Below are 71,307 nucleotides of genomic sequence, written 5' to 3' on the forward strand. Positions count from 1 at the left end.
CATGGCAGCAGACCTAGTCCCCACCTGGGGAGCCTCCAGCAGGAAGAGGGAAGTCATGTCCCCACTTCCCTTCAGTGATAAAAGCCTCAGGATAAAATTTCTGTACAGCTTAGTGCTTCTGAATGAGTTGTTCAGACGAATGGAAGCAGGCAGGGGTTGAATAGCTATTCAGTAAAGCTATTTCTCTCTTCCCACAGTAGATTTGTGAGTGTTCATTCTGGAGAGAGGAGAGACTTGAGAAGTTGTCAGTGTTCACAAACCACAATGTTACAGCAAAAGCATTAACGCCTTTCTGTGGCAATGAGTGTTGCCTTCATGAAAGTACAGTAACTTCTGACTACACATACATGTTCATCATATGAATCTCTGAACTGGCAAGGAATCAATTAGTAACAATTACGAGGTTTCTGTACCTCAGTTTTCTCTGGATTAAAATGAGGTATGAATTTTAAGTATAGTGACAATTCCAGAACAGCTATTTTTTAAGTCACACTTAATCCACTGCAGTTATTTTAATTTTCTCTCTGCAAGTTAAGTATTGATTTAGCTAGCAAGTTGGAATATCCTGTTATGATCTTTCACATCATATCTATTACATTTAAGTGTAATTATAATTATTATCATGTAATTCTCTATAATAGGTATATACAAATAAATATTTATATCTGCTATTAAAATAATGCATGTTACATAAATAACCAGGACATATTAGCAAATGTGTATGTGTTTTTACACATATGCATACATGCACAAGGGAGAAATAGATACTTTGACACAGAATATAGTATTTTGAGTCACATATGAATAAAATTTTGAAAACAAAAAACAGGAAAATGAGCTATGTCAGTTCAAACTAAATTCATTGGGGACAAAACAGGAGAGAAGATCTAAATAAAAGTGGTGTATACTGTGTAGGTTAGCAATAGATTATGTTGGAAAGTCAGTGCTATGGATATCCTATTGATATCCAAATTGTTAGTGATGAGTATTTTTGAGGACAGATTAATATAGAAGTACCCAAAAAGAAAAAAGTAACCAACAATCCAAGTATACGTTCTTTCCCTCAGAGAATGACTCTGATTTTTACCATACTCAAATAGATCCCAAGATCCAAGACTTTCCAGCAGGCCACTTGTTATTCATGAGGAAGCATAACAGAACTTGTCTTTTATTAAATGAAATAGGAACATTTGATATTGCCAGTACAGTATTAGTACCTTCTATTTCATTTGGATGCAATTAATCTGGAAATATGGTGAGGTCCTGAGAAACTAATCTTTCCCTAGTTTTAGGTAGCAGAAATAGTTGTCATTTACCAGACTAGCAGCCTCAACTTCTGTGGCACAGTCCTTCCAGGTGACATTTCCAGCCACCCTAAACCTACTTTGGCAAGCTCCCTGGAGGGGATGTATTTTCTGTGCCAGCCATTACCGGAGCTGTGAACTGCAGAGGCACTGACACAGTGCGCACAGCCTCCACTCTTGCACAGAGAGGGGAAACCACAGGACATTTATATGAGGATTCCAGGTGCTATATGCAGAAGGACAGAGTGGAAAATGTGTAAAAAAAGAGCGGGCACACACTAAAGCTATGTGAGTTGAGAGGCAGCTCCTCCGGTGTGGCTTGTCACCAGCACGTGGAGAGGAAAACTGCCAAGTCTTCTGCTCCCGTTGAGTTTTGACCAGTTTTGAACCACCTGAGGGGGTCCGAAGGCATCCAGCAGCTCCAGGATCCCTAAATCTGGTGGTGCTCAGGGTAGCGAACAAGAGGGTGACTGCTTGTTTCCAAAGGCCACTTCACCAGGGGAAGGGGGTAGCAAATACACCTCCTGGGCTGCTGCTGCTCAGCAGCTCCTGCTGCCCTGCTCCTTCCCCATCCGCCCTCCGCTGCTGGCAGTCGTCGCTGGCGCCAGCCGATGCCTGCGTACGAATAAATGCCCTTTATTGTCTCTGCATGAAGGACCTGAACACAAAAGAGGCAGGTATCCCTCTAGCCTATAAACCCTCCATGAATATACTGACATTTAACTACTGTGACTTAATCAAGATTTGCAAATACATTAGAATGAGTAGGTGACACACTCAGTGTCAGTTAAAACAAGAGGATGACACAGCACTGAGTTTACACTAGCCGAAGATATTTCTTGATGATCTGAAAACCGCACCTATCTACTGCTGATGCTTGAGGCAAATTATTTCTGTAGACTCAAACAATTAAGAGATATCCTTCTGAACGATGTTTATCTAATGCTGCTTTCTTCACAGTGAAGATTGTTAATGCAGCAGTTGAGCAACTCCAGGAAGGCACAGTTATCCTGAGATAATCAGCAGCCTCAGGGCTCCCAGGCAGTCAGCTGTGTTCTGTGCCCCAATTTCATCAGTATATTAAATAAATAACAATAAAAAATCTGTATGTTAATACGTCACGAAGGTCAAATATTTCATTGCAAAATAAGTGTGGAAATGCAAAAACAGGATTCCCAGAGCAGTCCTAACTGTATGTTTACATGTACGCAGGTAGAGTGGTTTTTCCCAATACTATTACTGCTGTCACTCAAAATCTATTAGAAACATGGAGAAATTACAAGGAGATTGATGTCTCAAAAATGGCTTATTTAGTTAGTTGACTCTATGTACATCCTTATGAAGTATGTGGGTAAGCAGAAGACCACTTAGTTGAATTTTGGATACCTAGTTAAGAATTTCGTATTTTTTAATCTATTATATGATTGTATATATAAAAGGGCAGAATTATAGTTAACCTGTCAATATTTAAGAATGAAAAATATTTCAATATAGACATATTAAGCATACTTTATGTGTTAATGATACCATACCACACAGGACATGGGGTCTATAATATGTTTTTAACTGTCCTTGAGAGAAATGACAGCTTCCACTTAAGCTCTGCTGACAAGCTTTTGGCTACTGATATACTCTGAAATAAAATGGGGTGTGATTTATTAGGTGTACTGTGGGGGTGCTTAGCATTGCTAATTATGATCCAATTCCCTCTTATATTAGGAAATACACAGATAAACCAGCAATGAGCTGTCAGGAATGCATGTACGTGGCAAGGAGTCATGACTGACTGTCCTCCCTACATCACTATCTGAGAGAGATATCTCATTAAAACCTAGCCTGATGAGCAAAAATCCCTAGTATGGAAAATGCTGAGAACTACTGGCTGCTGAATTGATGGCAGCCACTGCTCTCTGTACATTAAATAACATGGGCAGCTCTATTCACTTTTTGGAGAGCATTTGCCCCATATACAGCAAACCCTACACATGCAGCACTCGTGAATAGCCAAAAGCATGGATAGAATACTCCTGAGCGCTAAAACATGCTTTTACGCCTGGAATAAGTCAGATGCAGTGAGAGCAGGATGTGAGCCAACCTGGGGATGCTTGAACTGCCTCCGAACTTGCTCTGTAAATGGAAGGAGTCCATCCTGAGGGCCTTTCCTCCATTACTGAGTAATTACAGACCAAAAAAAAAAAATAAAAAAATAAAAAAGTAAAACATTAAAATCTATTCACAAGAACTGGCAGCTATAACACAACTGTTATTTCCAAGGCACTGCTCTTTCTCTCAATTTACTGTTATGTATTCAAATTGTGAAATAATGTGGTGCTAATCTAAGAGTGTTTTTTGAGAAAAAGTACAAGTCCTCTCTTTTCAAAGGAACATAAATAAATAAAGTAAGAGTAAACGCTGATCTCCCAGCAGAAGTTTCGGTATTGTAGCCCTGCAAAGGAAATGTAAAGACTATCTTGAGTTGATTGTATCACACAACCGCACCCCAGCACTAACTTGAAATCTTTAAACTGCTGCATTAGAATAAAAAGGGAGACAAGACAAAAGAAAGCAAGAAAGGGGGAGGGGAGAATTTGCCATCTTATAAAATAACAGAATGATATATAATAAAATAAAGACTTATATGTGTTAGAAAGAGTGAATGAAATCCATTGCTGCAATTCAGTGTGTCCTCACTGGAGTCTGAAACTCCCTTAATTTGTTCATTTTTTTCAACTGTAAACAGAGCGCTAGTTTAGAACTCATTTTTTAAGGAGAAGGAAGAATGTAGAAAATAACAAGAGTAAGAAAAGCAGGAAGCAAAACTAACAACTCAAACAGCAATACCATTTTAAAAACTAGATTTTGTGCGACATTATTAAAATCATGGCCTTGAGTCTTTTTTCATTTGAATCCCTCTATGCCACACCGCGCATAGAAACCAGTGGCACAGCTAGCATAGTATCACCTGAGCATATGAAACATAGCACCAGGGCAACAGGAATATCACCTTAACGCAAGAAAACCTAACACCAGGGCAACAGTTTCTATTCCATCCCTATCTTCGGAAGTGATTCACAGGGCTCTGCTTCACCCTAGCCATCTCTGAATGTTAAAATAGTGTCTAGAGCACAAATTAGAATACATTTTATGCTGTTCAAAGTTGTAATAGAAGATTCTGTGTAGTGTAGAGGTAGTTAAAAGGCTTGGGACCTTGAAGCAATTCTAAACTTGAAGCAAGGTTGAAGAAGACATCATTTACATTGCAAATTAAGTATTTTTATTGATATAACTTCAAGGAATTTAACAAAACAGACATCTCATGGAAGAGGATATTAACAAATCTTAAAGCCCATGATACCTGCACAGTGTATCAGTAATAAAATGAAAAAAATCCATAAATCTTTATATGAATAATCTATTCAGAACGTCCTGCAGGTTAAGGAACAGAAGGGATTTGGCCCCAGTGTCTTTCTGAAAGCAACCTCAGAAAGGGGCAAATACGTTGTGGGCCTGCTAGCTGCTAACTGGTCCGGCAAAACAGGCTGTAAGTCTCTAGCAAAACAATTCAATGACAGCAAAAATAAACAGATCTGGAAAGAGTGTGGAAAGACGGAATGAGTGGTGGCAGAGGAACATCAAAATGTCTCTGCACGGCTCTGATGCCATCGTTTATAATAAAGCCCATACAACATGAAAATATACCCAAACTTCTCCAGAGCAGACTGAGAGCCTTAGCCTGTGGCAAATGTAGCAAAGTCATTTGGAGAAGGTTTAAAGATACACACTGAACCAAAAACATAAAGCTTGTCAACATTGCCCTACTTTTACCTTGGTTATTTTGAGAATAAAAATAAAATCACTAAAATATTGCTGTCCAACTAAAATACACAGTTAGACTCTTGGCACACAAATTAGTGAAACAGTCATCTGAGGGGTTAGCCGTTTTAGGAACTTTTTAAGAAAGAAGTAAAATGTCGAAATTTTGATCAACTAACAAACCTGCAACACATCCTTTTTACTAAAAGATTCATGAGAAAATCACCCTGTTTTTTGGCTGGCTAGCATTAAAAGGAATATGTGTGTTGTTCCTTGCTGCAGATTGCTCTAACAATCCTCATTCAGACCTCTCTCCTGGATTGTATTTTCAGCAGCAGCTTCCATAGCCAGAGGAAAGATACGGCAGTACAAGGCCATGTCTACAAGGAAAGCTAAGGAGAAAATGACCTAATGAAGTTAGGAAATAAATTCTTCTTTCTGTGCTGTACAATTTGTTCTGCTGAGCAAACCAAGTCACCAAAAGTAATGAATTGCTAATGTAACTCTAATGATTTCAAGAGGTTCCTGTGAATGCTTTTGGTCTATTGCATTAATTAAGGCTGGATTCTGAAGTGGACAGAAATAAAAGAAGCAAAGAAAAATCATATTTATATTTCAATGTAAATTGCTACATTAATTGGGATATAATTCTGCTGTTAGAGGAAGCAGGGCAAAAAAATAGTGAGCATTTTTAGACCTGTCATCATTAAACATAGTTGTTCCTTTCTTAATATTGATGTAAACCAGAAGTGAATATATTTTTAAATGCAAGTATTGCTAAACGTTGCATATCCCTCAAGGGCTAGATTTAAGTCCTGGTATAAAGGTCATTAAAATCAACAGTAACTTTTCCTCTGTCTTCAGTAGAATCTGAATCTAGATATAAATGAGTATTCTGAAAAAGAATGAAAAAAAACAATGAATAAAAGTAAGATATGATCGTTAAAATGGTGGTACTGACATTCAGTTGTAATTATAAAAACTGTTTTTCCAAAGGACAGTCTCATATGGGGACCCTCTCCCCATGTGAAACTGTCCTGGCAGGCTAAACCTTGCCTGGTCACAGTTCTTAGCTTTTATTCAAGCAAAACTCATGCTTACTTGAGTAGGATTACTAGCTTGGTCCACGGGCTGCCCTTGCTCGGGCCATTCAGGTTTTCTGCTCAGTGCACTACTCTAAAGAATCTGCATGAAGGATTTTCTCAGCAAGAATGTAGAATTATAAAGGAGGGAGACAGAACGCTAGTTTAGAACTCTTTACTGTCATACTATCTAAACTGTGATTTTACCAACCATTATCACTTAATTGACATTGCACCCAGTCCTTTTATGGAAGACTTTGAAGAACTATCCAAGTACCACAGGAAGTGGAGCTGGTGATTCAGAAGGTAGTAACCCTTCTGCATCATATGCTGTTGAAAGTGCTTTGCTGGGAAAAGAGGGAAACAAAACTTCTGAAGCCTTGAAACTGTTAAAACATGTAAGATTTTTTAAGACTTTTTGTTTGTTTCTTTCTTTTTTTTCCAGAGGAGAACTGTTAGCCCATATCCTCGACGTATTCTGCTTAGGGTAATTACATTCACCCCTCTAGTTCCAATCGGATATATTATTCTACATTTCCTCTTTTAAAATACTGCTGTTGCTGTGACAATCTTGTTCCTTATCTGATCAGCTGGTTGTCCAAAGCAATTTGAAAGATCTTTTTGACAAAGGATAAAATAAGGTAGGCTCTCCTTTTACCTAATTAATACTTATTTTTAAGAGTTTGAATTCCAGAGCTCAGGGTTTCTTCTTCAGTCTCCCTACAACTCAGACAACTGTGCTTTCAAAGCAGCCATATTGTGAAAAAGCTATTCCCTGCTTTATCCAAACTAAGCGCAGTGATATAAAAAGTAGTCCCTCAAAGACGGAGGAAAACATATTAAAAGATGAGACTCCAGTAAGTAAACTTACTACTTAGGCATTTTTACTATTTAGATTGCAGTAGTGTCTATAGCATGTTCTTCCCCAGCTCAGAAAAACAAAGGCAGATTTTGGTCCTGAAGGCAGATATCTTTAAGAGAAAGGTAGCGCTATATTATATGAATGAACAGTACAATTTGGGCAGACAGAGGGGAAGAGGGTTAGCCCAGCAAGGGACATTGGCGGATAAGCAAGAAGAGAGTCATAGGACATCCCTAAGAGATAGGTAAAAGCATAAATTCAGTACAGTTTGGAGGAAGAAGCAGAGCAGAGAAGTGATTGAGAGTTTTGTCGACAATGAGGAAAATGTAGAAAGTGGAAAGGATTCAGGGAAAAACAGGGCGTTAAGTTTCGGTCATGTTTGTGATTAAATCCCAGCTTAAACATGTTAGTAGCAATACATCAAGAAGACGCAATGAAGAGAGGTTAACATGGAGAATCACATAATAAAAGTGAAGATGATGAAGTGGTAGAAACGATAATTATCTGAGTAAAAAAATGCAGGTTGAAGTTGTATGAACAGAGAATACAGAGAGAAACAGCACAGGGATTATAGAGGAAGACACAGCCTTCCTCCAACACATTTAGTTTAAAGACGAAACATTTTGTGTATGGAGAAACACCAAATGAAAATTATATTGAATTATAAAGAATAATAAAGATACACATCTGTGTCTCAAAGATCCCAGCCATTTTCTTGAGTGTTGGAGGTGTTGTCTCCTTATTGTTCTCACAGTCCAAAGTACACTTGCATCTAGAAAACACTCTGGTAAAAAATGGAACAACAGAGTCTTCAAACTAAGAATTCAGCCTCTTCCGTTCACTCACCAGAAAAGAGAACTTCATTTCCCCTCTGAAAGCAAAGCATCCTCCTAAATTAACCAAATGACATTTCTTTTCCCTTTAGGACAAATTTCTAGAAAAGTTCACAGCTAATTGGCATGCAGCCAGCATAACATTCGCTGGCACCACATGCCCATTAAACTTCAGAGTTGCTGGCACAAAAAAGCTCTGCATTCTGTCCCAGAGATGGCTGTATTTCAGCAGTAATGAAACTGAAATACACATACAGAGCTACATTCTTCCCTCTAACACCCATGCAGCCCCAGTGAAAACAAAGCCGGCAAAGTTGGAAAAATTACATGGATTTAACCAAAGGCCATCTTTTCAATCTTTCATTAAGGCATTATTTTAAAACTATTCTCTCATTTCCCCCAAATAATTTACCAACTTCATTTGACCTCTATAATAATCATACAGATTTGTTTATCAGGATTAATAATTTTCATTCTTCTCAGACTCAAATCCACCAGTCTTTTCTTTCTTGTCATCTCTGATTTTCCTCCAGGTATCTCTTTTCCATTAGAGAGGATTTTTCATGTTCCCTTGCAGCTGTTCCTCACAACAGCCACAATATTATCAGACAGTTCACTGTGTTGACGATGAGCAGGTTGAGTCGCCCGTTAGCTCTGGTGAAGCACTGGTTTGCGAAGTAAGTGCTTTTCAAAGTACAGACAGGCAACTGGCGAATTGAGAGAAGTTAAAGCCCAGAGGTTAAGTGCTACATTGGGTTGGAAAGGTCTATCTGTCAGCAAGGCTTACTGGCATAAGGAGGTCTCTTCTGGCTTTTTTTGGTGGATAGGAGGCACAGGGTTTTGAACTGCTTAATTTAAAAACTCCACAAAGGGGCTGAAGACAAGTAGGCAACCAGCTAGGAAGGAAGGCTGATGCGTCTGTGTTATTCAATGTAACTGTGCTTTTGCCCTGTCTCCCCCATTTTTCCTGTATTCCTGGTTCTTTGGGGAGTTGCTGTGTCATGGGAATAGGACTGTATTGGCTCAGTTGCTTCAGTAACCATCAGTGGCTCAGGCACATCTGAAACGATTAACAAGCCAAGTAGAACAAGTACTATGGATTACCAGGTGAGTATGCTTTAAAAGCATAGCTAATTTCTATTTACCAGTAACACTGATATGAGTTAAGCTGGGATAAGAATTGTGCTGGGGATTAACTGGTGATTCATAGGAAAATCCAAACCGAAGGGCCCAATTTACACTCAAAGTATGTGGTTGAGGGAGTTGGGAAAAGCAAACACTCAAATCTTGCTGCAGAATGGATCCTTATTGCCTGTTTCTTCTAGCCACAGTGATCAATTTTCAAGAATGTCTATATTAAGTAAACAATATGTGTATATGTATGTATATCTTCTTCTTCTAAAATACTGAGTTTCAGATTCCCCTGTGTGAAACTCAAACATCAAGATCTGCTCACAGCAGATTCATTCACTCCCAAAGGCCCCTTTCTGCTTTCTTGCTGCATAGCAAAGAGTAATATTTGCCCCATTGTCTATAAAACATTGTGCAATTATAAAGGTACAAGGTAAAATATTATGGTAATGACACACATATCAGTTCTCAGAACACTGCTTGTTATTTGTGATTAACCTACTTCACTAAAGAAAGCTGAGGGCAGACAATGTCTTTCTGTTTGTTCTTTCAATCTGTATAATGAATTTTTCTAGGAGCTCACAATATCCGCTGGCTGAAAAGACTAAAGAAATAGAAACGTTTTCCTGTTTTGATAGTAAACATGCTATAAAGCTAATAATATAGTAGTGCAAGAAATGCTCTTAAAATGTTTACTTAAGACACACTATTTTTGCTATTTTGACATCTCATAGGTTATTTTGGCCTCCCATAAGATGCTGAGAAGGGACTGGTTTCTATGTACTTGATTCCTCACAACATGAGCTCTATTGCATTATCCGTCATTTACAGGGGTTCATTATCAACATACTGCACAAGGGTGTAAGCTATAAAACACCAACAGATTTGCCTGGACTTTGGAAGAGATTTCACGGCATTCAGGACTTGGGAGCAACACTCTGAAGTAAGTATTTTTAAAATGTGACGTTTTCGTGATGTCGTGAGTTTACTCTAAGCACCTCTTGCCAAGGACAGTTCATTTCACCGGTCATCTTTTGACCAGCTTTGTTTTGAGCTCCCATTAACTGCCACACACCCATTGCGTGAGCTCTGCGGACTCCAAACATTTATAGCCGAGAGCTCTCCATCACGCAACTTGGGAAAATGAAAATCTTTTCTTTTTTCCCCTTTTCTATCTCTGTGCTACAGACAGAGAGCCAGTGCTTCCTCCACACCCACTCTCTGCGCCAGGAGCCTCGCTGCAACTTCCTGTCAGTTTTACACACTACGCTGCGGACTTCCTCTGAGCAAGAGTTTTATCTGAACATACCGTGTTAACTATTTGCTTACTAAGTGTTTCCCAGAACATAAACGATCATTTATTTTTAACACTTAGCAGTTAAGCCCACTTCATCTGCTGACAGTGACGCTGACAAAAAAACGCAACTTGCACTATTTAAAAGAAGAGAGAGAGAAGGGCCGCGAAATGTAATTATTTGCAGGTAATGGATATCCTGCTTTGCATCAGTAGGCCTAATGATAGGTTGTTCACATCCAGAGGCAGAATAATGCATGCAAAAAGTAGTACATATTTTGCACATATGAAACACCTTTCAGCTGTGGAACTCAAAAACCTTACAGAAACGTAAGAAATACTGCCCCCAGCATTCATGTTTCCTGCTCTTGGCGTGCCAAACTAAATTAAAGCAACCATTATCTGCTGAGACTGGAATCTCGACCCACCTTTGAGCTGTAACTAGGCTATACCTTACTCGGGGTTTACAACCCTGACAACTTTGGGAATGGGCCCGAGCCGTGCCCGCCGGCTGCGGCAGAGGACGAGGCGCCCCTGCAACGTGCCCCATGGCTGGAGGCAGCTCGCAGGCCCACGGCCGCGGGGCGACCCCCGAGCTCCCAGCTCCAGCTGTAACGCTTTAACGGACGGGGGGCTCCTCATTTGACAGAGGGGTCCCCATTTGACGGGGGAGGGATTCCCCCACGGCGCCGCGGGGCGACGGCGCCCCAAGATGGAGCTCAGCGGGCCGCGGGGGCGGGAGGGAGCGTTGGGCCGGGGGGGGGGGGAGGGGCGGCGCGGCGGTCGCGCGCCTGCGCACTGCGCGCCGGGTCACCCCCTCCCCTGGGCGCCGCGCCGCCCCCGCCCCCGCCGCGCCAGAGCGAGGCTGGGCGTGCGGCGTCACGGCGACGGCCCCAAGCCTCGCCCCGGCAGCGCAGCGCAGCGAGCGAGCGAGCAAGCGGGCGGCGGGCGGAGCGCGAGCGGGCTCGGCCGGCGAGGCGGCGGCGAGCGGAGGCGCTGTCCGGTAGGTCGCGGCGGGGCGCGGGTCCGGCGGGCGGGCGGGCGGCGGCGCGGCTGGTACAGGTGGCGCGGCGGGGCGGGGACGGGCCGGGGGGCGGCGGCGGCGGCGGCGGGGGGGAAGGGGCACGAGCCTGAAACATGGCGGAGGAGGAACCGAGCGCCGCCGCCGCCTCGTCCAGGCTGCGGCGCGGGGGCACCGAGGGGGCGGGGGCCGCCCGGGCGCTGGAGCGGGGGCCCCCCTCCCTCCCCCCCCCCACCCCGCCGCCGCCGCGGGGAAAGGGGAGGGGGCGAGCGGCCGGCGCTGGCCGCCGCCCCCTCCCGCCGCTGCGCGGAGCAGAAGTTGGGAGCGGAAGCGGAAAGTTGTAACCGGGAGGCCCTGGGCCGCGACGTGGGGCCCGGCCGGGGCGGGGGGAGCGGCGTCCGGCTCGGCTCGGCCCCGGGCCCGGCCGCGGCGGGCGGCGCTGCCCGCGGGTGCCGCTGTCAGCGGGAAGTGGGAGCCGCGGCCCCACCTAGCGCGGCCGCCGCGGGGCCGCTTCCGCCCGGTGCAGTGGGGGGCCGCGCCGGGGCCGCCCCGCCGCTGCGGCGGGGAGGGAGCGCGAGCAGGCAGCGCTGCGGCGGGCCGGTGCCCTCCCGAGGAACAACGGAAAGGAAGAGGGATGACAGGGATTAATAGAGGCGGAGGCCGGAAGGGACAGTTCTGTTCCTCTCGCCTCAACTCCGGCGTGGAAGCAAATGGAAGAACTTGACTGACGCTTCCTGCATCGAACCCGTGTAACGCCGAGTTATCTCCCACCCTTCTAGATACATTTCCGCGGAAGTGCTCGAAGCAAGGCAAAGTTTGTGGAAGAATAAAGCGAGGTTTTTTTGAGTATCGAGTGCCAGCCGCGGATTATAAAAAGAGCGTAATAAACTGAGAGGTTTCTGCAAAAATCTAAATACGCTTTTTACTCCCCTTTCCGTCAGAAAGAGATGAGTTATGCTGTTTAGGAGAAAAGTCTTTTTCTGCGCTGCTGCGTGGTGCTCTAGTAAGGTAGTATGGCTCCAAGAAAGAGTACTCGGTAATATTTCAGAGGTGCCCAGCTGGAGAATTGGACAGGTCGAGTGTGTGTGTGTGTGTTCTTGCATTCAGATGTTTTGGTTAGTGTAATATATTTCCAGCACGTAACAGCTACATCTCACCCCAGTATAAAATACCTAGATGGTATATAACAAAGACTTTTCAGTATTGATAATAGTAAAACGTACACTGCAGTTACTGTTATAAAAGAGGACTTCAAAGACTCTTCTTCTTATAAATTATTGTTAAAACTGCAAAGAAACAGTCACATTGTCCTAGAAATTTATCATTCAAAAGTAAATCTGTTTCACTTTGGAAAAAGACTTCATCTGATCCATTTTTTAAAGTTTTCTGTAGAAGATAATCTGCTTTTGGATCACTTGCTCTTGTGTTAAAATCTTTTGAAAAAACTTCATTTTTAGTACAGTCAAGTGTTCTCATTTTCTTTATTTGTTATGACTTTTCTTTACTCTCATACCTGCCAAAGTCTACCCTCTAGACTTCATTCTAGCTGAAAATGAGCTGAGTAAACAGCAAAGGGTACCTTGACTGTGTTCTTTTTTTTTTCTGCATCAGAGGTTTTGCAAATAAACTTCTAACTGATTACACGCAATATTTTCTTCCTTGCTGCCTGTATATTTGCAGGCAGATTTCTCATACTGGTATGAGCTACTTCAAGTTCAACTTGTAGATCAACTGTAGTGTAAGGCTTTGTGATCATCTGTAGCTAAATAACTGAGTTTTGAGTTACTCCATGTAATGCGACTGTCGCATATCTTTTTGCAGCAAAGCTGATCATGCTTAAGAGCATCTATATGCCTGGAGGTGGAATAATCTGCAAAACAGAGTTGAAAGTCTACAAGTGTAAAAACGAAACTTATATCTGAAAAAAGCAATAGTCCTTTGCTGTGTCTGTAACTGAGAGTATTGTTTCTGTTGCTACATACATGTTTCATATATGTACCAGATAAGCTTTCCAAGTGGAATTAAAATTGTGCTATCTTGTTCTGAAACTCTACTGTAGGACAGTTCATCAAAAATAAAACTGAGGTGAACTATAATGATTTTCTTCATGCTGTGCCAGTTTTACCGAGTGAAACTGGCTGTCTTTTTAATTGAGAGCCTTTCTGGAACAGGAGCAAACAGATGCGAATCTAGGTGAGAGCCTACAAAAGGGGAAAAAAATGCGTGGCTGAGGAAGGAAGTGTGCTGAAGTCTACTTAGCTTGTGATCTAACAGTTAGTAAGCATGACTGGGAACTAAAATAAACAATTGTCCACCTATCATCTGGAATGTGAGAGTCACAAAAATACTTGAGTGTCCTGGTGCTTACTGCTGTCATGCCAAAACTGTCATTCAGAGCTCTACTTGCTATTCTGTGTCAGGTACAGAGAAGGTGATCTTTAAGGTAAGAATTTTATATATGAGAACAGGCGTTCTGTTATCCTTGGGTATCATAAGAGGACAGGTTTGTCTTTATGAATCTGCCAGTAATGCTTAGATGTTTTTCAGCTACCTAGCTTTTGAGAGTACTTGGTAATACTTCAAGGTAAGCTCTGCAATTTCACTTAAGTTGTTGAGACTTTTAATCAAAATTACTCTCGGTAAACAGATCACTAAGTATATTCCATGCAACATAAGTTTATATTTAGCTTCTGGTTGCAAGCAATGCCGCTCTTTTGCCTCAGAACACATACAACAGCAGATTGAAGTACACTGTGTAATATTAGCGTGTTGAATCCCTGCTGAGTTGGGGCAGGCTTCTGCTCTCTGCTGTTGATCTAGGTCAGAGAAGGGGATATTTTAGACAGCCTCCTCATTCTAAGAGACTTAAGTAATATATAAAGTAACTGCACCTTCTTATTTGAAGGCATACTTATTTTCCTGCTCAGACATGGCTGAGTTGGTCTGTTTTTATTTTTAAATAAAGTAGGGGGAAAAAAGGGAGGTTTATTGTTTCCTGAATGCCATTAGCAGGAGACTTGTTTCCAAGCTGAATGCGTTTTCAAAGTTGTTCAGCCACTGACTGATATAAAGCTTTAGTATCTTGCTTAAAGCACTGAATGTATCACTTTTTCCTTAGTGCTTGTCAAACATGGGAAAACTAACTGGGATAGGCATAGTAAAAAAGAGTATTCTCATGAAGCTATGATGGTTTGCTGGTAGTAGACAAGCACTAGTTGGAGAAGGTGCTACAAATTGTTTCTTCATAGAGCTATTGAATGAGGCTGCCTTCTATAGTAACAGCAGCTTCTAGCTTGGAGCTCTCACCCCTGTGCTATAGAATGCCTAAATAACGCTTGACAACTGGAAGTGAAAATGCCTTTTTGATAGTGTGTTCCTGTACATGCATGCCGTTGTGAACTCCTAATGCATGACATGTCCTTTTCTTCTACTGCAAGGAGAACGAGGAAGGCTGTAAACACTATGTTGGAAATCTACCTCTTAAGTAACTCTTGAAGGATAGAATGATTTTGATCTAGTTATTCAGGATGCTATTTTCTTAAGAACAATGCTTTTAGAATAATTTTTATTATTGAAGCACTAGAAGGAAAGTTATGAGACCCTACAGAAGTGCATGTAGAAAAGTTAAAGGAACTTAAGTTGAACTAGGAAGAGGGAGGAAGCACTCAGCAGTATTTTGTACAGTGTCCTCTTTGGCTTTCTAGTTATTGATCTAAGGAGCTCATGTTTGAAGTCTGCTATGTAAGTATGAAAAGAGGCTGCCAATTACAGTGCCCGTGGTTAGTTCCTTTTTGGCCAAGGGAGAAAGGCCAGGCCATAGTGCCAGACCAAGAGGGATAGCCTAGCCCTTCTAATGGACTGGTGTTTGCATCCTGTGGCACAGAAACAGCATCTCATGTTTCTCCTAAGTCTGAGATTCTCCTTAGGGAATTTCTAGTTAGATCATTTCATACCATTCCTGCAGGTGTTGTAGCAGAAGACGATGATCTAAATCTTAATTATTTGACCAGACTTTCTGCAAAAATGCTGTTGTATGCCAGTGTTATTAATTAATGGAATAATTTTGAATATAACCCTAGTCTTAGAAAGACAAGAGAAGCTTTCTGCATCACTGAATTTCTGGATAGTATTGAAGGAGAATTGGAATAGGAGAGCGGTTTATCTTCATAACTGAACATAAACATTAAGGAAAATATCTGTAATTATAGTTCTTGTCTTTTTTCATAGAAACTTTGAAGAGAATGTGCTCTTTGTTTCAGACTTCTTCAGCATGCTGCAGAGAATGTTAATCTTGTGTGCTTTAGTTGTGACAGTTTTTGTTAAATCTTAATTTCAGTAGATAATCTGGATTAAAGGAAAAGAAAGTTTAACAGTGTAATTTCCTTTAGCATGGTTTATTTTAGTACCTTTATGTGGAATGAGTTCATCAAAGTTTTTTCTCAAGTGAGTTTGCTACTAGTTACCCAAATAATGTATGTTGGCTAGTCCCCTGCTCAGTTAATCTAGAGTAAACTCATAATTTAGATATTCCCTGGAGCTGTTCCTTTTCATTGCTGTGTTTTAGTTATCTTAGATTTAGGTGTCATCTTATTATTCACTGGTAGTCCAATTTTGCAACCTAACTAGCTGTGCCTTGATTTTTTTTTTTTTCAAGTCTGTGGTGAATTTCTATAAAGCTTTCTTCATGTATCGGGAAGAAGCAAAAAAGATACCCCCACACTCTTCTCAAAGGTGAGCTACAGATACCTGTGTGTGTCTGTGTGGAGTTTGAGAGGAGAGGGACAGGGGACAGAAGGAGGACCAGAACATTATGGTGTGGCTTTTGTGTGCATCAACACTACTAAAATTGAAATATATTCAATAGTTGCAGGGCCAGACTATTTGTCCTGCCACCCTTCCTCCAAGATTTAGTGGAAAAAAAAATCTTATTCAAGGTTCTCCTAATATGCAGAACAGTACTTGGGACTTGGGCTGCCTCAGAACCTGGGACAATGCTGCTGATCAAGTTGTGCAGTTGTACAGTCCTTGCTTGCAGTTAATCAGACTTCTATAAGATCTGATCTGATAAATCTCTAAAAAGTGATTCACTAGTGGAAAGTGGCAAAATACTACTTTTTTTTTCTCCCCTAAATGTGTAAAAAGGTAAACTGAAATGTTGAACGGAAGCAATCTAGTAAGCTGAAAGTATTTAAAAATCTTATTCTCCACAGAACAGTTTATAGGAGTGAATTTAATTGTTTATAAGGTGATGCAGTTGAGAATAAGCTTCCAGAGTGGCCAGGCTTGTGTGGTTAGTTCTGTCTGAAGTCAGACCAATGTCAAAAATACTGTGCAAGAACCTCTTGCTTATATTAACTTTATAAATGTAGAGTAATTGCAGTGAACTGTTAGACATTTTAAAATGCAGGCAGTAGCCCAGCTCTGATCTCTCATTGTGAAGCTACTTACAAAATAATGTTTGGAAAACTTTGTCCTTAGACAAAGTAACCCATAAAGCGTAGCCTGCTTGGCATCTCATGATTGCCTATTGCATATGAAATTGCAGAAAGGATCTTTTTAAGGTTGGGAGAGTGTGTAAACTGTTACTGCTATTTGCAAAGTCTTGACTCTTATGCTTCTAGAGGTATATAGTTAGTAAGATATATCCTAAGCATGTATTCTGGCTTTCTGTGGCCCTTCTGACTTAATTAGTATGTAGATCTGATAATGAACAGGTATTCTGCAAGTATGACACTTTTATTCCAATTCAGGGATTGGTCCCTCTGTTATTTACTACCTATTATATCAATACAGGTGTATGAAAAATCTTCTGTGTTTTTATGGATATTTATGATGAGCAGTACCAGAAATAGGAGTTCTTCCTCGATGTGAATTCACCTTCAGAGTTTTTGTACATATTGCACCTATCCATAGGTGAATGTCCAAGATGGTTTAACATCAGCAGTATTCACTGAGTATAAATACACCATTTGAGATGCCTTGGGCTTGTGTTCTTAGTGTACAATGAAAATGCTATGTTCAGAACCCAGTATCTGTTGACTTTAATGATTTGAGAATATGCCATGCTTCTAGAGATTAATACCAAACTGTCACCTGAGCACTTGGTGTAACACAAGAGAATGTGTGGTAATCCCGGGCCATCAAAGAGAAATATTGGAACAGGCAAGAATAGTTAGTCATTGTCCTGGAGAGTCAGTCTTCTCTTCCCTCATAAATCTTATTGATTTCTGCAGTGGGTTAGGTAAGTACTTGTGAAAGAAGAGGGGAGAGCTGCTCTTTTCCTTTATATAGGCATTGAACAAGTTTGGGGGTCCATAAAGGAAAATCTGGGATTCTATAATAAATATTGCATTTATAACTTTTTTTAACTACATGCATGATCTTGAAATCCTCTTACTTTGCTGTAAGTTTTCCACTTGTTCTTTGTATCTGAATACAGGAGAGAAACAAGTATTTATGAATTACACCTATTTCTGCTCATTGTTTTTCCAGTTTATTGTTGCCTTTTCACCTTTCTTTATATTTCAGCTAGTCTGTTGCTCCTCCCCACCATGATGCTCTTTCCTTTTCTGATCTCCCTAAACTTTTTTATTTGAGGAAATGGCCTAAACTAAATTGAGGTTCAGCCAGAGATCTTGCATAGAAATTTTCAGTGTAATAGTGAAATTCTGCAAAAACTGAGTAGCTGAAAGCAATGTTTTACAGTTAAGTGCTTTAGGCTGCTATATGTGCTGATGTTGGCATTCTTTTGATCTTTGTGTTGTGTTTTTCATCAGACTCCTAAAAATAATTTCTGAAGGAGAAAATACCCTATCAATGTAAGTACAAATTAGAGTGAGAAAATAGGAGTTAAAGCCTTGAAAGAAAAGAATAAGCATATTGTACAGTTTTGTTCTTGATGTATCAAGAAGTTGTGATTCTTCCTCTTTCCACTAGAAATGAGTCTTGTCTAGGCAAAAAACTAATGAGGAGGCAACAAAAAGTGCACATTATTTTGGATTTATTTGACTACAGTAACCAATACTTTGCTCAAAGTGGAGTATCACTACCTGGAAATACATCCTGCGTCTGGTCAGAGGCAAGATCTTAAGACACGGTTTGCAAATACTTTTTTCAAAAACAAATGTGTGTCATAGATTATTTACCTGAAAATACAAGTATTTTCAATTAGTTTTATTGCAGAGTACTTTAAGTTCAGTGCTCTAAGTTTTATAAAGGAAAGTTGAAGCTCCTTTCCTGAGTGGAATGCTGAATCTGCTGTGATAGTAGAAGTTTTTAAATACTCTCCTCTAAAGCTTACAACAACTTACTTGTTTCTGGGGCAACTGCTAAGTTGTTTGTGCACCTGTACATATGCTGTGGGGGTTAACTCCTACAGTTATCTTCCAATTGAGTTATGTTCGTGAGTCAGGTATCTGCTGATAAACTACCATTCCTAGATTCAAGATACTACTGCCTTGTTGCTGCAGGTTGCCAGAAACAGAAGAGGATATTCTGCCCAAGTTTTAGCTGCTTGCTGTAAGCATATTACATCTTACACAAACCCACCTTCATTGGAGAGTCAGCTGATAGTTAACTGGGGAAACGAAGCGATTAAGGTGCACCTTCATTATTTTGGACTGTGACAGAAGATGTAGTTATGGCTAGGTGTTGGTATATGGCTATTTACAGCTTAACCTCAGGACAAGCCTTTTGGGTTTTGACAAAGGGTCTGCCTATGAAATTTTATATAATTTGGGTGACATATTGGCTCACTTTCAAGTACTGTGTTTCAAGGAAAGGAATGTTTGTGTTCAAAATAGACATGAGCAGTAGTGCTTGGGACTGCTCTGGTATGGTTCATTTATTGTGGAAGAACTAATCTTGTTCCTGTTAATGAAATGCCAGATCCCAGTATTTTCAATTTGTATGGAATCAAGCATCCTTTTCAACAGACAAAGCCTTTAATGTTAAAGAAAAAAAATACCATAAGGAGATTTCTAAGACCACTTAGGCTACTCATCTTTCTTGCGTTAGAATTACTGTGTAAGGATATGTCATCATAAGTTGTACTTTGGAAATTTTTTTTTCCCCAGTACCTTACTATCTTCATTAGAAGGCAGCTCATCAATGGGTTACAGAATTTTCAAGTGATAATTGAACAACTGTATGTAAGGGACCTATACCAATCAGTCTTAAAAGGCCGCTAACAAAAGCTTGTAAAATGATAAAGGGAATCTGTGCATCTGTGTATTGATGATATGTTAATAATCTAACAAAAAAGATTTGAAAGCAAACTTTTTAATATTGAAAACAGTGCAAATAGTGATACTTAAGTGTGTAAAAATCCAAGGTCTGATACTTAGCAGAGATATTTGTAATGCGTTGATTATAAAGGAAAAATAGGCAGGAGGAGGAAAGATGCAGGTAGGATTGAAATTGCGATCGGACTGAGCATTGCCTTATGTCAATAAAAGAAAACCTGATACAAAATCTTGCTTACTGGTTCAGCAGCCTGTGTCACAATCAAAGTATACCTAGAATTGTCAGTTGCTAAACTGATACCATGTATAATTTTGAGGCTAGGTCTTGTTTCTGCAGCAAAAATTCAATTGCCTCTTTCCAAAGAGGAGTATCTTAAGTCAACTGACAAGTTTTTCTTGAGCTTTTAAATTGCCTGCGAGTGCGTTTTTACAGGGGAAGTACCTTGACTCTGAAAATGAGCATGTCTTAGTTGTAGTCCTGCTATTTTGTACCGCTTCTATAAAGATAAAATTTACTGCAACTGTTTTCAGGAAAAAGAAATGTTTGCATCTCCTTGTAATCAGAAGGATGCCCTAGGAAGCCCTAGGAAGTGTATCAGGTAAAGCATGACCAGTATACCATGAGGTGGCAACCCATGTTCTAGTTAATTGAAAATTTTAGAGCTAAACGTTGACCTATTTTCTGCAACGACAGTAGAGCCAAATTTACAGAAGTGCTGCATAATTCTAACAACCCCAACTGCAGCCCAAATATTGTTATTTCAGATCTCAGAACTTGCTGTATAGTTGAATACGTAACTTATACCTAGCAAGATACTACATTGTGGTAATTATGCATTCTCTGAATTTAGTAGTAATTTCAATATGTTTAAAATCTGTATGCTCTTCTCTCTAGTTACTATTTGTCTGGATTTTCTTTGCATGCATCAGAACATTCATAATTCAGTTTCTGCAGGAGTTCTGCAATCATCATTTTAGCAGGAAGTCTGACAGGTAAAAATGCACAAACAAAACAGCTTTCATGGGGAATGATGGTTACAGAAATAAGGAGAAAACAAAACTGGCGAACAGTCACTCGAATAATAAGGATAATCTGATAAATGTTACAAACTCCTATTGAAGCTCGAACAGACTCACTATAACTTACTCTCTGTAAGGACTGCAAATTTAATTAAAATATTTGAGTCTACAGGAAGTTGCAACTTCAGCAGGTATTGAAGAATAGTGTGTTTTATGAGTATGCTTAAAAATCACCATTGCATCACTTGTTTTGGAAATAGGGAAAAGCTTATTTTACATTTTGTATGAAACTACTGCAATTTGCACATGCTTATTTGGTTTCTTATCTCAAAATGAAACTTTCTTAATATATCAGAGACTTTCAGTAGGCCAGTTTTTCCTTAGAACATCTTGCATTATTGCATTAACTTTGTGTTCAGACTTAAGTTCAGACTAGTTGAGAGTCAAGTTTTTTTTTTAGAAGGAAAGGTTTTTACTCAGTTTTACTAAGTATAGACACTGGAACGAGTCCCACAAGATAAACTCATGTCTGACATTGGTGTGTATTAGCTGCTCTGCAGAAATTGCCCATATGGGCGGTGTTAATCAAGGTAGTTCCCCTCAATGAAAAGAGGAAAACTTGATTAAGCAATGTCTATGGAAAAAGTGTCACCATGGGCGGTTCAAGGATTAAGTTAAAGTGCTGTGACTTGCTTGTGCTGCAGTATCTTGTTCCTGTGTGTCTACTTTTATTTTCTCAGGTAGCTGGTGAGATTTCATGTCATTAGATACACTTAATCATTCTGGCAATTTTTTTTTTGAAAATTGTCTGAAGATGCTCTGACATTAGTTAAAATATTTGAAAACTGAAGAAGTGTTTTTGTGCCAAGAAGAATTTTTGTGTCAGTATCCAAAAGAACTAGCTATGCAACTGACAAAATACCTTGCTGCTTGTCTTCACAAAGAAAATATCAAAACCAGATAAAAACGAGAAGTTAAAATTGCTTCTAGCTTTGCTTAGCAAATAGTTGATTCACTTTCAGAGACTCTATATTAGTAATCAGACAGCTGTACTTCTGGGAGCCTTGAGTATAAAAGTCTGATAATTCCATGAATTTTGTTTCTCTTTATACCTGAGGAGATTGTTACACATCTTAAATGTGTATTCCTTGGCATAGAATTAGTTTGTAAAGCTCCCAGTGGAGCTACAACTTCATACATGTAGAGGTGCTATACAAACTTGTTTGGCCATAACTACTAAGGCATTTTCTCTTGCTTTCCTTTTCATAGAACTGAAACAAATTTTTCAAAGTGTAATGCAAGTGAATAAAGAATGGGGATCAGTATTTGACTGAAATGTAATGTTGTTAAGTGATTTGTTTGAAGTACGTCTTCAGTGAGTTAATTTGCTTTCTTGCGGGAAAATGTGGTTAGCTGCTAGTTTGTTCGTAGTCTCTTAAGAGTAAAATGTACTTGTTATTTGTCGTGCTTCTGGTTTTCTTCAAATATAAATTCATACTTCTTAAGACTAGCATCTTATTGTATGTAGTTTCAGAATGTTTTATAAATATGCAAGTCAAATCTAGGAGTACTTTTAATTTCTCTTTTATAAGAGAATTCTACTCACAGGATGAGTGATACCTGAGTTGTCTTAATGCCTGAAGTATCCAAAAGCTAAGTGAAAGGAACAGACTCCCAGTTTGAGTTCTGTTGTCAGGTCTCCTTATGCACTGAAGTTACTCTGAAGTAACCCTCCTTGAAGCTAAGGGATAAGAATTTAAGACTTCTTGCACCAGAACATTTGGGGAATATTGAGAACAGCACATAACTTTGTTCTCTCTAACCAGTCGTTTCCCTGCAGAATGGGATCTAAACCAAGAGACTGTTGACTTAGTGGAATTTAGTAGTACAGACAACCAGAAAGATTTAGGTTTGGCAGTCTGAGACTGCCTCAGTACCTGAAGTCAGAAGCAAGCTGTCTGAGAAGACTTAATCCTCTGACCCTGGCTGTTTCTGCAGTTGAACTAGAGCTTTTCGTCCAAATGCATGACTGGTGTTTTGTCATTCCAGGTCAGTGCTCATGTCCCCTCTGAGAGGTAAGGTTCTTTCCTGAGGTGATTTTATCCACTAATTACAAGCAGGTAAACCTGGTCAGCTGGTTGCTTCTTAAAATGTGTGAAACTTTTTTTTTCTCCCTATGCAAACAATTATGATGAATTTAGGGGTGCCATTCCCCAGTTTGGGGTGGTTCTATCAAAATAACTCTTCCAGAGCAGTAAATGTGCAGGGACAGGAGCATTATGAAAATCACAGTGAGTATGCCATATCTTCTCCAGAGAACCAGAATGTCAGGATCTGAACAAGAATTCTGTGAAGTGCTGAATAATCATAATCCCTTCTGGAAATTATAATGGCTTTGGGAAGGACTATTTGTTTAATTCTGTACCTGAACAGCTAGTTCACACAAGCAAGTCTCAGGGATAGCTTTTTCTGGAGTGACTGTGTTTAGTTCCTGTCTTTTGGGCTGAAGGTGAGCTCTGGTTACAGCTTTGTCTGATGTAATTTCATGTGGAAAGATTGAATGATTAGCTTTCCCTTTGGACAAATACCAAAGTTGAATCAAATACCAAAATTTGAAACTGAAGGAGTTGTGAGAAAGCTAGCAAACTCAATTCTACCGAAACAAAAAATCCCTAGCATCCTATTGCTATCACGTCAAGCCCAGTTCCCTTCAGAGGTATAAAATGGTATTAGGACTTTCCTGAATTCCTCATTCAGCTCTTCAGGTTGTTGCTTTTTAAGAAAGCTTTACAAGAAGTAGTTGTGCAGTTTTTTCATTCGCTGCTAAAGTAATGTTTCTTATTTCTTAACTTTCTTAGCATCATCACTTTGCTTCAGCTTGATCTGGAGATGTGAAGAAAATGTTGAAGAGGCAGTTTTTTCCACTTTTATCTGATTAGGGCAGAAACTGAAAGCAAATTTCATATTGAGAGTCCTTGCAAGATGTGAGCCTTTTCAGATACTTCCTTTCTAGTGAATTGTCTTGCTAAACTTCTGTTCAAATGATGTTTATTCAAAGGTTTTTGCCATCCTTGAGAGTGAGTCTGTATCCGTAAGACATCAGTGCGTGTAAAAAGCTCTTGCTCCCTTTGTGTTGTGTTTTTTGTATTTTTTTTATAAAGTACTTTTATTTTAAGAAGTGCACCATTCAGATGTAGAATTAAGCAGGCAATCATCCTGCTTTAGGAAGAATTGTTCTCTAAAGAAGTCACTTGTTTATGATCAACTGTTCAGTTTACTTACCACTTCTTAGTTCTCTCTATTCAAACTGGGAAAAACAAAAAAAAAGAGTATCTGATCTGTTATCTCTGCTGTGGATTCAAAAGAGGATAAATGAAGGTGAGAGATGAATTCCAATGTATGAGATTGCAGAGGAGAGTGCACTGCTATAAACAGTAAGCGTTGTTCTTCCTGTTGCATATGTTAATCAGGGAGAAGGTAATCTGGACAAACTGACCAGAGAGGCTGCACAGCCTTGGTAGCCTTATGGGCTGTTATGCTTCGGGATCTATGCAAGGCAGTGCTTGAAGTACTGCTTGTAGCTGATGGAGACAATTTGAAAGTGAGTTCTTGATGCTTGAGAGGATGTACTTTTGAGATGGTGTTGGAATACTGTTCATGTGAAAATGTATTTTTTGAAGAGTATTTTCAGTCATTTTTCTGTTTCCAGCTAAATTTTACATTAGGCATTTTCAAAGTTCACAATTATGCTGAATATCTCTGTGTATAAATACTTGTCTAAGCTGCTCAAAATGAGTAGCAATTAAGAGGGGGAAGGCCTTTTTGCATGCCTCCTATCTTCCTGTTCTTTAGGGCTTGCATAGAGACCACAGTTAATAGCATTTTTCTGCCTAAAGATGGAGGAGCAGAACAGTGCAAAGGAAAGGAAGCTGGCATTACTCTCACTTTGGAGGTGTCTCACTTTGAAGGCAGCCAGCCTTCAAGGCAGTGTAAACTTCTCTGTCAAGGTAGTGTCGACCGAAACAGAAGGGAAGGTAGGGATTCAAGCAAGTTACTCCCTTTGTTAAGAATAAGTTTCAAGTTCTTAGTTTCTAGTTGTTGAGTGATTCTGTGAATGCTTCTCATCAACTAGTGTCTAATTAAGTTGGGGTTCTTTTGCTAGTCTTTTACTCAGCTGGCTATCATAGTCTCTTCCCTTCTCCTGTACCTCTTTGAGTATATCCATTTTCTAGTCCTTTTCCTGAGTTTGGGTGAACTGAGGCTAAGTATATCCTGTACTCACACAAATGTTGTTCTTGGACTAAGCCCTATCTTATTGTAGAAATTACAGTCATGCTGTAATGTACCTATAGCTTTAGAATGCTAAATTCTAGATGAGGAAACTTGTAACTGTCTTCTCATTTGAAGGACTGAGATCTTGTGATCTAATCATCTGTTCGCATCTTCAGTTAAGCAGTACAATTGCTTTCTGATAGCTTTAGAATTAAAAGGATGTCATTGAAATGTCATGGTTAGTGTGAACTAGTGAAAATTATTCTTAAGGTGCTACTCTGAGTTTGTTCTTACTGACTGTACAAGTGGTTTCATAATTAAAACTGTGGAAGAATAGGGAGAAGGAAGGAAACACATGTGAAATGCAGGGGAAGAACTGATGAACAGATATTTCAATTAGCCCGTTATCTGTTTGAGAATGACTAGGGAAATATTTTTAAGGCAGAAAAGGCCAGCCACGAGGGGTTTTGGCTTGTATCACTGGTTTTATAATGTGTATATCTTCCAGCTGTCAAACTTTTTGCTTTAGTGTCATATTTGAAGCTTGATGGCTTCTATTGCTTCAAATTCTAGAAAGTAATTGAAAGATAGGGTGCGCTATGGCTTGAACCTCCTTTCCTATGCTTTGTCTTCTGTCTTCCTCCTCTGCTTCCACTATTTGTCGTAACTGATTCAAAAGGGAAATCAAATCATGTCAGCACTGGATGGGGCAGAGTACTACTGATTCCACAGTCAAGTTTTGTCTCAGTCTGAAAAGCAAAGTAAGAGTAAGCTTGAGGTTTGGGACACAAGCATCCTGCCTGTACAATGTGTAATCTGGGAAAAGGGGTTTGGGCTAGCACAGTCAGGCCAGGCTAGTCAGGAATTGCTGGAAAGTCAAGCTTAGGCAGGATCAGAGTCCTTAATCAATCTGGGGCACACCTGTAACCAGTAGGCATACTGATCAGGAAAAAGCAAGTGCTAGGATTTTCTTATACTGAATAGTGGCATAGACCAACAATGTCCTAAACCATCTTCTAGCTTTCTAGACTGATGGTTCTTTAGTTGAGAAGGAGACAAAGAGCTGTAACTGAGTAAATTTTCCTTGCTTAGGAAAGTTTGCTTAGCTGTGAATTGAGCTTATTGTCTGTTAGAAAACAGCAAGGGAAAGGTGAAGTAATATGAGGACAGCTATGCAAAGTAGAGTAGTAGACTTCAGTGGGAGCGGACAATACATAGTGGAGCTTCTGCAAGCAGTGTTACGGAGATGGCCAAGTTAAGCAGGTGTTTTGGAAAGTGAAGTATGTTTTATGTTGCATTCAGAGATGTCATGACTAGTATGACAATAACTGACAGCAGAATAGTGTGGGGATGTTGAACTAGCTCTGTATATGCTATATAGGTGTACGTATAAAGAATTAGTGTGCTCTCACATAGTGAGAGAAGGAATAACTGCAAGTGACAAAACAGCTGTGGCAAGGAGGGAAGAAGTTAGTACTTTCATTGCTCATTTTCTGAGTTGGGAGAAGAGGTCAGGAAGACATTTGAGTGTACTGCAGTGTGACTTTTTCAAGAGTTCAAAGATGTTAGAAAAGCCTTGTGCTTAGATGTTTCAAAGATGATGAAGATACACTTCAATTATGTACCAGTGCTTAAAGCAGTGAAATGGGCTCTAGAGTGTTGTATACCATTTGGCTATTTATAGCTGGACTTTTAAGCCTAGATGCCAAAAGAAACCTGGACTTGCATTAAATTCTTCTGTATCTATGTTTAAAAGAGAGCCCAAATGGCTCTCTAATTACCAGTAGTTAACTGAAACCACGTTACTAGCTGCTTATTTCATGAATTTCTTTAAGGAATTAGATCATTTAGTAAGAGAAGTTGTCACAAGTGACTCAAATCAGGAGGTAAACAGAGACAGGTGGCATCAATTATTATTTGTAAATCACTGTCATTATTGATATCTCCATATTTAGTTGCTGACTTGAGACTGAAGATTGAAAAATATTGCTTACACCATTCTTCCTGACACAGTGAAACTACTGCAGTTTACCCAGATTACTTAAATCTATGCTGGGATTTTCCCTACACCCACTAAGTTTTTTTTTCTTTTTTTCTTTTTTTTTGTCATTCTAGTGACACCTTTCCAAAAATAAAGGCATAACTGAATGTTTGTTTTACAAAAATGACAGAGTAGTTAAAGGCTTAGCTTGTCATGAGTTTGAAAGGCACGTTTCAGTACAGTTAGAGATAATCCTTTTTCTTACAGCTTTTAGAAAGGCTGGAATGATTTACAGTTTTGTCGATCTAATTGAACATTTAAAATGGTGCCAAATACATTAGACTTGTGGTGTGATATGGTTCCTAGTAGTCCATGGTTGCAAAAAATCTGTGTAGGGAGGAAAACTATTAAATGATAAAGAAAGGAGTGGAAGGATGTTTCTGTTAGGTGTGAAACTTGCCAAAGAGTTCTGGGGGTTTTTTGTTTTGGGTTTTTTTTCGTAACAGAAGTCTGGGGAGAGACCTTCTGCATAGTTGGACGTTGGGTCAATGTTATTTCATTACTTCTTTCTCCTTGCATTGCTACTGCTTATTCAAGGTGCAATATAAGGTTTCAGTAAGTACAAAGTTGCTCACAAAGTGTTACAAGAAGAGAATTAAATAGTACCTGACTTACTGATTTCCCAGTCTGTGGATAATGTGGTGTTCGTCAGTGATGGCATAGACAGACATTAACATGGAGGTGCTCTAACTTTTATGTAAATGACCACAGAGACGATGTGTGCTCAGTTGCTAACAGTACTGGGACTAGAAGGTGCATTTTCTTGAGCTGTATAAGTCAAACTTGCCCCCAAAAAGTGATCCTCATTAAAGCCTGTGATTCAGGGCCTTATTTTGTTTTTGCCAGGTTAGTTTTCAGTGGAGACGAGCAAGCTAATCCAGTGGGCTGTGCGGCCACCTAAAGTAGTGTAGAGTAGGGAGGCAGATCTAGCTTGTAGGAGAGGAATGGTCTTGGTAGTATTTTTGGATGGCCTCAAGTTCTTCACAAAACTACAGCTGATTATAACTGCATTTAAGTCTCTAGCAAAACATCAATCAGCTTTCACATTTAAGCAGGGATTTTTTTTTTAACTGATTTCTGGGATCCTACTGTTCTGTTTGAGAAATGTGCACTTGCTGGGAAGAGGTTGGCTTAATATTCTTGGGAAAGTCTTTCTGTGAATGGTTCCTTTTTCAGCATTGAAGTTTTCCAAAAAGAAAATGTGTTATCTCCTCATAGATAGTTGTTGCTTCTCAATAGTCACTGTTAGCTTTAATATAGGAGATTTATTCAGAGTTTATTATGGGAGAACAGTAATATGGTAGAAGAAATACTGTTTTTCTGATGATTTCTAACATGTTATTGTAGCTTCATTAGGAGTAGGTCATTTGAAGGTAGCTGTTGTATATTTTGTTTAAAAAGGGGGGGGGGGAGGAGCCTTAATACCAAACTCCGCTTAGTGAGCTGGATTGTGTTATCCTAATTCTGCTTTGTAGATGTGTCTACTGACCCAAGTTTTATCTATAAACTTTGTATGTTATTTCAAATATATGATAATACTAAATAGACAAATAAGGAGATGCTGTTGTCTTCAAAAATAAAAAGAAATCGCATCCTGTTTGTTTTTTGTCACCATGTTCATGCTTTAGTGGTGTGGGTCTTCAGAGGAAACTATGGAGATGTCTTTCGCACGTCAGATATCATTTACGCACAGACACACGTATATATAAAACAAAATGTACAGTTTTAAAGAAAAATGTAATGGCTGTAAATTTTTAAGAGTCATTCTTAGAATGTTGCAACAATACCATAGGTAACGAATATTAGTACTAGTTTACCTGATAAACTAATTCAATAGACTGTAAATGTGGTAGCTGTGAAACTGCAAGACCTTTGGGCATCCATGTGCCTTCTAGGAGAGCTAGCTTTTTCTAGCTTTTTTTCTTTCTTCTTTTTTTCTTTCTTCTTTTTTCTTTTTTTTTTTTCCTGTTGTTCCAAAATGTATAATGCAATTAACTTTGAGTGAAAGAGATCTTGAGACCTCTGTGAAATACCTTAGTACTTCACAGGACTATTACTGTGAGGTCCTAGAGATTTATTTGTATGGCTAGAAAAGGCATTGTAGGTTTCTGAGAAATGCATGAGGTGATGCCATCTTACTTAATGGTGTGCTATAATACAAGTAATTAGCCTGCTCATAGGAGTAAATGAATTTCTTTGCCAAATTCCTACTTACTTTAAAGGCTATGAATTCCTCTAGAGGACTCCAAGAAACTGATAAATGCATGTAGGTGTGTGCAGATCTTCTGGATCTTTGTGCACTGGCTTTTTTAAATTGCCTGTGATATTTTGGCAAGATTGTGATACTGAGCTCCAATTATTTCATAGAGTCTTAATCTGTTTTTCCATTTTACTCCAAATTACTATTCTATAAGATAGAAGAATATCCGCTAGAAAAAAAATTCTGAATTTATACTGTCTTGGCTATAAAGTTATGCTAGGTAATGTATGAAGAACAGTTCTTTTCTTAGTCTTAGAGTCCTGATAACAAGGAAATCTTGGAGGTACTTTAGATGAAGAAGTAGCATGATGCAGTAGTTATTAACAATAATTCTGAATAATACTCTTGAGTATTATTGAAATCTCTCGAGTAAGTATCCATGGTTCCTGTTTCTATGTTGTGTGATAATTAAAGTGACATTCTGCTTAGATTATGCCTGCTTAGTGCATATAATGTTATCTATCCTGCATTTATTAATATCAGTATTTAACTGTTCATAACTTGATGTATAAGTAAGCAGACAGTGTCTGTAGTAATGCTAAAATAGCCCTATTGAACAAAATTGCATAATTCATTTTGCATTTTAGGCATTGGAGGTGATTTATCTCTTGCATCATGCGTGAATACAAGCTAGTGGTCCTTGGTTCTGGAGGTGTTGGAAAGTCTGCTCTGGTAAGTACTCTAAGCGAATTCGATTCACTTAACTTTCGATGGCAGTCCCAGAAGCACTAGTTGTTTTATGCTGATACTTCTACCATTTGCATATTTGTAGACAGATTAGCATGTTTTCTATGTATACCACTACTGTAAGTAGTTCTATAGTTGGAGCAGGTAAACAATTGTAAATGAAAGAGTCTGTGCATTTTAGTTAAACTAGTACAGAAAAATTTAGTTAATCTGACCTAGACTAGCATTTCACAAGACTTTTAGATGGACTGAGAACATCATATTATCTGAACTTTAGATCTTACAGTTTAATTGTGCATCTTACAAGGTCTAGAAGTCTGCTGTAGTCAAGTAAGAACTCTTCTCTTGTAAAGCAGTTTGTAAAGGAAAACTTTCTTGAAAAATCATCTCAGATTGTGAAAGATCTTCTTTCTTCACCTCTGAAGTCTTTGTTTTACTGCAGCATTTCTGAAGTTGAAACTGTCTGCTCTGACTTGGCCATTGAGTATTAAAGTTCCCTTTGACTTGTGCTAAAAATGTCCTTTGTGCTAGGTATACAGGAACATCTATAGAGACTAGCTAAGACTAGTAAATGTGGGCAGTCATTTTTCACTAATTTCTGTGCTGCTAGAAGAGTAGCAGAAAATGCAGTAGTTAACAAATGCAAATGTAAAAGCCATACAGCTGTACAGTATCCTGTTCAACTAAAAACTAATGATGACACCAACAGTTAGACTTTAAAATAAATGCATGTTTTAATTCTTACGCTCCAAGTGAAGGTGGCTAAAAGGTATAGTGTTACTTTATTTGACAGTACTTAGTCAAATAGTCATATACCTCTAACTTCTGTCATTTCTTGTAACTTAGTTAAATCAATCACTTAATTTGTCTTCAGAAATGTAACTGGTAACTGAGTATAGACCTAGAAAAGTAATTTGGATATAATGTTTACAAAATACCACTGTACAAGGAATATCTTACTGGAACTTTTGTATTGCAGACTGTACAGTTTGTTCAAGGAATATTTGTTGAAAAATACGATCCTACGATAGAAGACTCCTACAGAAAGGTATATGCAACAGATCTCTCTACTGTTAAAAAATTTAAGGGCTTGGTTAAAGCTCCAGCAGAGGTTGTCAAACACTGAAGTAATTGGTTGAGAAAAGCATATGCTTGATAAATGCCACATAATATCTGGTAACTTAACAAGCTTGAAATGGAAAGATAGATGCTCACTAATGCGTTGTTATGATTGCTGTTAGTGCTGTTTCTCTGTGGAAAAGTTTATCTAAAAGGAATAATTCAAGATTAGCTTCTTAATACTGTCTAACTAGCTAGCAAGTAAAAATGGTATTTTCACACTCAGAATTGGAGACATTGGGTTTTTTTTTTTAAAAAAAAAGAAAAATATTTTCCTGTGCAAGTACTCTAGTGGTTATGTATTTGAGCTAGTACAAGTAAATTTGGAATTGAATTTCATTTTCTAAATCTCTTTGCTACTAGTAAAATCCATCCCAAACGAATTTAGGCTCTTCAGAATGCTGGAGGCAACATACTGTATTCTTAACCATTTCAATTGTAGCTTGATAGGCTTGATAGCTTGAGTTGTTGCCATATATGTATATGGCAACCTAACATAAATGGACCAAAACTTACAATCTGATGGTCTTCCCATCTTCAGTGTGGGCATCATCTTGGATCTCCACAGTGCTCACTTGTTTGTTTCAGCTGAGACCATGATTAATACTTCAGGCTGAGATAGTTTATACCTGGGCTGCTACTAAGAGTTAGCCTTGTGGTGAAGCAGATTAGTTTTCAGCTGCATTTTTTTTCTTTTCTCTTTTGTTTTTTTTAACTTAATTACTTTTCAGGTGTATTGATTCTCTGATGCAGCTCACTATGCGGTTACAAAAATGCCAGTGTCTGTACAAGGGAGGCAAGATGATGCACCAGCCCTATCTGGAGATGGGGAGAAATTGCAGGATTTCCTTTGTTGCCAGTAGCCTGCATCTGTATTGTAGTGAAGAGGCTGCATTAGCAACTCTTGCAGTCTACGGCTGTCAGAATCTCTTCTGAACAGAAGAGGAATTACTGAGAGCTGATAGAAATCTGTATACTGGAATATTGTAGTCTGTTTTAAGCATGTGGGGATTCAGCCAGAGCTAGAACTGTCACATTAATGAGACAACAGCAACAACAAATTCTATCTGGCAGCTTACTACTTCTAAGTACATTATATTAGAGGAGTAGGAATTTTGGCCTCTGTCCAGATGTTTGCTGGGCTTGAGCCAACAAAGGCCTGCAATAAATGACTCTGAAAATTGCAAGCTGTACTAAACTGAAATGTTTCTTTTATTATATATTTACATTCTTCAGATCATGTTAGATATGTGATGTTTGCTGGAGAATTTTCAAAATAAAATTCCAAGAAGTTTACACGGATCCTGATAAAAGTGAAGAAATCTCAAGCACTCAAGCAATTTTGCCTTTTGTGTTTTGTTTTGTTTTTGTTTTTGTTTTGGGGGGGCAGCAAAGATACTAATCTTTGGTCCTGAAATGACTATCTCTATGTAGCTTTATTTTTGAATCAGTCGGGTTGAAGTCTTACCCAAGTCTGGACAATAATGCTTCATTATACAGTTACTTTATTTTTATTTTTTTTTCCTTCCCTTTTTGCTCCTCACTACTAGTTAGTATTCTAAGTTGCTTCTTGACTTAGGTGTTTTAAAACATATTGTTTTGGCAGTTGCAGTTCTGTACTGGTTAAATCTAGTTTTAAAATGTTTAAAGTTGAAAGGATATGACTTAATATTTAAAGTTTGTCTGAAATTGATTTTGAAAGCTAATCAAGCACCCTAATTGAGCGTAATGTCTTGAAAATTAAAGCCTTAGTTTACTCCCCGAATATTTCTTCCTGAAGAGAATAAATGCTGCTAACATGGCTGAATACTTTGTCAGCAATATATAGTGAAATAATAGCTATTGGAGGAACCCCCATCCCAAGGTGGCATGTATGAGAGAGAGGAAAAGAAGTGAAGGAAAGGGAAATTATCTTTTTTTCCTCCTGAAGCTTAAATCTATTTTAAAAAGTAAAACCCATAGTTAAGCTAATGATAATGCGTATGTTGGGAGGAAGAAGACAAAGCTCTTTCTGAGTGTTGATCTGCCAGCTAGGAATTTTACATGCAAATGCAAACAGGTGATGTGTGCTGATAGCCTAAAAGGAAAAAAAATGTAGGCAGCCTCTGTTGTTACTTCTGCTAAAGATTTCTTCTCTTGAACCAGCCTCAGGGTACTTCCATGTTTTGTACTGCCCTCACAACTGTTTTCCAGGAGGTCAAAACTAGACAGAAGAACTGTGAACTAGATAGAGGGACTGATCAGACTTCTTAAACCTTCATTTGTGGAAAGTGGGTTTTTTTTTTTTTTTTTTTTTTTAAAGCTGAGTAAATTTCCTAATTGGTGTCACTAAAGGCTTGGTTTGGGGAAAACAGTCTTACTGGCTTGCTTGGTGTACTGTACATTTTGAACTACTCATTTTGCCATTGATCAAAATTACTCTTAAATGGCTATGAGTATGCCAGTCCAACTGTCCAGCTTTCATCCCTGCTTCTCAGTCTGTGAATAATCACTGAAACAAATAGAAATTAGTTGTGCTAGTTGCTGATGACCATTATTCCAAATTTAGCAACCTGCTTCTTAATAAACAAAAATGCCTGATCACTTTGGGACATGCTGAAACTTCTTTTGCAAATATCACTAGGACTCTTTGGAGAGCTTCTTTCTGCTGTTTTCAAAGTGTATACTCATATAAACTACTTATGTTATTATGTTGCCTTATGCATTATAAATTTGCTTATAAAATTGCACAGTTCTTAATGTCTTTGGAGGGGAGTGTTGCAAGAGGAAATGTTCTAACCGGATCTCTCTCTTTTGGCAGCAAGTTGAAGTAGATGCACAACAGTGTATGCTTGAAATATTAGATACTGCAGGAACGGTATGTAAAATGAACTTTCCTAAGTGTTGATGTGTACTGTTAAAGCAATCAAAAATTGTGGGAGTGTAAATGTGATACGACAGATGTTTCCTTGTTCTCTAAAGAGTAACTTGGGTCTGTGTATTGGATAAAGATTGTTCTGAGTTTTGTTTAAATACCGTATGTTGAAGAAGTATTACAGCAGCAAAAGAATTGCAAGTTTCCTATGATTCCCTTATACTGTAATAGGGAAGTGCAAGACTGAGCATTACAAAGCTGATTGTGCTGCTGTTTAAGTTTACTTTGCCTGCAGGCAAATTTAGGCCTAATGGCTTCTAAATTGAACAGTTTTGACTTCCATTGCTGCAGAGAATCCATGCTTTCTTCTCTTCTCCTTTTTCTTGTGTGTGCAAAATGAATTCTGACATTGGGATAAAAATAGTATTGCTTTAGTCAGCTCATGTGTACTCAAAGCACCAGTTTTATGCTGACTTTTTACATACTGGTGAGTTGTATGTGTGTGGGTAGGGGTAAGGTGTTTGGAGGGGTCTGTTTGTCTTGTTTGTTTGTTTCTCTCTCTCTCTCTCTCTCTCTCTCTCTCTCTCTCTCTCTCTGCTCAGAATATTATGACTGCTCAGAATATTATGCTTTTTACTTGTCATACAGTATTTGGTACAGTTGTAGTAGAAAATGTTGATATGAAAATTAAGACATGGCTACAAACATGTAGAATATCAGTGTATGGAAGTTTGGCATGCACTTAAAACCTTAAAAGGTAGCATTGTCATTGCAGTTGTAAAACTGCTTCTGAAATGTCAAATAACATTCTGAAAGCATTGATGCTATTTGGTAATAAGAATTTGCCTCTGCTCACAAAAGCTAAGGTATAATGATGACTTGAGTTAAAATAGCATGCCCCAAGCATACTCCACTAGGAAGAATTACATCACATGGAACAGTGGAAGTGGGATAAAATTTTAGTTCAAGTCATAGACTTAGCAAACTTCTGGCTGATTAACTTCTAGCTCCTGACGTGTATTAATAAAGCAAGAGTGACTTGGTGAGTGACTGGTCAGTCACAAGACGACTGAGTTACCAATGCAAGAAAGGCAAATGCTGTTCCACAGTCACACTACTGAGAATTTTCAAACAGGAAGAAGTAATGCTGCGGTATAGTACACTGGGTCTTCATATGTGATATTATATATAGCTATCACCAACATCTAGGAAATGTGACAAGTCTCTTGAGGTTCTCCGTCCTGTACTCAACTTGAAGAGTAAACTAAAATTTAGCATAGAAAAGAGCCTAGACTATAAAATTGGGGGCTGAGGAGGGATGCAGTTGCTCTCCAAGGTGTCTTAAAGAACAAGCAGGGGACGGGAAAGAGTTGGTACGTCAGAGGAATGGGATTTCTGTAATTTCTTCTACTGTGCCTCTTGAAATTGCTTTGGCTTTTCTGACGAGTTTTTCAAGACTGGTAGCCCTTAATGGTCTCTAGACACTATTCAGCTCCCCAGATAATGTTACAAACTTCTGTTTTATTTAAGAGCTGTTTAACTTACATGTATGACCAAACAGGAAAATATTGGCCATTTTAAAAAGGGGTAGGGGGAATGGAAGGAGGCTTCATGCTCATGATCTCTATGTGACCTGAAGTGTATGGCAGCTTCTGGAAGGGAAGTGCAAATTGAAAGCAACACTATTTTTTTTTTTTTTTAATTACAGGAACAGTTTACAGCAATGAGAGACCTATACATGAAAAATGGACAAGGTTTTGCATTAGTATATTCCATCACAGCACAGTCCACATTTAATGATTTACAGGATCTAAGAGAACAGATTCTTCGAGTCAAAGACACTGATGATGTAAGCAGCTTCAAAAATGCCTAAGATGGCACTCTCACTCCAAATGTTATAATGTATATTGTTTGAGTAGATATATGCCAAGCTTTAACTTAAAAGACAGGTTAACCAGTGCATGCATAATACTGAAATACAACTCTTGATGTCAACAGCAAACTAGGGAATTACAACTTACTGTGTAGTATATAAAGAGAATTATCTGTTTAAATATCTTCCTTTGAAGTACTTTATTTGAAACTGTATATAGTCTTATTCAGTAGTACAGCAAAAAACATTTCTAAAACAACTCTACCTTATCCTCCATTGCTATTTAATGAAGGTTTTTTAAAAAGCTACAGTACAAATGTTCTCTAATATGTTATCCCTCTATGATATTAAAAAGCACAAAATCAAAATCTTTTTCAGAAGATTGTCCTTTGGCCTTTAAACTTATGTTACATAGTCTTCATGTTTTGTGTATGTACTTACAGCTTAGTTTGGTCAAATTATCTCAAATTATTTCTACATAGTTTGAATATGCACTTTTTCTTGTGTTATTAAGGTTATAAAATTAGATTGAGAAATTCCAGGTCATAAAACTCGCACAGTTCTAGAAAGTAAATATTTGGTGTTTCTTAGTTAAGCAGTAATTCTGAAAAAAGGCTTGACTGTTGCATAAACTTACAAGCAAGACTGTGCTTTTACAAAAGCAAGTAAGATACTTAACAGCACCAAAAGTTTGTTTTTAAACAGGAACACTTTCTGGCTAGTGGCTCTAACCTGCAAGATTTCCTTTTTGGAAAACTGTGTGCATGGATGTTTTGATGGTCCCTGATGCCCTTTTAGTGCATGATCTATGTATCTACTGTCAGCAGTCCCAGGATCTATTAAATATTTCAGTTTCAGGGAAGTTCACTGTGACTCTTAAAATATAAAGCCCTTTGCTGTTCCCTGACTGCAGCGATTTCCAAGTTTTGCGTATGTTCAGAAGCTTTCCTCTAGAAGAGTGCTCGAAGTGATTTATTACCCAGTGTCACAGATGTGTCTGGTAAAGATAGTATTGCTGGATTGCATGCATCTTTTGCATCCAGAACCTACCAAGTTACAGATTTGTTTAGCATCAGAGTTGAAGTAAAAGCAAGATAAATAGGGAGGGTATTTGAAGCCTTAATTTACAGGATGTATTTAGTCTGACTGGCATACTTCTTTGTAGAATCTTTTGGAATTGTATTTCCTGTATCTTATTCTTAAAAACGCGTTCCAGTCTTGAAAGCCATTCCATAGTAACAGGAGAAATACGAGTTTCAAGTTGCCACTTTTAAGTTCTCCTCACCAAAACTTCCATTAAAATTTTTCCTCTGCCAATGCTTGGGCAAGGCTTGCTTTCTCAGCAGGGAAATAATCAAAAATCAAAATGTCATAATCCTTTAAAAGCTTGAATTTGGGGGAAAACCTAGATGTTGCCTTAAATTAATAATAAGAAAATCTTTGTATAATTAATTTAGCATCTGTTCGGATCAGCTTACTGCTAATAAGGACTGTGTGAGCAAATTGCTCTTCAAACAAGTGCAGATTTACCAGGAGAGGAGTGGTGAAGGGAACTTCAGCAGCTATCATCATACCCCTCCTGTACAGCCTGCTTTTTCCATGATTTTTCTGGACACGTAAGAATGTTGTAAAGTCTCTTCAGCAGACTATGTGGTACCTTCAGCTTTCACAAGTGACAGCTGTGCATGTAAAAAAAGCAAATCTCATAAAGTAATCTAGAGGATGTGAAACTTGCTGAATTCTAAGCATATATATCCAGTGCACTTTGGACATTCAGAACCTACTGCTCACACTTCTGGTGTGATGCCCACATTTTTGTCTTACTTCTAGATAGAATTGAGAGCCTTGTTCGTGAGTTCTTGTATCGCTATACAGCCATAGCTACATTGATGTTGCTTTTCTGTTTTGCTCTTCCACTCTTTCCCTCAAAAAAAAAAGAAAATTGGTACTCTCTGCCCTGTTCTTGCTGATTCTTAAAGGATTTGAGTAGGCTTACTATTCCAACCATAACTCGTCTCTTTGGTTTTAGGAGGAATAGAACTCAGCTCTATCACTATATGATTAAAGAAGCGAAAGTGTTTTTGCTGAGTCAGGTGGCTTAGTTTAGGAGGACTATCAAGTTTCATTAGACTTTTTTTTGTAACAGAAACTCACTTCTAGTGAACTGATGTTTTCTGCCAGAAGTATTATAGAGGATCTTGGAAACTGACTTATTTTGAAAATGATAGGATTAATCACTTTTTTAAATAAATAAAAACAAAGAAACAGTGCAAAACTTGTGTTTTAATTTCTTAACTTTGTAAGGCTGTAAAAGATTTTTTTTTGCTTGCTTCATTGTGCAGTAATTGAGATGTTTGGAGAAAGACTCTGACTGGAAGATAGAGCAGTGCTGCAGTAAACTTTGCTTGATAAGGCCATAAGAATTTGGCAAGAGACTAGCAATAGCTTGTATGGCCTTTTCTGTGAAGCCTCCCAGAAGCTGATTAGCTTTGGAGTACCAACTTTTTCCTAATTCACATCTGCATGCTTGCTGCCAAAGGATTGTATTAAATACTCATTTTTACTCCTCAACAAAAGGCCCTGGACAGCTCACTTAAGCCGGGTGAAGAAAAGCAACTGCAGATCACTGCTATGAGTAGCTGCAGGTTTCTGCTGCAGTAGAATTACTTATCTGTATTGCTATCTTTGTCACTTTCTCTGGTGTAAAATACTTAAATTCTGCTTCAGTTGACTGGGGATATTTGTTTTAATAGCTGCTGTTTTACAAAGTTAAAGCATGTTATCTCACTACCCTGTAGCAAGTCCTGCTTTGTACTGTAGTTAATGTTATTTATAATGTGAATAGGAAACAGTAAGTGAATTCAACATGTAAAATATATATTTCAAACCTTTGCTGATACCTTAATCCCTTTCCTGTTCTGTTGCTGATTTTTTCCGAGCAGCTAAATTACTGATAGGTGAGATCTTTATTCAGCAAACGGGAATTTAATTTTATAGTTATCTTATGCTGCAAAAAAAGTAGTGAGGAATCTGTTTTTTCTTACAAGCTGCCTTGTAAAATCTTAATTTTGGGCCGTGAGTATGAGTAAGTTCGATCATTTCCTGAAGGAAGGCGCTGAAACCAGTACTGCTTTAAAAAAAAAAAAAATCTATTCTCCCTTCTGGAGGCACAGAAGGAACCATGAACGCAGTATTCAGTGTTGCTAGTTTCTTGCTGCCCATGTGAATTTCTCTGACAGAGGCAAGTGAGGTTAACTGTATACAATTTCAGCATTCGAAATCCACTTTGAATCCTCTCCACTTCATATGAAGTGTTTTTTCAGTGCTGTTGAAGTTTGTGAGGTGGGGAAATAGTCTTGCTCAGAACTGTTTGCTATCCTCATGCTGGTGTAGGATACGTACTTCAGAAATGCAAGGATATCTCTTCCCTTTCCCAGCCTTGCACGCAGACATACTCTTGTGTTTGTCCTTGAAGTAGGTTATCCATTGCGATAGGCTCCATTGGTATACTTTCAACCTATGAAAGACATACGTCTATGATTACTTTAGAGGCAGAACAAATAATAAACTGTACTGTATGAGCATGAATGGAAGAAGTAATTCGTTTTCTCATACATTTTTCCTTTGTTTATAAAAAACAGTGATTTAGTTAGATAACTTGGCTTTATTCTTTCAGTGAAGTTCCCTTAACATTTCATAACATGCAAGTTTTAAACTACCAGCTGGAACACTAAATAGTGCTGTTAAGCTTGGCAGTATAACCTGGCTGAGTGGCAAACTATTGAATGTTAACTGATGGGTAGTGCTGTGCTGTGTTCATGCTGTCTCCACAGATTGAATAGTAGTTGTGTTATTTGGAGTGTAAGTAACTTCTATTGTAATAGAGCACTAGTGTGACTCCAAATGGTCTGTACTGGCAGCTTTTCAGGTAAAGGTATTCTTTCAGTAATGCAAATCTAGTCTTTCAGAAATACAAATTTAGAATATTTAAGTTTGTGGGTTTTTTGTTCTTGACTGAAAACTCCAACAGAAGATGGAATAATCTGTAATCCATGTTTTGCATTCCTGCCTGTAGGAGAACTTTAGGTGACTATATGGTGATTCAGTAAGCAATAAACCTCAAAAATGGCTACTTTCCAGTTAGACTTCCAAGTGTAACATTCTCGAATTACAGAAACTGGGGTTTTTTTGTTTTTTTGGTTTTTGTTTGTTTGTTTTGTTTTGGGTTTTTTTTGTTTGTTTGTTTTTCCCTTATGTGCCCAGATTAGAACAGACCATATCTAATAGCACGGACAAATTTCATGGGCAGTGGAGTTCATGCAATGGCTTGGGCACAAGCGAGAAGAAGGGAAACATGCATTATAATCAGAATATGATTGCAGATAATATGGAATCTACTTAATTTTCTTACATTTTCACATATCCTTCTAAAATTGAGATTTAGAGATGAACAAGAGAGAACACCCAGGTAGGACATGCAAGCCAACTGGCTCATGTCGTAACTAAACATACTGAGGAGGCTCTCGTAATTACCAGCTTCAGTAGGCAAGCTGTTTGGTATTGCTGCCATAAACCTCTTTGCAGTGGATCTTGACTTCCAGAATAATCAAGCTCTGATACAACTCAGTGTTGAATTTACAGTTCTGTAAGATGTTCATCTTCAAATCAAAGTGACTATTTGTTTTCCTGGTGTTCAGCAGGAGTGGGGTGGGGGGCAATATTTGAGGATTTGTATTGAATTTCAAGTATCTTACACTGTCTCTTCCCAAAATTGTAATGATTCCTTTGCAGGTATTAGCTCATGTGTGATTTTTTTTCTTCTTTTTTAGGTGCCTATGATTCTTGTTGGCAACAAGTGTGATTTGGAAGATGAAAGAGTTGTGGGAAAGGAACAAGGGCAGAACCTAGCAAGGCAATGGAATAATTGTGCGTTCTTAGAGTCTTCTGCAAAATCAAAGATAAATGTTAATGAGGTAAGCCAAAATACTGGTGACAGTGGCAGTGGGGGGTGGGAACAGTGGTCTGGTAAGCAATCATTACTGTTAAGAAAAAACAGCAAACATACTGATCATAGTGGACAAAACTTATCCAACTGATATTATATTTCCTCAGATGTTTATTTTAAAGGGTATAATGTAAGCTTTGACTTAAAACTAGTTTTCAAGTTATTTTCATACAGATTTGGGGTACATGCTTCTATTTGGTTCAGTTTTTTTTTTATGTTTCATTCCTTAGTTGATGTAATCTGTAGCCCCTGAGAATGTGCTGGTAGACTACCTTGGCTTGCTAATGGATTCAGGTTATTCAGTAATAAATTGTTAGAGATGCAAGGGCAGAATTAACAGCTGGTTAGAGAAGAGATCTAAACAGGTGTGCAGCAAAGAGGGAAGCAGGCAAACCTCTACTATTTGCCTATCTAGCAGGAGGTAAGTGATTGATCAAACATGGGGTTTTGGGCTTGCACAGTGTATGTGTTCTTGTCCAGTGAGGATTCCAGCATACAGAAAATCAGGCTGTGTTAGTATTTGCATTTCTGGAACAGCTTTAATTTTATGATGTATCCTGCAGTCATTGTGTCTTCTGGAAAATACTGTTGGCAGTGTCACTCAAGCTGAAAGGGCCTCTGTGCAAGAGTTGCATGTAATCAAATGAGTGTGCTGGTTTTAAGCATATCAGATTTTAAATAAATAGAGTAATGTGTGTTGAATTAGTTGGGAATTTCTGGAGGCTATTCAGTTTTTCTGAAATAAAAAAATTATCAGCTTAACTATGTAAAAGTCATGTATTTAATAAAACAGAACTTATTTCAAACACTAAAAGCCCTCATTGGAATGTTTGCTTCTTTGTGAATAGTGCTTAGGAAACTGCTCTAGGATGGCTTTAGCACGAGGACTTGCTTGTCTTGAAATATTTAAGAGATGGAGAAATAATTAGAAAAATGTCAAACAGCATCTGCTTTGTTTATTATTAATGATAGTTTAAGACAAATCTAAATACTAACATTTCCTCAGAACTGAATCTCTTAGAATTCTAATTAGAATGACTGAAAATGTTTCATACTTTGTTTACTTTTCTAGGAAATGTTAGGCTTTTGTCATGCTGTAGTCCTGGAGAGGTTGCTGAATTACTTGCCTAGATTTATTAAAAAAAAAAAAAAAGGTACGAAGGTATCTGAAAAAGCGTATCATTTGAATACTAGACAGTACTACTAAATATGCAGTGCACTTGAGTTGCTATGAAAATTGGCAGTTAAAACTTACTGGAACTTTCTTAAGAGTATTATTAGAGTGCCTTGAGTAAAAAGAAACCTGTGGCTTGTTTCTTGGCATAAGTGCTAAATTGCAAAGTAATAGCGTATAATAGTTGTGGTATACATTATATATTTTCAGACAAATTCAACCCACAAATTGAACCGTTGTAGACTATAGATGCCTTTATGATTTGTTTCATGGAAACTGGAAAAGCCTTGGCAAAAAATCTTATCAGAAAGCAGAGAATATGCAGGTGTTAAGTGTACAGTTTAACTTTCTGGTTTTGTGATAACTACATATTTAAAGTGGTTTTTGAGTATGTGAATGCATTACATGTGAAGGTTCAAGGGTAAAAGTTATGAGAGAAGCCTCTTAATTCCTTTAAGCAATTAATTTTTGTATTCACAGATCTTTTATGACCTTGTGCGGCAAATTAACAGAAAAACTCCAGTGCCTGGAAAAGCACGCAAAAAGTCATCATGTCAGCTGCTTTAATACATAGCTGTACTGTAGCTCTGAGCCAGGTAAAATCTTTAAAATTTTTAGGATTTTCGTTTATATGGTTATTAAAAAATCTGCTATTGCAGAACTGCACTGAAAATTTGTGATTTACGTTGATGTAGAAATGTGTACGATCTTGACTTTTGCCATTTTGAAGTCAGAATTGCAAAATATGTGCAAGGTACACTGTTCACATTTGTATTGAAATTTCATTTAGCCTTAAGGTGTTTGCAAAGCTCGACGAACAATACTTGTTCTGCTACTTCCAGATTTCAGCTTTTGGAAACAGGGCTTTCTTTTAAAAGGCTGGTAGAATATACTGCAAGAGCTCAATCACTGAGAATACACACTGTAAAATATTGTAGTTTGCGTGCTAAAATACCAGTTCCTTTGAACTTCTTCATGTTTGCATTGGATCACAGGAATTTAAGCTTGCTTTCTTTGGACTATGTGAATATTTTATAGGATGCATTGCAGTTAGTGTTTTTGGAAGATAATTGTGAAGTGATCATTATTACACTACAAATATTTGACCTGCAGCTATTGGTTACTAGATCAATTTCTACATAGTGACAGTTGGCTCATGTTTTACCTGGCTAAATCTGTGCTTGAAGAATACTATTGAAGGTTCAAGCAAGCTCTAGCTTATTCTTTAGCAAGTTTTTTCAGAAGCCAGTCAGCAGGCATGATTTTTTTGTCTATGGCTTGTTCTTGGGTAGGGTTTCCCCCTTCCACACCTCCAGCCTTAGGACAAGCAGAGGTCTCTTTCTTGATTGACCTGACATAATGTAAATATTACCTGTTCATCTTGATTACTTTGTTTTCAACCTTCAGTTTTACTGGTCATATGATGTTTGTGTATCTGCTGTGTATTGTAGCTGTTCAAGCAACAGAATTGCACTTGGTTCAATTCTTTATCAGTAATGTGATGCATTATTCTGTCATTTCCTTGACTTGACATACTAGAAGATCCTGGTAGGAGATTTCATTCTGCAGTTAATATTATGATTATTAACTTGTGTTAAATTCAGTTAATGCTATGTTTAGTTCCCTGATATCTGTGTAAGACTATTTTGAAAGGATTCAAGTAGCTCAAACTGAATAAAACTGAGAGGATTTCAGAAGTATCAGCTGAGGATCACAGAAATGATTGTGCGCACTGCGCACGCTCTCTTTTTTAAAAAAACAGGACATTCAATTTAGAAGCATTGATATTTCCTCCCCTTTTATTTCCTCTGCTATCTATTGTACTATAAGCAGAACTAGTCCCATCTATCAAATACCACTTCCGCAGTTCACTCTGGATTACCATATGTATCCCAGTTCAGCTTTACTAATTGAGATCATCCGTTATTCGTGTGTGAGGAGTAGAAGTGATATTAGGGGAGAAGTGAAAAGATGGTTATTTTCCAAGTCTGTTTTCTAAGGGCTAGCTAGTTAAATTTAAGAATTGAGCAATGAAAATAGCTGCTACTGATGCTAAAATGTTGTTTTATTGTTACAGGTCTGAAGAACTGTTGCCCAATTCAACAGTGCCAGCATTCCAACTTTATTAAACCTACCAACATCTTAAATGGACTTTCCTGTGGTGGTACCCTTTAAGAAACGGATGAAAGCTACTACATCAGTTTGCACATTCTAATCACTTTCCAGAGTCACAAGAGATTTTTACTTATAAATATTCTAAGTGTATGCAACTGGTAAAACCAGAGCCTACATCCAGTATTACTGATAAGAGACATTGTTCATCCACCAATGTTGTACATGTATGAAAACTGTGTACTGTATACTTCAACAATCCCCACTTTCTATTGGAGAGTACAATAATGTAAATCCTAAAAGCACCACTATTTTAGCATAATAAAAGAAAGTCCAAAGAGCTCCTATATAGACTACTCCAGATAACTTTGCTTCATCGGTATTTGTAGCTTATTGTAACTTTTTTAAAGAAATACAGGATCATCATCATCGTATTGTACAAAAGCGCTTTGATTAACACAACAGCTATATAGTTTTTTAATTTTAGGAAAAACCTGTGGAGACAGTGATCTAGTCTTTAAGAATCCTTTCAGTATAATGTCTGACTAAAGACATGGCCTTTAATATCTGTTGGGAAGGAAATGTCCAGACTTTTCAACCTTTTATTGTATGTTTCCTTTTCCTTGTTTACATAGGGAACAATGTTTATAGTTGTGTGTACAGTGGGGGTCTACAACAAGAAGTGTATATTTTAAAACGATTTTTTAATGATTTAACAATTTTTTTGTAAATCATTTTTGGGCTTCTGCAGCTGTAGATTCTCACTGTGAATTCCCTTGCTTGCTCATGCATAAGTGTATTTGCAATACCAAATATACAGGTTTAGTACTTTTGCCTGTTAGTGATTGTTTTACATGTGTAACGTTTTGGTTGAGATGTTAAATGGTGGAAGAGTACTGTGGATGTGAATGTGGGAAGTAATTTTAATCATGTGTAATTGGTCACAGGGCCTAAGTTGCAGTAATTAACTTTTGCTGATTTATTTAACAATGCCTTGTTGCTTTGTATGCATTAACGTTTGGGTGTAAAGATTGTGTGTATATCCAACAGGGAGCCACAGTATTTAAATTGACCAACCTAATGTTACAACTGCTTTGAGGTGGCCAAATGTAAACTAAAAGCCTTAATTAAAGTGGTGCAATTTTGTATGACTTAGCATCAGTAGTTCAATAAATTTGGATTGCCATGCAAGGGCTTGCATTACAGTTATATACTACTTGAATGTTTTGTGTTTTGGTAGCACTAGTAAATATTGATTTCAATGTCACTTACACAGTGCAGATTCATACATCTTAGGATCCAAAGGAACCGTTGTGACTTTGTCTCCTGACAAATACACGCTATAGATACTTCTACTAGCATCCCATGTGCTAGGGTGGATGAACTTGTGACTGGATGAAACTCCAATTACAGTTTTGGACTTGGAATATTCGAAGTGCTAAAGTTCTTTTGTAAGGGAGAAAAAGTTTTACAAGAAAATGTCTTCAAGGGTTAGACTATCAGTGGCTGTTTCCAGAACTTGAGGGTAGGTTGCCTGTGGCTGTTTTTGTTCTTTACAGGAAGAAGTCACTGCTAAAACTTACATAGTGCAGCTAAAATATTCTCTTAGAATAAAACACTGTATATGGTTTTCTTTTGGATGATTAAACCATATTTGTTTGGTTTCAAGGAAATCTGCAGAAGAGCATTCTTGCAGTATTAAGTGTAGAATTTTGCAAACTGTAGATACCTGTTAACACTGTTGGACTGCAGAGTGGAATACTTGGACTGTGGATGATCTGATGTTAGCTGTGCTGTTGAAAATGAATATCACACCCAAATACTTTGTACCTCCTGTTTCTCTGTCATGGAATTATCAGAGCATGCTCCCATCCATTCCTGCAAAATCAATCAGATTAGGCTGGCTCATACCAGTAAACGCTGAGCTAGTTTACTTTGCCCAAAATGAATTAACGAGCTCAGATGATCCTTCCTGCTGGTAGACTTGGCAGTTTCTTCAGTGATCAGTCATTTAATGGAGCTAATGCACTCCTTCACTGTGCAGAGTCAGAATTAAGGTTGATAGCCCCTTTCATTTATTGTTAGAAACCAGACTATGCATTTGATGAGCCCATAAACACCTGTTTTGGTACGCTTTGCATATTGATTTGATTCCCAGAGTAGAGCATCCAGTGCTGCAGCCTGACCTAGTTCTTTTGTACTAGATCCTTTCCTCCTTGCCTATGCAGTCGGTACCTTTCCTCCTTTGACTTCCAACCTCTGCTTATTCAGGTCTTTTAACACTTTTATGTCCCAGTTGTCATTTTCTCTGTGTTCTTTTCAGTGTTTCTCTTCCAAGTAGCTGCACAGATGGCAGGAGGTGGGAGGGAGGAAGAAAAAAAAATTCTTTGATAACATGAGAAGGGGGTATTGGCATGGTCTTTGGGTCCAGCCAAAGAGTATTCATTACAGGGAACATCAGCTTTGTCCTGGGAGTTTTACTAAACTTGGTTGTGCTGTGGAATAGCAAGTGTGTATTTTCTCAGCAGTAGAGGTAATAAGTTTTGAACAAGGTCCAGGAGAATAAAATTCCCAAACTTTAGTCTTTATCATCTCAAGATACTGTTGAAAAGGGGAAATGCTGTTTTCTGTTTTTTGTTTTTCCCCTGTATTTAGAACTAGGCCAGATTTGCAATATTAACAAGTCATAACCCAGGTAATACCTAAAATGCAGGATTTTTCTCCTGTGAAAAAGGCACGCTTCAAGAAAGCAGTGTCCCAAGAGTTAAAGGGAAGATGTCTGACAAAATGATGATGAGGAAGTGATGGACATGAAGCATGAAGAAAAACTCATGAAAGAATTTTCTTCATTTCTGAGTAGTTCTGGCATGAGGCAAGCTGCTCCCTCTGAGGAAGTGAACATCTAGTTCCTCACAGCAACTGGAACTATGTAAACAGTAACCACTTCCAGGAAAGAATCCTGTCTGAAATTTTTGAACACATTTTTAAATGTCTTGAGGATAAGTGCTTTGTGTACAAAGCTTAAGAAGTTTACACTTGCACTACTTCAACAGAAACAGAACACTTTCCATACTGAAGCAAGAAAATTGAAGAATGCAGGCAGACCTGCTTGTATTTAAATAAGTAGGGGGAGAGAAATGTTCTTTATTAGTAAACGTGTCTCCTCTTAGTGATTCATTTACTGTTGTCCTTCAAAAAGACACTGTCCAACTTACAAAGCTTTGGATGAAAACATGCATAATTCATACTTTATCAGAAAACTAATGCAGTAATTTTCCAAATTCAGTGCTATACTTACGTATTGCTGCTTACTGCTTGTAAAGTCAGTTTATGCTTACAGTGCACACAAGGTTTGTGACTTTTACTTCCACCTTAATCTGAAATTGGTATTTGTCAGTATCTCAAATGTCCAAGATTCCTGTGGAAAAAGTTGTTTATGCCCTGAAATATAAAAGTATTATTTAAGTGAATTGTGCTCTCATCTTATTAGGATTTCTTTCTTTCAGTACAAATTTATTATTCCATACCCTGATGTTAATGCCTTTCTTCATTCTCAAATTGTTCTGTAAAATGAATGTCTACTTGCTTATCTTAAAGCAATACTTGAGACTTTGCAAGATGTTTTCAGATGCCCAAATGAATGGCACTGTAAACTCAAACTACTACTGTTCTCTGCCTAAGAGAACATAACTTGTGGAAAAGTACTGTAGAGTTAGATACTAAGTTTGTTTCATAACATGTACTGTGATGTTGTGATGCAGGAGGGGGAGGTGGGAGGAGAATACTGCTGAAGTTTTGATTAAAGCTGTGCATTTCTCTGCTTCTGGTGTAGAGTTGCTGTTTCCTCTTGAGTGAAGACTAGAGATGAGAATTTTCTCCTTTTTAAAAAGCTAAATGAATTGTGGATAAATCAAATGATGGATTTTTCCAAAGTTTTCTAATCCTTGCCAATTTGGGGGATAATTTAAGCAAGGGAAGAAATTCTGCTGTAATAGTGAACTGTCTCTAGGTAGGCTTCAGTTTAAACTTATCAACTTGGGTCTAGGAATAACTTTCTCTTGTTATCAAAAGTAGTAGTGCAGTTCTCTAACTATTCTTAATTTTTGAATTGTAATACAGAGATGCAGCTAAGCATCCATGTAGACAAGAAGCCTTTTGTCTAGGGTAAAGTCGCAGCCTCAAGCGGTACTTCAATCTACAGCTATTTTATTTAACACGCAAATGGGGCGGACATTAAAAAATTAAAGCAAAAGTTGTTCAAATATGTAGCAAAGTACATCTGTGTGTAGTTCTCTAATGCAACATTAGACAAGCAGAACTCTTAATCGGATTAAGTTCTTATTTCTGTGTCTCAAGCACCCTATGCTTCCATTTTTGAGAGTTTTATGAACAATTTGGTTCTTGAAACCTAATTTAACTTCTGTTACATAAAGTAAAACTCTGGAATGGTACTTGACTTCTTTTTCTTTATATTCTTTTCAGTCTGGAAGTATAAGCAGAGTTATGTTTTGTATTCTTATTTTGTTCTCAGTGTTGCAATATTTGGGCTTCAAACATAAATATTTTCAGAGTTTAAAAAAGGAAAGATTAAACAAACATCTTCAGCATTTTCAATTGAGCAGAGGGTGAATGGAGAGGAATGGCTTTGATTCCACTGTACCCAATAAAAGAAAATATTTTAATTAGTACTCAATCACTTTAGCCTCAAGAAGCATTAGTTGTGTCTAGCAGTAACCTCTCTACAGCTTTGATGTTTCAAGGAAGTTTGTTGCCACCAGTTTTTTAGTTTTTTTCCTTCAGGATTGTGGCTGGAGTAGACTACTACCTCATTTGGAAGAAATTGTAGGTGGTTTTTTTTTTTTTTTTTTTTTTTTTTGGCATTTTGGCTACCGTAAGCCTTTGGGATGTTTCCTCCAATTTTGGATTCAGACTGCAGTTATAGCGGAAATTCTAGTTCCTCCTTTGCTCAGTGTACTTTATCTTTTCATAATACATAGTGTTTTTAACATATACTTCTAGGTCTAGCAGGGAGGATTTAGTAACTTCAGACATAGTCTGAAATCCCACCTCTACTAAGTGGGGCTCACTGTCTGTGGAGTGCCAAATAAAACGAAGTCCCTTGGCACGACTGTCATGATTTTCAGACACAAATAAAATTGACACTTAATTGTCTGTTCTTTTTCCGTTTTTGATAAAGTTATATTCAGCTGAGCTCCATTGATAAGAATCCATTTAGGATAAGTCCCCCACACAGCCATCAGTTGAGAGTCATCATTGACATTTTAATACAAGCAAGCGTATGCATACTTTCAACCTTGAGTGTAGAGGGGGGAAAAAAAAAGCCGGGGGGGTGGAAATTGACATTTCCAGAAATGTTTGAATTGGAGAAGATGGGCTTAAAACAGGAGCTATCATTCATTCTCATAAAAAGACACAAGACACCATGTAGGTTCCATGGTTTTCTTTGTACTTCAAGCTCAACTGATGTATGCCTGTTGCTGTCATACTTTACACAAATTTTCTTATGCTTTTACTTCTGGTAGTTATGAGTTAAGATTGTTGAATTTTGTATATGCAAATGTCATGTTTGCAGTTTTGCAATACATTGGAGTAATTCTTTTGATGAACTGACTATATTGAAACATACTTTTAAAACTCAAATTACCCTTTACGTTTAGTCTACTTAACTTTAACCTAGTATAACCAGTAAACTATTTATTTTTTATAAAGCTTGTATTCTAATATCCTTGTAGTGTTAGGGCAGAGAGGATGCTTGAGTGTTGGTGGTAAACCTGTTATGATTCTGTATTAGCAGTGCTGGCTACTGGGTTTTCTTCCCTAGTCCTGCCTCTAACTGTGGAGCATTACCACCACTCTTGAGATTTGGACAACATGGCTGCAGTTAGGATCAGTGTTGATATAAGTATGTGAAACTTGAGATGGATTTACAAATTTTAATATAGAGAAGACCTTGAATTTAAATTTATATATCAGGTTAAAGGAGCATTATATGCAAGAACAGACTGGTAAATTCACATTCGTCTCCTTGGGAGCCTGAGATGCTTGCACGAGAGACTTTGTTTTGGTTTATTTTCTCCTATCTTTTTTCTTTTCCTGCTGTTGCATAAACATGAAGCCTGACACAAGTCCATCGATTTGAGGGACGGGGAAGAACGTACTGTTCTTTCTGGAGCCAAGGTGAAGGTGGTTCCCACAGCCTGTATTAAAGAAGTTGCATACCAAGCCAGGTTCTCTCAAGGCCTCCAAATCTTTTTTTTTTCACTTATCCAAAACTCCAGTTCCTGGGTGACTCATCTACTCTCTACGGGTCTTCAGCCTGCCTGTCCAGGTCCTGGAGAGCCAATCTGACCCTCCTTGGGACTGTCCGCTTCCCTCTTCCTGTGAGGCCTCTTCAGGTCAGGCTCTCCAGCAGCTTCAGGGAGAAAGCAAGACAAGTCACAGCATTTTATAAGCAGCTTAACTGTGCAAGCTCTGGGACTGTTGGGACGGTCTTAACAGGCCTGCTGCCTTCGGCATCAATCACCAACTGCCACATTTTACTGCATGAGGAATTAAATGCCTGGTTTGTTGAGAACCTTTTGTAGCCACAGCTCCGCGTAGAGCTGCATACTCGCAGGGGTCCGTGCTGTGTCAGTTGAGCAGCTCTCCTTGTACTACAGCACCGTTAAATGAACTATTGTATCCAGGCATTTGTGTTACTGAAGCAGGAAAAAAAAATATATTTGTCTTTAAAAAGCCTGTAAGTCCACGCAGAGGCGCTCACGGACACCTAACCTCGCAGCCGCGTTAAGCTGACCGCAGCGATGCGCCCCGAACAGCCCCTCCGCCCACGACGCACCATGGCGGCTGGGCCCCCGCCCCTCCCCCGCCCACGCCGCGGCGCATGCGCAGCCCCGCCAGGCGCATGCGCAGCCCGGCGGCGCCGCTTGGCTGGGGCGGAACTGCCGCTTTCGCCTTCCGGCCGGGCCGGCGGGAGCGCGCGAGCGGGCTGGCGGCGGCCGTTATGGAGAGGTGGGTGGCGGCCGTTGTGGAGAGGAGGGGGCGGCCGGAGCGGAGCTCCCGCCGCGGCCTCCCTTTCGCAGGGACGAAACGCAGCGGCGGTGGCGGCGCTTCCTCCTTGCCGGGCCTTGTCGTGCGAACCGGGACCGGGACAAGCGCAGGAACGGTTTGGCCCGGCCAGAGACTTAACTTGCGTCGTGAGAAAGGTGTAGGCAGATGTGAGGTCTTTGCACGGTGTCCTACAGACAGGTCTGCGTGGACAAGCATAGCCGGGCTCCTTAAAAAACATTCATCGCATGCTTTCATTTGCAGTTTAGTTATTTAAATTATTGTTAACTAGATTCTTTCCATTCTGTAATGCATGTGGACTTTCTCAGTCTGTGATGATTTGGGCATCTGAATTAAAAAAAAAAAGTAGTGGGATCAGGTTATTCTTTCAAGTTAAATTTCGATTTTAATACTGCTGTGGCTCTTTCTTAAATATTTAAAGAAAGTGTCTATTGTGGTGTAGAAGGAGTGAAGTACGAATTTTCAGACTAAGTAATCACACTTTCCTGAGCTGATGAGCAATACTGGATGTTCTGTATGGGAAACTAAATAGCTATACTAAAAGTAGCAGTGACTTAATAGAGCTTTGTTTTCAGTTTGTCAGTTGTGAAGTTGCACAAAGAATATCTTAATCCATCTTTAAAGACTGAATAATCTGAAGCAACATGTTTTTCCTACTATTTCAAAGTTAATAGTGGAATAGCATTAGGCTATATTCACATAAGATTAGAATAAAGGTGTACAGCACTTTTGTCCCTTTTGTACAACATTTTCAGTACTAAAGGATTAATTGTTTTGTATCTTCAGTTTTCGTTCTCCAGCAGAGTAAGGAAGAAATGCTCAGTAAAACTGCATGTTTTCTAATTTTTGGGTGGGTTTTTTGTTGTTTTTTGTAAAGGATAAAGGTTTTGCAAAGCTTTTTGTTGTTCAGTTTTTGTTTTGTACTGGGTAGGCATAGACATTTGGAAGGTATAGGCCTTCCAATTTGAAGGTGTCTTTTTGAAAGTGTTATTTCCTTGTCAATTAGGCTTTGGAATCAAGATACGAAGTTGCTAGCATTTGACAGAAAGGATTGGCCGGAAGAATGTAACATCATAATCTTACTTTGTTTTGCTTGGATTCATTTGCTTACTTTGTGTCTATATTGCTGTTTTATAGAAATGATTTTGGAGATGTGTTATCCACCCATGATACAGAGCTGGCCAGACCTGGTCAAAAACAAAGCTCCCAGAAAAGAGTTTCTAGTATCCTTTTTCTGTATAGGCTTTTTTATCTTCTTATGTTTAATTTTTACCTACTGTGTTCACAATATACAGGTACATTGACTGATGCATACAATCAATTTTTGACTGTATTTGCATTAATTATTTGAGTTGTGGGCTAAATACGGGTGCATTGTGCATTACCTGCCTTCTAAACCTATACTGGCATATTTCTGTAGCATGATATTTTACTGTTTTCATAGGCTTATAAACTTGGATTATACTCAGTCCAGAGAGCTGTATAAGCTACAGCTGACTCCATCCTTCAGCTTTCTTCACTCCATTATATCTTAATTTTATGTTCTTACGCTCTTTAAACTGTATTTTGTTTTATCTATATATTTTGTTTATTCGGTATATCTTGGCTTCCCATGCACAGTAATATCGATACGAGTGCGCATTTACATATGTAGATTTCTACAGAACTTTTTTTAATATTGTGGAGTTTGGCAGCTAACATAATGATGTTTTCTGATTATAATAACAAAAGAATCCAGTGAATCTTCTCATATTCTGCTTTTGGGTAAGCAGAATAAAACTGTCAAGATATTGGCCATGATTATTGTTGTTGTTCAGAATCATGATGTTCTTGAACACTGATATAACTTATGGCACTGAAATGTTTGCACTGCTTCTTAGTAAACCGTGCATAGGACATTGAAACTGATTAACTGAGAGGAAGAGGCAAAGTAGAGCAACAGGACCTTTTTATTGAAGGAATCAGCATCCTAGAATACAGAGCAAGAGAGCATTTTTGGTGTTTTTGATCTATACAGTCTCAGATTTGCTGATTATGAGTTACGCAGGATACAGTAGCTCCTTTCAAGGGGAGATACTCTCCTTGAACCAAGCAGCTGAGAAGCAATATGTCCTAGACTTGTCATGCCCACGTTTCTGAACTTTGCTTTGGTATGTCCCCACTAGCTCTCTAGCTTTCAAGCATCTGGTGAAATATTTCATGACCTAATTTGGGCTTAATGAATGGGACTTTCTGTTTTAGCCTTGCTAAGCTTGAAGAGCAAGATGTACATTCCTTATAATGCTTTTGCTGCAACAAAGATTATTTCCTTCGAAGTATTTGCAGTCATTCTAGGTAGAGCTGAAAGTGTGTTTAGGAGTGTTTCTTAACTTGTTTTATTAACCAGTTCTTACATCTCTGGATGACACTATTGGAAACATGACACCCAGAGGCCAGTTCGTCTCCCGAACTCCTGGTTCATTGCTTCGCCAGCCATGTAAGATTTTCTTTTCTTTAATTTGGTTAAATGAATAATATGCTAGGACTTCATAAATGATAATAATTCCTAACAAAAAGGCATGGATATACTGGAGTGGGTCCAGTGAAGGGCCATGAAGATGATTAAGGGGTTGGAGCATCTGGCATACAAGGAGAGGCTGAGGGAGCTGGGAATTTTCATCTTGAAGCCTTATCGATGTATACAAATACCTGACAGGAGGTAGTAAAGAAGACAGATCTAGACTCTTTTCAGTGGTCCACAGTAGAAAGACAGTGGGCAGAAACTATGATACAGGTAATTCTATTTAAAACGGATGAAAAAAACTTTTACTATATACTGGAAGAGGTTGCCCAGGCAGGTTGCAGAGTCTCTGTTCTTGGAGACATTCAAAACCCAACTGGACAAGGTCCTGGGCAACCTGTTCTGATTGACCCTGCTTTGAGCAAGAGTGTTGGACTTGAATTCCAGAATTCGCTTCCATCCTCAACTGTTTTGTGGTGAACAAAACCCCTAGTTACAGCATACATGTTCGTATATTATAGATGCATGCTGTTGCTTAAAAGTTCTGCATAGCCCCTGTGTGTCTTAATTTATTGTAAGATCTGCTGACTTCAGTTCTACTGGCTAGTAGCAAAGATGAATGCTGTTAGCATCAGCCTTCTTCACAAGCAGAGGCTTCTTTTACGTCAGCATTGACAGCTCTGACAGCGAAACTGCAAGTTGTTCTTAGTGTTGACTTGATACTAAACATGGGAAAAGATCTGTAATCCTCTTAGTACCTCCCTCACTAGTTATGGCTGAAGTGAAGAGACATGCCCATTCCTCACACTTGGAGGTTAATATGAAGTTATATTATCAATAATGAACCTCCTTATTTCTAATTGTTGGTGTTAAGACTTGTTTTTTCTTTCTAATTAGCACTTGTGGGTTTGGTACAAGCCTTGAGATGGAGTGAAATAATGATAGACAGGAATAAGTTACTTCTCCATCAGATTGGTTTGTCTGTTTTTCCTGTGACTATGAGCAAGACTTCATAAACACTTCAATCTCAGTTAAAAGATTTCTTTTGGAGAGTGCCTTGATAGAGCACAGTAGCTTTAAGTACTTTTTTTTTTTTTTTTTAGAACAAAGTCTTTGTCTTTCAGTTACTGCACTAACTCGAAGTTCCACAAAACTGCCAGATATGTCTGCCATCCTGGGAACTGGAGGGAGATCTCCTCAAATTCTGCAGACTCCTGGACTTTTTGGCAATCTTTCAATGGTAAGATAGAGCATGTTTTTCTTTATGTAAACTTACAAGAAGTTACGGATTTAGTGTTTCAGTGCTGTTTGCACCAAAGAGAAACTGTGGGTGGTTCAGGTTTGCTGTATTACTGTGGTATTCTCTCTGTTCTTCAAGATGATGCAGTGAGGTATAAATAGGGTTTTAAGGACTTCTTAAATATACCATATATGTTAAACTAGTCCTCTCACATCGAACTGTGACTGTAATAATCTTGACTTTGTTTACATATTCCTCAAACACAGAAGTGTTTTATCAGCAAATTAAATCTTTAGATTTATTCTCACTTTAGCACTCTCCAGTACTAGGCTTTGTGTCAAAATACAAACTTTAGAGAGCAAGCTCCTCTGATGGCTGTTCAGATGGCATTAATTATCTTCAATGTTTTTCCAAAGATGTTATAGTATGATTAGAGAAATCATCAGGAGGGACTTCTAATATATTTTATCTCCATTATTTTTAAACTGACTCAGAACAGGTTCAATTCAGAGCCTCTTGGTATTTTGTAGCTAGTGTTTTCTGAGTGATGTTTATATTAGCTTAGCATTTAGTGCTGATTTGGATATGAAGAATCCTGTTTGGGTTATCAGGAAGGCACTGAGGACTAGACGTACATTTTCACAGGAGAATGATGGAAAAAGGATTTAAAATTATGTGTTATAAACATTTACCTGCTGATAGATAAGAACACTCAACAGACCTTTTTGTATTTCCCACAGAGACCTGATACGGTTTTACTGGAATTGAGTTTCTCCTTACTTCTATTCTTCTGTTCTGAACAGTTCAGAGTACTACAGCATTTTGTTCTGGTGGGCTAGCGGGCGGTAAAGGCAGAGAGAAATCAGGCAAGAGGAATACTGTGGGTAGAAACTGTGTCATAAAAGGAAAAACAATAGGTATATGTCTACAGTTTTTTGAGTATATTTAAGCCACTGCTACAGCAATGTGTTCAGGTTCCCTGTTCTTACTGGTTTGGGCAGGACTGTCTTAGCAGTCAGAAAAGAAGAATCTACTAGTGGCACAATTCCAGGTCCTTCTGTATGGTATTAATTGCTGCCATGGCGACAGCTATAAGAAGCTGCCCTGTCTGTGCAGTCTGTCCTGTCTTGGCCAGTTTGCTGCTTTGATGTCAGATACATTGGCAGATACCACCCCTGAAAAGTATAGATATGTCTGCATTTCCCCATTTAATATACCTGAATACTCTCTCTTATTTTAAAGATGTACTGCTTCGTTTAATAAGATAGTTTTAAGGCAATTCACCAAGAATATTGAAAGCTTGTAGTGAATGGTTATGGTTGAAATTTTAACTATTTTGATTAATATTTCACAGACGCTTTATAACATAGTCAGCATTATTTGGCCTCTTTTCACTTTGAACAACATAAATTGGGTAGTAAAGGTTTAGCATAATAGAATGTGAAATGATAGAGTGATGCATTTGTTTTGAACTAAAAAATGATAGCACTCTAAAATTCAAGGTCTTATTAAATTAGCTTGTGGGTTAATTCCTGAATAAATTCATTGAGGATTTCCTTTTCTATAGAAAATTGGCATTTTCAGAGGTGTTTGTTAAAGACAGTTATGTCTTATCTGAAGGCAGTTCAGTATTCATTTTCAGAGTTTTTTCTAACTCTATATCAAAAATAATTGTTTATAGAAGGAAAAAAAAATGAGCGAGACTTATAGTAGTCTAACATTGCCATTTATTTTCCTTATGTTGTTGTTATGCTTTTAGTTGGATGAAAGTAACTGGACAATGGCACTGTCGCCCCAGCAAACAGGAATGTTTACAAATCTAGACCTGTCCAATATGACAGAAGATGTCACTATGAGTGCTGTACTGTTGCGTGAGGATGATCCTGGGGAAGCTGGTAAAATAATCTGAAGTTTTCGTAATTAACCACATCTTTTATTTGTAGACTATATAAATGTATATACTTATTTTCTTATTTTTATGTATTATTTTGCTGAGATACTTCTATGACAAGAACAGTCTACTTGCAAAAGTTCAGAAAGTCTCTGTTTCAGTTACTGGAGTTTTTCCAGTTGGTGTTTTCTGTGGAATCTAATGTCAATAGACAATCAATAGATTAGACGCTTTGGTGATGTAAGACACTGGATTAGTTTCATAGAGATACAGAAAGGAGTTTATCTTTAAAACTTACTCAGAAGACAAATCTATAGCAAAAATTATGTAATTATGACTTGCACAAAGTTTACCGTGTAGCTTCTGTGTAACTTTCTTAGCTGGTAAGTGCTTATGGCTTAATGGGATATAGATACTTCATATCATCATTGTCTGCATTTAATTTTAGTCATGGCAAGCTGTTTTGTCATCAAAAGGGGGTTTTGTGGCATTGGGGTTTTCTGTTATTTACCAAGCTGTCTTGCTAACGTGGCTGTTCCTGCTTAAATATATTCTAGCTACTATGAGCATGTACTCAGATTTTCTGCACTCCTTCTTGAATCATACATCAACTACCATTTTTGAACTTGTGGATGAGTATGAAAATATTTGTAGCAACCAGGTAAATTGTTTGGCTTTTTTTTTTTAATTTACATTCCCCTCTCTAGGTTATATTGCTGTTTTCCTTTAAGCTGAGAAGTCACAGATGCTTTAAATCTACCAGCTGGTTGCAGTCTTGTAGTCACTGAATGCTAGCTTTGAAGAGCATTTCTCTTTCCTCATGTGCTACTTTGGCACAGAAGTGCCCACTGTGTAGCTTGCTAAATTCTCAAGTGTGGTTAGGCTGCCATTTTGTTGTAAGTGCTAAGTGATGAGAAACATGAGCAGAAGTATAGATATTTTTGTTGATAGAGGTGAATTGGATAAAAAGTACTTCATTTCTCTCAGGTATAAATAAATATAGTCATTGTATTATGGTGGTTTTACTGATTTCCAGTACATGCCAAATAAGCTGGCCATAGAGGCTTCAGCAGCAGATTCCAGGCATCTCTGCTTTTAGATACAGTTTTTGATTTGATGGGCTATTGATTGTTAGTAACAGGAACTGGCAGTTTGAAAGGGAGTTAATATGCTTCTATCAGTAACAGTGTTGATCACTGAAAGAGGAGGGCAGATAATATTTTTGTTGTTGTTAAGAGACTTTGTGCCTGTATCCATGTTAAGAAAATGAATTCTAGGTAGAAGGTTGCTAGCTGTGTTCTGTACAAATTTGATTTGGGGGCTGAATTGGAGAATGCGGACATCTTTAATGAAGTGCATACCGTATTCCTGTTCCCAAGTGGGAGGGAGAAAAGAGAAGGAAAATAAATGTGAATTCAGTTATTATGTGAAATAATGGATCTTCAAAGCTGAGATGGAACAGGAGGTATTTGTGATTCCTCTTGTTTATGAGTATTGAGAAGGATACCATCTACAAGATCATGGAATATAGAGTAGCTGTTTCAAGTCATCTGCAATGTTTGGCAGGGGCAGAGAGGGTTGAATGTGTGTTATCATCAAGGACCTACCAGAAGTAATGAGGGATGCTGCTCCAAGGACTAGCATGTGTGGTGCTAAAGGGGCTCTGGGAAGGGTTGAGGATAGCCCTGAGCTCTCACACTGCCTCTCAGCTATGCACTATCAGTCCAGAGGCTTCTAACGGATGTAAATTCTTTCATATTTTGGGAGAGATAGAAGAAACAGGAAAGTATCTTCACCTCTGCTCATAAGGCTTTGATAGTACCCTCCAATTCTTTCCTCTAGTAAAAGTAAGAAAAAATGACATCACACAATTTACTGCTTTCCCCCCCCCCCCAAAAAAAAAAAAAGGAAAAAAAAAAGAAAAAGAAAAGAAAGGCAACAGCTGAGTTTCTTCATTTACCAGAGCTGAAAAGGAAAGAAAGGGTATCTTTCAGGCACTGATAATGTGCCTCACAGCACCAAAGCTGTCACAATTAGTAGTAGGACTCACTTTACATTTGATATTGATGTATATGGAAACATACACTTCTTCGCTGGTTGCTTTCTCCCCTCCAGTTGATCAGTATAAGCTGTTTTTGTCCTGGGCTTGAGCAGTGCCTTGCAGAACAAAGGTGCAGTCATTTTTGTTTGTTTGTTTTATGGCCTCTAGGCTGTTATAATATTTTTAGTTCTTAAGGGAATTTATGATTTGGAGCATCATCTGCCTGTTTTGAAAAGACAGAAATCTAACTTGGGTGTTGAGGGAGCATTCAGGATAATGAAAAGATTACTGTGACAACTTAGGAAAAAATGATGGTGGACAATGCTAACCATGTGTAAATTTATTTACCTCAGGTGAATATACTGGGGAAAATAGTTTATCGAGCAACTCCTGGACAGCAAAAGTTTTCAAAAACTGCAAGTGTCCTGTGGCTTCTCAAGCAGGAGATGGTAACATGGAGACTGTTGTCCTCACTTTATAGGTAACTCCTTTGAAAAACACGTGCTATATTTTTGTACTGAGCTTGCTTTCTTGGATTTATTTTATAGGAAATTATGACTCTTGAGCAAAGCAATTAAGTACCTGTTTATTATGTGTTTATGGAACTAGGTGCCAATAATTATGCCTATTTATCATCTGTTTATGGAAATAAAAGTTGCAGACTTTTATTACTTTTATTACTTTTGTAACTTCTTGCATTTTCATAAATTAACTTTTTTTTTGGTAAAGGTATCTTTAAGCACTTCACTTGCATGTCAAATTGAAATAGTGGATATTATGCATTCTACTGGATTTTACTAGCTTTGTTTTAATCATTAAGGCTTGCAATTTTATTTCTAGAGACAGAATACAGTCTGCACTGGAAGATGAAACTGCATGTGAAATCACAGTAAGCTTTGGGGGTGGGAAAAACTGAAGTTTTTCTTAAGCAGTATATTTTAAAGTTAAATACTTGCATTTTCTTCTACAATTCCAATCTTTCAACCATTCAAAATTTAAAGCTAAAAGAATATAAGCAAAAATAAAACTTATTTGATTTCTATTGAGATAAATATTAAACAACTATATATTGTTAAAAGTTAATTTACCTAAATATTCAGTTATAAATGGAAAATATTAGTCTGAAAAAATTTTTAAAGTATTGTTTGCATCCCCTTAAGCTTTTTCCATGCATCTGGAAGTAATCATTTATTTATTTATTTATTTTTAATTAAAGAGTTGGGTCAGGAGTGATAATGTTTTCATGGGACAGACATAATTTTGCTCTTCCTGAAAGAAGTATGTGTGATCTCAAGTTGTCTAGCACTTAGCAATCCTGACTATGGTTTATCTTGAGAGAAATCTGAAATTTTGCATTCAAGGTTTAGCAGTAGTCATCTTGCCTTTGTAAAATTTGTGATTGTGGTTGCTTTCTTCTCAGTCATAAAATAATTTTTATTAGGATTCCTGCTTCTGATTTGCCACTGTTGTGGAGTGTTTTTTTTTTTTTTTTTTTTTTTTTTTGGTTGGTTTGTTTGTTTTGAAACACATCTTTTGTTATCTTCTGTTCTTTTTGTTGCAACTCTAATGAGACCTAACTTAATGCAGGAGGGCAGATGGAAGGGTCAGGGATCTTTCTGTTTTGGGGGGGGGTTATGCTTGTTTTCAGTTGTTCATGTTAATGGTGATTTAGGGTTTTGGAAAATGCCTTTTTTCTTTTGTTTTTTCCTTAAGTATACAAGAATAAATGAGATTTGAAGTAGTGAGTACAGTCAGTAGAATCAATGAATGTGCTATGTAGCATCTGTTTGTGACCATTCATTTGAATTACATTCCTAGTCTCATTCTCACAGTTCAGTTTAACTTGCTGTAAAAGAACATCCAAATGTAACAGATGTATAATATCACTAGTTTAAAAAAAAGGGGGGGGGGATAAGGGGGAGAGTGAAACCTCTCTGAGGTTTCTGAACCTCCAGAAAGTTCATTAATTAATATATTTCCAGTTTGTCATTCGTATTTTTGTAGCAAGTTTTCTGTGAAGTAATTATCAGCTTTTTCATAAATAGGTTTTAAATGCTAGTGAGAAGACAACTGTAGACAACTTGTTTCAGAAAGATTCACTTGTTCGACAAAGCCAGGTATGACTGAAATTTTTTAAAAAGAAGATGGAAGTAGATAGTAGACACTAAAGTTTGTAACGCTTTTGTTATGTAAATTATAGCAAATATGAGCTCTAGGCACTTTATCAAGCTGTTTCTAATACTTATTTCTTTATATTCAGCTAAGCATGTTACTCTGCTTATGCATAAAAGTAATACTGTTCAGTTCCTGAAGATCAGATACCGTTTTTTAGGCTAACTTGGAGAGAACAGAAGGCTGAAAGTTATTGTCAATGGGAGTGTTGTTACTGATAATGGTGACTGAAAAGTTGATAAGTAGCATTACAGAAACTGCAGCATCTAGTGAGAAACAGAGATTAAGTGCCTAAACAACATTCCTACTGGATACTTAAAATGAGTGGCATAGTCTCAAGAGGTGTACGTCTTTGGTCACGTATATGACACACAGATTCAGAGATGGGAGGAAGGCAGTTAAAACAAACCTATAACAAGTAATATTTTAAAAATGCAATTTAATTTTATTTCAGCTGGTTGTAGATTGGCTAGAGAGCATTGCCAAGGATGAAATTGGGGACTTCTCTGATAACATTGAGTTTTATGCAAAGTCTGTTTATTGGTAAGTTCAGGCTTTCTTTGATTATATATGTACTTCCTTCAAGTGTAAAATTCTCAGACCTATTCACAGAATCACTCTTTTAAAAGTGGCTTTTTAGAAATAGGACAATTCATTCATTTATATTTCTTTAAATTCTTAGATGTAAAAATTGAGTGTTTTTTCTTCCCCCCACCTCTACTGAAATGACTCTTTTCAAAAGTCAGTTATGGCTTTTGGGAGGAGAGGACTTGGGGGGGGGACTGAAGCGACTTAATTTAATCTCTAACTTGGGTGCAAGTTTGGTTTTCTTGATGAGTCATAGTGTAAGATGATGGATGGCCACCTGCTAATCAGCTTTTTACTCACAGTGGGTTTAAACCATTCATCTTATATATTTCTAAGGTGGTCAGCTCTTTGTCTATTTTTAATTCTTGCCTGTTCAAGTTCTTGTCGTTACTTTGTGTCATTGATCCTTCACTAGTAACCATTATTGTCATCTTTATTATCAGTGCTGGGTTTCAAGGCAGAAAAGACTAAAGCCCACTTTTGATTCTAAAGGCCTACAATAAACCTGGTTTTTAGGGCCAGTGAATATAGGTTTCTAGAATCAAATGTTCATCCTAAGTTGAATTCACTGTCTTAGACTGACTATACAGTGAATGTTAATGGGAAATTTTGTTCATGAGAAATCAATTCATAGTTTAAATATATGAATGATTGAAATAATGATGCTTTTGAAAGAAAACAAAGCTATGTGAATTGATTACAATATTCTGCTTCTACTGGAATTTCACATTTGCACAACAGTATCATAGCTCATTGTTCGTGGTATAAACCAAAGCATGTCTCTCTTGAAACCTTATTCTGTTCAGCCAAAAATACCTCCTAATATTGTGTCTTATTAAAAGATCCTTTCTAAATAAAAATATCTTTACTAAAAAATAATTGTGCTGCTTTTAGGGAGAACACACTACATATCCTAAAGCAGAGACAGCTAAGTACATACATTGGAAGTTCTCGGGCTCTGGTAACAGAGTTGGTAAGTATTATTTAAAAATCTGGTTTGGTTTCAAAACAGGTATAAATTGGATTAGAGAGAACATACATATTATTTCCACAGCCATCAATCGAATTTAGTAATAACATCTAAAAATTACAAAATATTAAGTTGCAAAAAGATGAAAATCAGTACAGAAATCATGAGGCCATGTGGAACTAGTTGATGAGATGATGTCAGTCAGTGAGAATGTTGAAGCTGGAAGTTTTGGAATAATTACAAAATTAACTATTAAATCTGCCAGATGAATGAGATTCTTGAACAGCATTTTTATTATGATGATGAAAGAGAAAAGCTTTTTAATTGGAAACTTGAACTTGTTATGAAGGAATTAGCAGTGGATCAAACTTAAGGAACCAGGAAACTCTGGAGTTCCTTTTGGGATATGCAGATTTCTGTTTTCTTTCAGCAGTCGCTAATTTTTACTAGCATGAGTATCTATGATCTGTGAGTTAGAAGGTAGAGGAAAAGACAGGTTGGTAGCTGGAGAGGCAGAAGGAGAAAAAATTTTTAAAGGTCAAAAGAGCTGTAAGATGAGAAGTTTTGAGCAAAAACAAGGTAGCAAAGTAAATGAGGGATTGGAATTCCTCCATGTGATAGGAGCAGTGATGTAAGAGGAATAAAAGAAACGAGAGGAAAAACAGGGAAGTGTCATGCTCGATATAACATAGAACTTTCAGATTGTTTGCCAACCTGAAAAAAATGACTCCAAATTATAAAGCAGGGCAGAAAATCGCTGGAAAAGACAGATAAGTATCCTGTGGGTGAATGATAACTTTTTTTTCTTGCAGGATCCAGATGCTCCTATAAGACAGAAACTGCCACTTGATGATTTGGATAGAGAAGATGATGGAAGATTATTGAAGTATCTCTTCACTCTGATCAGAGCAGGAATGACAGATGAAGTAAGCCACGGAAAGTTATAGTATCTTCTTAGTTAACCAGTTTAGCTTATTTAGATCTTGCTATTAAAAACAAGCTGTGCGGTAAAATTTTTATTAAATTTGGCTTGCAGTTTTCAATTTCTTATTAATACTGACAGTGCTGGCCAGCTATATCAGTAAAAAATACTCTGCCTTTAGTTAAGTAACTTCAGGTGTAAAATAGATGTTACAGCAAAAAAATAGCACTTTTATTTTACTATTTTGACAATGTAACTTATTGTAGTGGCTAGACACGAAAAGTATTGCCAGACGAACACAAGAGCTGTTTCAATGAACTTCCTAATTACATCTCTAATGATCAATTGATTATTATGCAGACTTTTTGCTAGGTGTGTTAGAATGGAACATGCTTGGAATTTTAAATGGAAAGTTGTTTGATGTATATTTTCCTTAGGAATAGTGTTAGAGTAAGCAACTCGTTCCACTGCTCTACTATCTCCTTAGGTATGTGATCTGAAGGGAGCTAATCACATTGGGGGCAAAAAAAGATATGTTTATTTTTTATTACCTTGTTGTTATAATAGTTATAATGGCATATCTGGAGGTGTGGTTTACTTCTTACTGAAAGAGTAAGGTAAGGTAATTGGTGCTTACTCTGAACTAAAGAAGAATCTCTGTTCATTTACCTAACGGTAAGTAATACACAGCATGTAAACTAGATCAGCTTGCTTGTCTGTACTTTAAATTTGCTCTTTGTCAGTACTCCCAAAATGTCTGTCTTTCCAGTATGAAGAGAGCGCAGTTTGACTAAGCAAGTGAAGATCACATATTTTGGTTTCTCTCTCATTGTTCATACTGTTCATACTGTCATGGAATGATACCAGTCAGTCAGACTAATTAGATAATATTTACCTGACTTTTTTTTGTGAGAGAGAACTTGGTAAGCAAGCATTTTTTCTCTTGTACAGTTTCTGTTCTGCAATCTATGCTATTCAAAATAGCTTTGAATAAACCCATTTGAGCTAGTGAGTAAACTATTGAACACCATTATGGGAAAGCTGGGGTTTTTAGAAATACATGAGGGATTTGGAAACCTAAGTCAACTGGAAAAATAGGTGGCTGCATGAAAAGATGAATTGTATATCTAAACGACAAGGTGATGTCTTCAAACTTATCAGAAGGATGCAAAACAGCTGTTTAAACTAGCAGAGATGAGATTGTAATCTTTCTCATTGCTATACCTATTGGCTGAAAAACTAAAACATTTAGTGAAGAAAACACTGAAATTGTATTTACTTTGAAACCATTTAGGTTTTTTTTTTATTCTTTGTGTGCTTATTTTTTGCATAGTAATGTCTCTGCATACATTAACTATTTCAATAGGGCTTAAGTTATTAAAAGAAAAGATGGTGCTTTTGCTACCTTGAAATCTGTTGCTGAGCAAATCCGTTATTTTTCAGGCACAGCGCTTGTGTAAACGATGTGGTCAGGCCTGGAGAGCTGCAACTTTGGAAGGATGGAAATTGTATCATGATCCTAATGTAAATGGAGGTATATGTTGCAAGTGCACTTTGAAGTAGATGTAAAAGCAGGAAAGCTTTCTCTTGATAGCTGTCTCTGGCAAAGAAGAATAGTTCTTTGCATCTTAAAGGCCTGTTATGTATCTGAAGTATTTTTACTATATCTGATCAACATATGTAAAAACTAATAGGAAAAAGTTTTAGTTGAGGGTATGCATCCACCTAACTGCACCTACATCATCACTATATCTACCTAACATGCAACTTACACTTTCTTTTTGAGAAGCAAGCATAATGACTAGGAAATAAATGTCTGGAAATTCCAGACAGACCTCTTCAATCTCCATATAATGTTTCATTATGCATTTTTCCACATGTGAATTGTTCCACCTAGCAAGTGTTTTGTTGCTTAGACTCACAAAAGTTGGACTATTATGTAGTATCAGAAAACTTGAGAAAGGTATAGTAGGACTAAAGTTCTTGAAATTTAAATGCAAGAAAAAGGTATGCTTTCAAACTACTTTGAAAGTGTTGAATTACCTTTCTTCCTTGATTCCAAGGTTTCTTGCCCACAGTCCTATTTGTAATATTGCTTCTGACTTTGCAGGATTTGGCAAAGAATTTAAAAACTTTGGTCTAAGTGCTATGCACATTTGGGCCCAGAGGGCATAATGCTTTGCTACATCCTTTTATTTTATCTGAATGCTTTGCAAGTTTCCTAGTCTTGCTTTGCATATGCCTATTTAACCTGCTGTCATGCTTTTTTCTGTGGCACATGCCCTCATACAAAGGCATGGAAAGTAGCAGCACTGAAGCAACGATCTGACATTTATTAGAAGCACATACACCTATTAAAAATATTGTACTTGCTAACTTTGGGGTTTCTAAATGTTGTAGCTGTGTTGTGGTCAAAAACATGGATTTTTTTCAAGACCAAAAAGCAGCTAAGCTTTAAAATACCATAATTTAAAATGTACATTTTCCAAACTTCCTTGAAAAGACACCTTATAGTCCAGTCAGAAGTATCAAGATCCTTTGGGAAGAGTTCCAAAGGGACTGAACACTAGGTTAATAACAGAAAATAGACTTTAACTTCTTAGTGATTTCCTCTTTTTTTTTTAATAGCAGCTGCTTTTTAAAATATCCTTTGCATGTAGGAAAAGAGCTGGAACCTGTTCAAGGGAATCCATACAGATGCATCTGGAAAATAAGTTGTTGGCGTATGGCTGAAGAGGTAAAATAATGTTGAATTGCTTGGTATAATGTACAAATTTAGCCTTTTTTAAAAAACTCAGTAACATACTTTTAAGTAAACCTACCCGTTGTGTTTGCTGCATATAGGATTTGCTATCAGGGGGTTTTAAGAGGACTCTTGAAATAAATATATTTATGTATTGAAGTAAAAAATTGCATAATCAGCATCAATTTTTAAGACTTAGGAAATTTAGGCTGACTTTTTTTTTTTAGTTGAAATTTATACTGCAGACACTAAGTATTTGACTTTCATCTTGACTTAGTTGAATGAGGAAGGAAAAATACTGCTTTCTTTCCAGGTCGATACAAAATTTTCAGATGAGATATAAGGGGATGTTGTTGAAGGGGAAGCCATTTGCTATTAGCTATTGGCTCGTGATGTATGCCAGTGTTGCTGTGGTTTTCCATTTCCTGGAAACTGTTAGGTGGAACACTTTGTTATGGATTAATGTGTAATGAAATTTAAAGTGAATAGAAAACAATACTACTTTTTTTTTTAACCTCTAATGTTTTATTTTTAAATGTTTATTTTAGGAACAGTTCAATAGATACGAAAGAGCCATCTATGCAGCACTCAGTGGAAACCTCAAACAGGTATGTCAAACCTCCTATTATTGATAATTAGTAGTCATGCATTTTCTTTCTTGTATGTGACAGTAATATCAGAAATATTGTTCTTGATTAATGTACTTCTTAAAATAATCTGGTAAACAAGAATATAGCAAACAATACTACTTTAGTAGACATTATCTCTATAGGATTGTCATGCCTTAATTAAATATACTTGATAGACTTCTGTTGTTGTTATTCCTGCTAGCTATCAGTAAAACCACTTCAATTTTTCTTGTTTAAGGTCTTCTCTATTTCATTATTATTTAAGAGCACATATAGTCACTTTTCTGCTTATGCAAAGTATTCTTATTTGTCCATTTTTTTGTCTAGTTTTAAGTCTCAAGTGTTAGACCAGTTGGCGTATCCAAAGATTATTTTGTAACTAGATATCACTGTCAGGAAGTTTTATTTTTCTGTCAAGTATCTTTAAGCAGTTTTCTCTTTTTACTGCTTCTAATTCTCCAAATGTGTTTTGAGGTGTCTCATTCCTATCTAGGGATTTTTATTAAGAAGCATGAGGAAAATTAGACAATAATATTGGAAATGTTTCTGTGCTGTTATATTTATCAGTGGTAAGCTCCTACTTGAGGACTTGTTTGGGTTTTGTTTGCTTGTTTAATTCTGCTGTATCATTCCAAGATAGAAAGGTAATTCTGAAAATAGGAAGGTGGAGGGTAGGGAACATTTTCAGCTTTATTCATCAAAGTTTAAAATGTAGTCCTTTCATAGAAGAAAAGGTATAGTAAAGTTATAGAGAAATACGGAGGTGATAAGTTGTTTACCTTCTTTTGGTAGAACTGAGGGACTGAAGTTTATCCATTTTAAAATTACTGTAAGAGAAACTTCTTGTCCCTGGGGTCACAGCTGAAAAAGTCTAGCGCAATTCAGAGAAGCATATGTAAAGGCTTATATTTTTTTTCAAAGGGAGTTACTAATTACATTATATATAGGCTGTCTTGGGAGCTTAATCAGTTATCTTTCAAATTGGGATTTTCAAACTTCCCATTACCTATTTTAGAGGTACAATGAAAACTAAACATCCAAATAAACTACATGTTTTATTGTCGGTATGCTTTTGGTTTCTGAATTCAGTCAGGTCATTCAAAAACTTCAAGGTGGTGTTGCCACCAAAGCAGCAGTGCTGCTGCCCTTCACCATTCCCCACTGCATTGTGGTTTGTGCAACCATGACTTTAACTAATAAGGCAAACTAATCCTGTTGAAAAATGACCTGGCAGAAAAGTGAATAGTTCTCATCTGGATGGGTTTTCTAAGCTGATAAGTGGTATCAGAATGGTGCCATGTGTGTAAGCAGCATAGGGCTATTTCTTTTGATTGTGTTAAAATAATCAAGGAACTAGAGCATTATGCAGCAAATGGATTTTTTGCATCCTGTGTTAAAAAAGCCAAGGCTGCTGTCCAAAGTATTAGCCTCTTTGAGGCCTGGAGATCTGATCGTAAATTACAGTTGCTGTGTTCAAATTCTGATATTTCTCTATCTCTGATTTAATTTTTACTCTTTTTAATATGTAGCTTCTTCCCGTTTGTGATACGTGGGAAGATACTGTTTGGGCATATTTCAGAGTCATGGTGGACACTCTTGTAGAGCAGGAAATCCGTACTTCAGTAATAACAGTAGAGGAGCTGGAAGAACTCCCTAGAGATTATTTAGAAACAAAGTAAGTTTTAAGTAACATTTATGTTCCTACCTTCAAGGAACTATCCATATGACGTGACCTTTTCACAAATTCAAGCTAGCATTTTTTTGTTCATTCTTCTTTCTCTCTTATTTTGAAGCTGGACTTCAGAAAAAGTTTTTGAAGAACTTCAAGCAACAGACAAAAAGGTATATGTTAATTACAGTCTCTCCCCTCAGAAAAATCAATGTTCTTGATTTTAATCATCTGCACAGTTTTGGATTTGTTGGAAATTTTCTGTAATGTGTACTTTCTTAATTGTAACTGACTTTTCCATATGATGCCACCTTTTAATGATGAAAAAGATACAGATCTTGTCCCAGATCTGCCAAGCTAGCTAGCTATGCTAAAGAAATAGCTCACTATAAAGTACTGTCAGACATAAAAAGCAGAAAAATAAATCTTCTATTTAACACTTAAATAAAGTGTTTGAAGATTGATTACGTGCAGTTTTCTTTATAGGAATTTTGTGAGTGTATTTCAATTCCCTAAGCATTTAGGAGACTATTTGCAGACTGTGTTTCTGCATTACTTTTAAGAGCCAGGATATTTATTATGTTTCAGATGGAATATGTGTGACTTATCAGATAATTTGGTAATGACTAAATTGAAGCTTGATTTATTTTTATTTGACAGAAGAGATAAATAGCATTTGTCATGCTGTTAATTGGAAGACAACTTACAGATTAATGCAATTAGCCACAGATGCACCCAGCTGCCTTTCTCAGCTTGTAGAAAATGTAAAGGTGCATTTGTATCATATTTCCTGCATTAATTCTTCAACAGAAAAACTTCTCTTTCAACTTAAAGAAATTTCATGGGACTTGCTTTCAAGGATTTATGCACACATTGCTACTACTGTGATTTGACAGAATCCATTTTCTGTAACAATATTATTTATTCTCCAAAGCAAAAAAGCCTTAGTTTTAGATTTTTTACAGGGTAGTATTAACTCCACAGATCTGTATTCTGGTTCATTCTTTCAGTTTGTCAATATTCTTGTAATTTGACAGTCAGATAGCAGGTACATTTTCTCCTGTGCTCTGTGCAGAATACCATTTGAAATGAAATAGCTTTTTTCCCTAAGGAACTTTTGCTTTATTTGTAAATTTTCTGTCTTTATACCTTACACTACAAGATTTTTATTCAGAGTTTGAACTTTCTTTTTCCCTCTGCAGAGAGTGATAGAGGAAAATCAAGAACACTACCATGTGATTCAGAAATTCATTATACTAGGAGATGTAGATGGTGAGCTTTCTCCTAAGTGATCTTTAAATATCTACTGACTACATTATTTCTAGTAACTTTCCCAGAAGCTTAAAAGTGAATGGGTTTTAGAAGTGCACGGTAGGCAAACTCCACCTAAAAACTAAGCGGCTTGCTTCTTTTTTCAAGAATTACAGTGACTTTCTGCAATTTGACATAACAAAGTAATTTTCAAAGCAGCTGTGAAACATGCAAATGTGTTGGAATGTATATGATAACATTGCTGTAACTTTTTCTGAGAAATGGTGAAGTACGCACAGCAGATATTTAAGCCAAACAGCAAAATCTTTTCAAAACTGATGCAGTTTTACTTTATTGGACTTTTAAAGCTAAAAGATGCATAATTTTGAAATATTTCTTAGGCATTTTTTCACCTTTATCATGATATAGCTAACATAAATACTGACTTGCTGACTACAGGTTTGATGGAAGAATTCAACAGATGGCTTTCAAAAGACAGAAGTGTGCTCCCAGGACACCTCCTTCGTTTCATGACACATCTTATTCTGTTTTTCCGCACTTTGGGCCTGCAGACTAAAGTAAGTTCACTTGTATTTGATTTGCTGTCATAGTAATATCCACTCACTGTATTAGAAATGCATGTATGTAAATAAACAAACTGCATACAATGATGCTGAGCTACTACTAGGCAGATGAGGAACTGCATGCTTAAATAGTGTATTTGCTGATTTTGGAGCCTAAAAGCAACAGACAAAATTTAAAAAGAGCCTCATCATTCACTCCAGTTCAGGCTGTACTGACTGAATTTTTTTTCCCAAGGATAAATAAGCTTTTTACTGAGGAGGACTCAGAATTCAAGGTTAGGCTTATATTCATAGCAGCCAAGATGCTTTGTATATAACCTGATCTTAGATACAGCCCTGGGGGTTGTACCTATTGCTGTGAGCTCATAAATGTTTTTGTTTGAGGTAACTGGCTGCTTTTGGTGCTGGCTGAAGGTTTCAGATTTTGTCCAAATATTTTCTAAGTACAGCTAATTAGCTACCTAGCCTCTTTGTGATAAATAAACAGATAGGTCATGTAGCTGCAGTAACTCCTTTCTGAGGCAATCACAAATAATTAGATCTCCATTTCTACTGCCTTCAAACTGCTTTAGAAGCAGTTATATATCGAATGAGTTTCTGAATGTAACCTATTTCTGCCAAAAACAAGTGTGTGTTTGCATTAACTGATGAGGATACAGCTCAAAGGTATTACACTCTTTCTCCATGTCTAGAATCATTGCTTTGCTCCCTTGTTTGAACTTCTCTCAAAGTCATTTATTTAGTTAATTGTGTGCGTGTGGGCGGGGGGGGGGGGGGGGTGTTAGAGATTGTTCTTATTTAGCCAGAATCACAATTTGATAGAGTGCATCTTTAAGCTGGAGTAGCTTAGAATGAGTTGTTAAGAGTTGTTAGCATATTTTTGCCTGGAGGTGGAAGAGGGCAGAAAAGGTGAATCTCCTAGATGAATTCCAGTGTGGGAAGATGAGTAGCTGTTGATTACTGCCTCTGTAACCTTGAGAATAAATGAATTTACCAGTAGACCTCAGAAGGGAGGCGT

At 37.6% G+C, this 71,307-nt stretch overlaps 2 protein-coding genes and 1 long non-coding RNA gene across 6 annotated transcripts in view; all 3 read left to right on the plus strand.

Moving 5' to 3' along the window:
• Positions 1–8,948: 8,948 nt before the first annotated feature.
• Positions 8,949–10,291, plus strand: LOC134135995 (uncharacterized). The gene is made up of 3 exons (XR_009957403.1): positions 8,949–9,001; positions 9,857–9,968; positions 10,214–10,291. It is a non-coding gene; the product is annotated as an uncharacterized LOC134135995 (long non-coding RNA).
• Positions 10,292–11,222: 931 nt separating this feature from the next.
• RAP1B (RAP1B, member of RAS oncogene family) lies at positions 11,223–45,673 on the plus strand. Of its 2 annotated transcripts, none has more exons than XM_062584293.1 (8): positions 11,223–11,322; positions 29,764–29,848; positions 30,843–30,911; positions 33,783–33,839; positions 35,545–35,685; positions 40,539–40,682; positions 42,369–42,484; positions 43,966–45,673. In XM_062584293.1, exons 2-7 carry the CDS (start codon positions 29,792–29,794, stop codon positions 42,453–42,455), a joined length of 555 nt encoding a protein of 184 aa, XP_062440277.1. In that variant the 5' UTR covers positions 11,223–11,322; positions 29,764–29,791; the 3' UTR covers positions 42,456–42,484; positions 43,966–45,673. The 2 variants fall into 2 exon arrangements, with proteins under 2 accessions (XP_062440277.1, XP_062440278.1); XM_062584294.1 differs by lacking the exon at positions 11,223–11,322 and adding an exon at positions 16,049–16,071.
• Positions 45,674–50,991: 5,318 nt separating this feature from the next.
• Positions 50,992–71,307, plus strand: part of NUP107 (nucleoporin 107) — a 26,983-nt gene continuing 6,667 nt past the window's right edge. The window contains exons 1-19 of one of the 3 annotated variants that reach the window (XM_062584295.1): positions 50,992–51,032; positions 52,227–52,312; positions 53,476–53,565; positions 54,714–54,829; positions 56,589–56,724; positions 57,278–57,381; positions 59,115–59,242; positions 59,602–59,650; positions 60,807–60,878; positions 61,388–61,476; positions 62,416–62,494; positions 63,304–63,417; positions 64,857–64,947; positions 66,074–66,150; positions 66,705–66,764; positions 68,315–68,460; positions 68,579–68,627; positions 69,657–69,726; positions 70,165–70,283. In XM_062584295.1, coding sequence (XP_062440279.1) covers positions 51,025–51,032; positions 52,227–52,312; positions 53,476–53,565; positions 54,714–54,829; positions 56,589–56,724; positions 57,278–57,381; positions 59,115–59,242; positions 59,602–59,650; positions 60,807–60,878; positions 61,388–61,476; positions 62,416–62,494; positions 63,304–63,417; positions 64,857–64,947; positions 66,074–66,150; positions 66,705–66,764; positions 68,315–68,460; positions 68,579–68,627; positions 69,657–69,726; positions 70,165–70,283 — 1,683 coding nt within the window. In that variant the 5' untranslated portion in view covers positions 50,992–51,024. Of the gene's footprint in view, positions 51,033–52,226; positions 52,313–53,468; positions 53,566–54,692; positions 54,830–56,588; positions 56,725–57,277; positions 57,382–59,114; positions 59,243–59,601; positions 59,651–60,806; positions 60,879–61,387; positions 61,477–62,415; positions 62,495–63,303; positions 63,418–64,856; positions 64,948–66,073; positions 66,151–66,704; positions 66,765–68,314; positions 68,461–68,578; positions 68,628–69,656; positions 69,727–70,164; positions 70,284–71,307 lie in introns of those variants that run through there. The other 2 variants (XM_062584296.1, XM_062584297.1) reach the window with 2 other exon arrangements.

This window comes from Rhea pennata, chromosome 1 (genome assembly GCF_028389875.1).
Source record: "Rhea pennata isolate bPtePen1 chromosome 1, bPtePen1.pri, whole genome shotgun sequence".
Lineage (NCBI taxonomy): Eukaryota > Metazoa > Chordata > Aves > Rheiformes > Rheidae > Rhea > Rhea pennata.

What these genes read in the sequence shown, in the direction of transcription:
- RAP1B (XM_062584293.1), top strand. Translation starts at nt 29,792, where the DNA reads ATGCGTGAATACAAGCTAGTGGTCCTTGGTTCTGGAGGTGTTGGAAAG. An exon ending in GTGTTGGAAAGTCTGCTCTG is followed by an intron (nt 29,849 to 30,842) that starts GTAAGTACTCTA and finishes TTTGTATTGCAG; the next exon opens with ACTGTACAGTTTGTTCAAGG. An exon ending in TAGAAGACTCCTACAGAAAG is followed by an intron (nt 30,912 to 33,782) that starts GTATATGCAACA and finishes CTCTTTTGGCAG; the next exon opens with CAAGTTGAAGTAGATGCACA.